Source organism: Haliotis asinina, chromosome 12 (assembly GCF_037392515.1).
Source record: "Haliotis asinina isolate JCU_RB_2024 chromosome 12, JCU_Hal_asi_v2, whole genome shotgun sequence".
In the NCBI taxonomy this organism is placed as follows: Eukaryota; Metazoa; Mollusca; class Gastropoda; order Lepetellida; family Haliotidae; genus Haliotis; species Haliotis asinina.
This window is the reverse complement of record NC_090291.1, coordinates 5,581,043-5,653,131: the sequence shown is the minus strand read 5'-3', so window position 1 is coordinate 5,653,131 and position 72,089 is coordinate 5,581,043. Positions and strand designations below refer to the sequence as shown.

General features: G+C 41.1%; 1 protein-coding gene across 1 annotated transcript; it reads right to left on the bottom strand.

Annotated features, from left to right (window-relative positions):
• Positions 1 to 23,944: 23,944 nt before the first annotated feature.
• LOC137258691 (mucin-22-like) lies at positions 23,945 to 44,117 on the bottom strand. The gene is made up of 5 exons (XM_067796383.1): positions 43,974 to 44,117; positions 32,917 to 33,024; positions 31,085 to 31,549; positions 24,679 to 24,804; positions 23,945 to 24,306 (listed from the first exon to the last, which is right to left on the bottom strand). Exons 1-5 carry the CDS (start codon positions 44,071 to 44,073, stop codon positions 23,945 to 23,947), a joined length of 1,161 nt encoding a protein of 386 aa, XP_067652484.1. The 5' UTR covers positions 44,074 to 44,117.
• Positions 44,118 to 72,089: the final 27,972 nt, after the last annotated feature.

Below are 72,089 nucleotides of genomic sequence, written 5' to 3'. Positions count from 1 at the left end.
GTCTATCCTGATGTTGATTACGATGAAGATACTTCGTTTACTAGTTCATCATTGAGCAACCAGCCTTTGAAAACAACAATAGACGATTATTACGATGGATTAAAAAGCGATAGAAACTACGTGGAGCCTCAGGGTCGAGACTATTCAAAGTTTACCATAGATGATAAGGGCATTCTACATCTTAACGATAATACGGAGGTTGACCCCATTCACAGATGCACTAGAAAACCACTTGCCTTGTCAATTCTTGCCAGTTGCCACGGTACCGAATTTATCTACGATAAACCAAAAATGTAGGGTTACGGTGGTGCAAAACCTAAGATTCCTTAGAAGGTTGTTCAAGATCTGAAGGTACCAGATCCAAACTAAGTAGTAGTGCTGACACAGCATACTACAGAAGCGTCGAACAACATCGGAAAACTGTTGGGCATGTGCTGGGATAGACCATTGCCCGGGTTTAAACTTCCAATGGGGAAATTGTACGGCTAAGATGAAGCTTTGAAACACATATGCAGAGAACTCGTGAACAACATGGGGAAACTTAACGAACTCAACCAGGACATCGCTAGTGAAAAAAAGCAAACTCAACGAAATGGAAGACGATGGTATTAAGCTTCTTATCACTGAACGACAATGCAATTTGGAAGACGAGAGACGTACATGATTGGAATCTACTTCCTTGAATTGTGAACAGCTTCGATGCCATATCAGCCGTATTCAGGAAACTATCGATAGAATACTGAATGAGGAAACCACGCTGGCCGACATTATCCAAATATTGTTCCGAGAGCAAGTCATCACCATTACAAGCGTTCTGACAGCATTGGGCTTCATCATATCAACTACTGTAGTATCTGTTACTGTATGTGCCGTGGGGAGTTCCCCCCACCCCCAAGTGGTGGTGATGTCAGAGACTGGATCGCTCGCAGAGGCCATGGCTAAACTCACTGGTAAGGAGCCATTCCTGGTATACTAGGAAGTATTTTATCATGGCTGCTCAGCACACTAGGTAAAACTGTCATGTGGCTTGGTCAAAACCTGTGGGTAATCATCGTCGCCGTGGCTGGGCTGGGCTAAGGAATTTTTAACCAAATAAGGCACAAGCTGACCACGACCCCTCCGACCACCAGCACTGTTTTATGGTCGATGTCCTGCTGAATGGATGCCTGCACGGTGGGGGTTACCCCCATATGGTGGTTTAACCCTTGGCTGTGATGGCCCCAGCAAACGCCAGTCCGTCTTCGGATTAACACCGAATTCGTTACAAACTCGTTCGTATGCCTGTCTATCGTACAGACTGTTTATTGCATTCCACGCTTTATCCTGAGGTATTGGTGCGCTTATTTCTTTGAGAATACGTGTGATGTGGTGGTACTTGTGACATGTAAACACAGATTTACTGAGTTCATCGCGTCTAGCGTCTATCAACTTCAAGCCACATCCAGTCGTTGCACACCACACATCAAAATTGAATTGCATCGGATTGTTAAACCATGCATGTACGGTTTTCACGTTCGTGACAGAAAATCCATAATGTTCAACCACATCCATGAATCGGGCTCTGAAATACGAACCGTATGTATCAACCAAGGTTTTCATGTGTGAAGTCGGAGGCATTTATGTTGTCGGTTTTGTGGGGGGTAATGTATACACACTTTTAATGATGTGTCTCGAAAATAACGATTCGATTTAGAACTATCCGAGATCACATACTACCCGCAATGGACAAACATAAAATAATAATAATAATAATAATAATAATAATATTTTTGCAGCAATGTGATTGGCAAGATTCAGGAAAAACATGATAAATATGCAGACCTCGCCTTTGAAATGTCTCGCTTGCATCCCAAGTACACTGTCGTCAGGCTCCCCATTGTTCTCGGTGCCCTTGGTTTGGTACCTCCTGATCTCTTGGCGCAGATGAGGAGAGTGCCCGGGTTCTCCACCGGGAGCACAGCCCTTCTGACAATCTGGGTAATGCAGAAGGCTGCAGTGTTGGGGAGCCTTCATATTCTCCGGAAAGTTCTTGGTGGGTTCGACTAGGCAGTGTTTCCTGGGAGAAGTCCCATTCGCTGTCTGGGCTTCGTGTAGAGGGGGCGAGGGCCCTGAGCTGATGATGAGCTTGACCAGCCTGACTGTGCCAGGATTAACCCTCTCTGCTGCATTTCAATTTTTAATCTGTAAAACATAGTAATATTAAAAGTGTCATTAAAAAGTCCAAATCTAATACAGCTCCAGTGCCTGATGGCATTCGAAACCGGTACTGGAAACTGTTTCCCTGTGTCCAAGCACCACTCCTTCACTGTTTCAATTCTCTTGTGGACACAGGTGATGTTCCTCCATGGTTCTGCAAAGGTCGCACAATACTCCTTCCCAAAAAAGGAGACTTGACTGATCCCAAAAACGTCCGCCCTATCACATGTCTAAATACTCAATATAAATTATTCACAGGGTGTTTGACAAACCTCGTGTCATGTTACTGCTCTTCCAATGAGATAATTTACAGGGAGCAGAAGGGGGCGAGAAAGGGATGTTGGGGGTGCAAGGATCAACTTCTTGTACAGAAAATGATTTTGGAAGAGGCTAAAACCTATCACCGCAACCTCTCCATGTGCTGGATAGACTACAAAAAGGCATATGACTCTGCCCCTCACGAATGGATTCTGAAGTCTCTTCAGTGTATTGACCTCCCTGAGCGATTACTTGATTTACTCAAGTCTTTAATGAGTTGCTGGTCGACTCAACTTGAGATGTACTCACAAGGGCAGGTGCAGACTTCGGAATCTATTCCAATTAGAAGGAGAATTTTCCAGGGGGACTCCTTTAGTCCTTTGCTTTTTTGTCTGTCTCTAAATCCTTTGAGTTTTCTGCTCAATAGGGAGGAGGACTATCATCCCAGACCTCCTCAGCACAGATCCCCAACACCTCTTACTCATCTCCTCTACATGGATGACATCGAGCTCCTTGCCAAGGGAGAGACCAATTTGAAAGAACAGGTTCTCCTTGTCGAGTCCGTCTCTAATGATATAGGCATGACATTTTGACTCGACAAATGTAATACTCTTCATTTGAAACGTGGCAAGGTAACTAATGATGGATCGGTCAAGTTACAAGGGGGAGGAGTTATTGAGCATCTTGTGGAAGATCAGGCCTACACCTATCTTGGAATGCAAGTTCGAGACAAGCTCCAGAATGCCCTGATTCAAGATAAACTTCGGGCCGAGTATAAATCTCGTTTAAAGAAAATCTGGAGTTCAGAGCTAAATGCTCGAAACAAAGTCAAAGCCACCAATACTTTTGCTGTGCCAGTCCTCTCCTATTCCTTTGGAGTAGTTGATTGGACAAAACAAGACATCCAGAGTCTTGACCGCCTGACCAGAAGGATCATGTCTGATAACAGAGCACACCACCCTCGTTCCTCTCTTAAACGTTTACATATGCCAATCAATTCAGGAGGACGGGGTTTGATTAATGTGGAAGGTCTTCATGACAGAATTTTATTGTGTACTTTCGCACATATATATTTGTCAGATGATCCTCTGGTGATGCACGTCAAGATTCATGATGAAAGCAAGGAATTCCACAGCTACTTTAAGCGTGCCAAGGTTGTTGGACACAATTTGAAATTTGAAGTTGATTTTGTTGATGGCGATGTACTGCTGGACGGTACAGTGATGGGTGTAAACCAGGTGAAGTCTTTCACCAAGTCTGCCCAGAGTCGGTCCTTTGTGGAGAAGCTGTCTGAGAAGCCATTGCATCGTGTTTACATGCAGTGTGTGGAACAGAACAGCAATCCAACCGACTCCTTTGCCTGGATGAAGTCGGCTGGTCTCAAATGTGAAACTGAGGGCTTCCTTTTTGCTGCTCAGGACCAGTCACTTCCCACTCGCAATCGCCAGAATGTTATTCTTAAAGAAAATATCAATATGAAATGTCGTCTTTGCAATGAATTTACAGAGACTGTCCAACACCTTGTCAGTGGATGCCCTTCCTTGGCACAAACTGCATATCTCAAAAGACATGATGGCATGGCTCGCTGCTTTTATTATCGTCTCCACCATGCCTGTGGCTTTGACTCCGAGGTCCATCCATGGTATGACCCTAAACATGTCCAGGGCGTCCTGGAAAATGATGCTTTTAAACTTCTCTGGAATAGGCCAATATACAGCCTAAGACTAATTCCAGCCAACAAACCTGATCTTGTCCTTTCTGATAAAGCCAATGAAATTATTCATATAATTGAATTTTCTGTCCCTTTTGACAGCAATGTGATTGGCAAGATTCAGGAAAAACATGATAAATATGCGGACCTCGCCTTTGAAATGTCTCGCTTGCATCCCAAGTACACTGTTGTCAGGCTCCCCATTGTTCTCGGTGCCCTTGGTTTGGTACCTCCTGATCTCTTGGCGCAGATGAGGAGAGTGGTCGGGTTCTCCACCGGGAGCACAGCCCTTCTGACAATCTGGGTAATGCAGAAGGCTGCAGTGTTGGGGAGCCTCCATATTCTCCGGAAAATTCTTGGTGGGTTCGGCTAGGCAGTGTTTCCTGGGAGAAGTCCCATTCGCTGTCTGGGCTGCGTGTAGAGGGGGCGAGGGCCCTGAGCTGATGATGAGCTTGACCAGCCTGACTGTGCCAGGATCACCCGAACCCTCTCTGCTGCATTTTCATTCTAATCTGTAAAATAATAATAATAGTAAGGGCCTGATGATGTACGCCTCTTCGTGGTGGGCCTAGATAGGGGAATTTTATTCCCTGAACTGAACGTACATCCCCCAGTTAGGCCTGACCCCCCGAAGCTGGTATTTTACTGGGTTACAGACAAACAAGGAAAACTCCATCTTTCATTTCCGCAGCCCAGTCAGCCTTCCTCTGGAGATGGGACTTGCCCCAGGGGAAGGCACAGAATCCGACCAAGAATATCTTGGTCAAACCATCTAAAGTCCACACTACTAGAGTGTGCGAAAGCGACAGGATGGCCTGATAATCCACGCATCAATGGCAAGTCGCTTAAGCTGCATTGGGACAATGCCATGCCCATGTATGCTTACCTGCCGGAGCAAAATCTCCGAGATCAACTCCGCCGGCTAAAACACCTCATGCCCCGTGAGCCAGTTCAGCCCACAACTGGTGCGCGTCAGGAACCTTTGCAAGAGCAAAATGCTCAAGTGGCAGCTGACCCCCAAACTTCTTATGGACGTCCGTGTCAACCTCTTTCCTCTTCCTGGTGGAAACTCTTCCGAGAAAGAGCCAATTGGCCCCGAAATTTTGGACCCTCACTCTTCCTCTTCTTCAGTTGCAGACCTTAACGAAAATCCTGTGTACATTTTGTTTACTTCTGTTTATGAGGAAATTTGTGATTTACCTTTAGAGAAACGGAGGCCAATTAAACAACTAAACGTGTTTTTTCACAAAAATGAAATTGATTTACTAAATGAAATTATCTCTCTAAAACTTTCTGCGGACTGTTCATTACATGAAATAAATTCCTGCGTCTATGCTGCCGCGCGAACTTTGGAGGAACTTCACACAGTTTCCAAAGAAAAATCTTCTACTACTAAGAACAACAAACCAAGGAAAAACCGGTTTCAAGTGAAATTAACAGAAACTAGAAAATATATTTCCTGGCTAGAGCTGTGCCTGAAATTACGATCATCAGGGAATCCCATGTCTAAATGAAAAAAGGCAATTTGGAGAAAATTAAAAATTACAATACAAGACAACAAAAGAAAAGGTACTTCTCCAAATTGTCGATTCCCTTAAGGCAAAAATAAAAGTTTGGACAGAAAGAAAGAGAAAATGGAAAAGAGAAACAAATTTATCAAGCAAAATAAAATGTTTAAGAATAATGAAAAACAATTCTATAGGCAACTTAAAACAAGTGGTGATGGTGGGCATGATAAACGGCCTCCCATGGATGCCAATGAAAGGTTCTGGAAACAGTTGTGGTCTGTACCCGGCAACTGTAACCTGGAGGCACCATGGGTAAGTGATTATGACCATGCAATGCATGAGAAAGTAACTAGGTCGTTTTTCTGTTACATCTCACCAGATTGCCTGAAAAGTGTCATTAAAAAGTCCAAATCTAATACAGCTCCAGGGCCTGATGGCATTCGAAACCGGTACTGGAAACTGTTCCCTTGTGTCCAAACACCATTACTTCACTGTTTTAACTCTCTTCTTGACACAGGTGATGTTCCTCCATGGTTCTGCAAAGGTCGCACAATACTCCTTCCCAAAAAAGGAGACTCGACTGATCCCAAAAACGTCCGCCCTATCACATGTCTAAATACTCAATGCAAACTATTCACAGGGTGTTTAACAAACCTCGTGTCATCTTACTGCTCGTCCAATGAGATAATTTACAGAGAGCAGAAGGGGGCGAGAAAGGGATGTTGGGGGTGCAAGGATCAACTTCTTGTACAGAAAATGATTTTGGAAGAGGCTAAGACATACCACCGTAACCTCTCCATGTGCTGGATAGACTACAAAAAGGCATACGACTCTGTCCCTCACGAATGGATTCTGACGTCTCTTCAGTGTATTGACCTCCCTGAGCGACTACTTCATTTACTCAAGTCTTTAATGAGTTGCTGGTCGACTCAACTTGAGATGTACTCACAAGGGCAGGTGCAGACTTCGGAATCTATTCCAATCAGAAGGGGAATATTTCAGGGGGACTCCTTCAGTCCATTGCTTTTTTGTCTGTCTCTAAATCCTTTGAGTTTCCTGCTCAACGAGGAGGAAGGGTACCATCCCGGACCTCCTCAGCACAGATCCCCAACACCTCTTACTCATCTCCTCTATATGGATGACATCGAGCTCCTTGCCAAAGGAGAGACCAATTTGAAAGAACAGGTTCTCCTTGTCGAGTCCTTCTCTAATGATATAGGCATGACATTTGGATGCGACAAATGTAATACTCTTCATCTGAAACGTGGCAAGGTAACTAATGATGGATCGGTCAAGTTACAAGGGGGAGGAGTTATTGAGCATCTTGTGGAAGATCAGGCCTACACCTATCTTGGAATGCAAGTTCGAGACAAGCTCCAGAATGCCCAGATTCAAGATAACCTTCGGGCCGAGTATAAATCTCGTTTAAAGAAAATCTGGAGTTCAGAGCTAAATGCTCGAAACAAAGTCAAAGCCACCAATACCTTTGCTGTGCCAGTCCTCTCCTATTCCTTTGGAGTAGTTGATTGGACAAAACAAGACATCCAGAATCATGACCGCCTGACCAGAAGGATCATGTCTGATAACAGAGCACACCACCCTCGTTCCTCTCTTAATCGTTTGTATATGCCAATCAATTCTGGAGGTGGGGGTTTGATTAATGTGGAAGGTCTTCATGACAGAATCTTATTGTGTACTTTTGCACATATTTATTTGTCAGATGATCCTCTGGTGATGCACGTCAAGATTCATGATGAAAGCAAGAAATTCCACAGCTACTTTAAGCGTGCCAAGGTTGTTGGACACAATTTGAAATTTGAAGTTGATTTTGTTGATGGCGATGTACTGCTGGACGGTACAGTGATGGGTGTAAACCAGATGAAGTCTTTCACCAAGTCTGCCCAGAGTCGGTCCTTTGTGGAGAAGCTGTCTGAGAAGCCACTGCATCGTGTGTACATGCAGTGTGTGGAACAGAACAGCAATCCAACCGACTCCTTCGCCTGGATGAAGTCGGCTGGTCTCAAATGTGAAACTGAGGGCTTCCTTTTTGCTGCTCAGGACCAGTCACTTCCCACTCGCAATCGCCAGAATGTTATTCTTAAAGAAAATATCAATATGAAATGTCGTCTTTGCAATGAATTCACAGATACTGTCCAACACCTTGTCAGTGCATGCCCTTCTTTGGCACAAACAGCATATCTTAAAAGACATGATGGCATGGCTCGCTGCTTTTATTATCGTCTCCGCCATGCCTGTGGCTTTGACTTTAAGGTCCATCCATGGCACGACCCTGAACATGTCCAGGGCGTCCTGGAAAATGATGCTTTTAAGCTTCTCTGGAATAGGCCAATATACAGCCTGAGACTAATTCCAGCCAACAAACCTGATCTTGTCCTTTTTGATAAAGCCAATGAAATTATTTATATAATTGAATTTTCTGTCCCTTTTGACAGCAATGTGATTGGCAAGATTCAGGGAAGCATAATAAATATGCGGACCTCGCCTTTGAAATGTCTCGCTTGCATCCCAAGTACACTGTTGTCAGGCTCCCCATTGTTCTCGGTGCCCTTGGTTTGGTACCTCCTGATCTTTTGGCACAGATGAAGATGAGCACAGCCCTTCTGACAATCTGGGTAATGCAGAAGGCTGCAATGTTGGGGAGCCTCCATATTCTCCGGAAAGTTCTTGGTGGGTTCGACTAGGCAGTGTTTCCTGGGAGAAGTCCCATTCGCTGTCTGGGCTTCGTGTAGAGGGGGCGAGGGCCCTGAGCTGATGATGAGCTTGACCAGCCTGACTGTGCCAGGATCACCCAAACCATCTCTGCTGCATTTCATTTCTAATTTGTAAACACAATAATAATAAGTTCCTCATCAACAAGTTCCATTCAAAATAAGCGAGGGTTACTACAATGTGTGTTCTCTCAACAACGAAATTTTTAAGGACGTAGGAGCTGATTTGGAGTGAGTGAGTGAGTGAGTTAATATTTAACGTCACATCGGCAATATCTCAGCCATATCGTGACGAGAACATTTAATACTAAAATGAAATATATGTCTATTATAAAACCTGTCAGCGAAGGACAGTAGTGGGTGAGTGGGTGAGTGAGTTTAGTTTTACGTCGCACTTAGCAATACTCCAGCTATATGGCGACGGTCTGTAAATAATCGAGTCTGGACCAGACAATCCAGTGATCAACAACATGAGCATCGATCTGCGGAATGGGGAACCGATGACATGTGTCAACCAAGTCATAGTCTGACCACCCGATCCCGTTAGTCGCCTCTTACGACAAGCATAGTCACCTTTTATGGCAAGCATGGGTTGCTGAAGGCCTATTCTACCCCGGGACCTTCACGGGTCGAAGGACAGTAAAACAACTAGGATATCACAGAGTAGAATATAAAACTAGTAACTATACCTAAAACAATTTATCTATACAGGACAATACAATGTAAAAATGGGCTATAGATTGCTAACAACTGAAAGTAGATCACCATACTAGGGACCATGGGGACTTACAGTACTTTTGCTACCTGCATGGACCCTAGCTGGATTTACATCATTCCCTCAGCCGTCAGCAATTTGTGAAATCTAGCCATACAATAAAAAGACGCATATTCTACGATTAAAAACCTGGAAATTTAGAATTGACTTTGAATGTTTGAGGACTTACGTACCCTCTCAGGAGGACAATAATTTTACAATACTTCAACCCCCTTTGAGGGTACAGCCACTAACAATTCTAGTTACAAATCTAAACAACCAATAATTAAGATACATCTATTTACAGAACACGTTATTGAAAATTCTACCAAAAAATCAATTTCTTTTAAAAAACCAACGATTAAATGAGAATTAATGTTAGTAAAAAGATCCTTTACAATTTTGACATTAAAATATTTATCCCTTGTGATGGAGAATTCGACACAGTCAATCAGAATATGCTTGACCGTGACTCTCTCATGACAAGGGATACAAAACGGAGGATCCTCACCTTTCAATAGGTATGCATGAGTATATCGTGTGTACCCAACACGACATCGTCTTAAAATAACCTCATCAAATCTGGACTGACAACCCAAGTAGGTGTAACCAATATACGGTTTTATTTCATGTAATTTATTTATACCTACTTGGGTGTCCCACTTCTTCTGCATCAGATCACGGATGTAAGTTCTAATGCTAGCCTTGTAATCAGTGTAAGGAATAAAAAGTGGTGTCATAGATTTGTTGAGTGCTGCCTTAGCAGCAAGATCAGCCATTGCGTTACCGGAAATACCTACGTGGCTGGGTAACCAACAGAATACGATGTCGTATTGGCCAGTAGCAAGATTATTATACAATTCAATAATTTCTATTAAAAGTGGATGTTTACAAGAAATATTTTTAATAGCCTGAAGGCAAGAAAGAGAGTCTGAATAGATTATATATTGTTTATGTTTAGGGTGTCTCTGAATATACCTAAGAGCTGTCAATATGGCGTTTGCTTCTTCAGTAAAAATAGAACTGTTATCTGGTAATCTAGAAGATATTGTTCTGGATCCAATGACAGTGGCACAAGCCACTGCGCCACCGTCCTTCGATCCATCAGTAAATAAGGGTTTGTAATTGCTATATTTATGTTTTAATTGATGATATTCTTGTTTATATTGTAAGTCATTTGTTTCTGATTTTTTAAATGATGTTAATGTTAGGTCAACTTGTGGCCTAACCAATTGCCAAGGAGGAGAAGAAAGAAGACGGGAAGCTTGACCAGCCTGACTGTGCCAGGATCACCCAAACCATCTCTGCTGCATTTCATTTCTAATTTGTAAACACAATAATAATAAGTTCCTCATCAACAAGTTCCATTCAAAATAAGCGAGGGTTACTACAATGTGTGTTCTCTCAACAACGAAATTTTTAAGGACGTAGGAGCTGATTTGGAGTGAGTGAGTGAGTGAGTTAATATTTAACGTCACATCGGCAATATCTCAGCCATATCGTGACGAGAACATTTAATACTAAAATGAAATATATGTCTATTATAAAACCTGTCAGCGAAGGACAGTAGTGGGTGAGTGGGTGAGTGAGTTTAGTTTTACGTCGCACTTAGCAATACTCCAGCTATATGGCGACGGTCTGTAAATAATCGAGTCTGGACCAGACAATCCAGTGATCAACAACATGAGCATCGATCTGCGGAATGGGGAACCGATGACATGTGTCAACCAAGTCATAGTCTGACCACCCGATCCCGTTAGTCGCCTCTTACGACAAGCATAGTCACCTTTTATGGCAAGCATGGGTTGCTGAAGGCCTATTCTACCCCGGGACCTTCACGGGTCGAAGGACAGTAAAACAACTAGGATATCACAGAGTAGAATATAAAACTAGTAACTATACCTAAAACAATTTATCTATACAGGACAATACAATGTAAAAATGGGCTATAGATTGCTAACAACTGAAAGTAGATCACCATACTAGGGACCATGGGGACTTACAGTACTTTTGCTACCTGCATGGACCCTAGCTGGATTTACATCATTCCCTCAGCCGTCAGCAATTTGTGAAATCTAGCCATACAATAAAAAGACGCATATTCTACGATTAAAAACCTGGAAATTTAGAATTGACTTTGAATGTTTGAGGACTTACGTACCCTCTCAGGAGGACAATAATTTTACAATACTTCAACCCCCTTTGAGGGTACAGCCACTAACAATTCTAGTTACAAATCTAAACAACCAATAATTAAGATACATCTATTTACAGAACACGTTATTGAAAATTCTACCAAAAAATCAATTTCTTTTAAAAAACCAACGATTAAATGAGAATTAATGTTAGTAAAAAGATCCTTTACAATTTTGACATTAAAATATTTATCCCTTGTGATGGAGAATTCGACACAGTCAATCAGAATATGCTTGACCGTGACTCTCTCATGACAAGGGATACAAAACGGAGGATCCTCACCTTTCAATAGGTATGCATGAGTATATCGTGTGTACCCAACACGACATCGTCTTAAAATAACCTCATCAAATCTGGACTGACAACCCAAGTAGGTGTAACCAATATACGGTTTTATTTCATGTAATTTATTTATACCTACTTGGGTGTCCCACTTCTTCTGCATCAGATCACGGATGTAAGTTCTAATGCTAGCCTTGTAATCAGTGTAAGGAATAAAAAGTGGTGTCATAGATTTGTTGAGTGCTGCCTTAGCAGCAAGATCAGCCATTGCGTTACCGGAAATACCTACGTGGCTGGGTAACCAACAGAATACGATGTCGTATTGGCCAGTAGCAAGATTATTATACAATTCAATAATTTCTATTAAAAGTGGATGTTTACAAGAAATATTTTTAATAGCCTGAAGGCAAGAAAGAGAGTCTGAATAGATTATATATTGTTTATGTTTAGGGTGTCTCTGAATATACCTAAGAGCTGTCAATATGGCGTTTGCTTCTTCAGTAAAAATAGAACTGTTATCTGGTAATCTAGAAGATATTGTTCTGGATCCAATGACAGTGGCACAAGCCACTGCGCCACCGTCCTTCGATCCATCAGTAAATAAGGGTTTGTAATTGCTATATTTATGTTTTAATTGATGATATTCTTGTTTATATTGTAAGTCATTTGTTTCTGATTTTTTAAATGATGTTAATGTTAGGTCAACTTGTGGCCTAACCAATTGCCAAGGAGGAGAAGAAAGAAGACGGGAAGGAGCTATGGTTTCCAGCGCAATGCCGCCCGAAGAAAGAAAGGGTTTAATTCTGTGTCCGAGAGGTGGAACAAGAGAACACTTTTTGTTGTATAAATCCTCGTAGAGAGGATTGAAAACACAGTTATATGCCGGGTTAGATTTGTTAGAGTATAGTTTTGTAGCATATTGTAAAGATAATTTTATACGTCGCTGAGTGAGAGATGGCTCATCTGCCTCTGTCAACGGGAGAAGTTCGAAAAGATCCAAGACATAATCTTAGACCTTGATGATGGATAGAATCTAACATTCTGAGGCTGCTTTTACAGGCTCCACCATATACAATGGAACCATAGTCAAGTTTGGAGCGAATGAGTGATCTGTATAAGTGAAGTAGGGTGGTTTGATCGCCTCCCCATTTTGAATTGGAAACAACTTTTAACAAGTCGAGTGCCTTCAAACATTTAACTTTAAGGGATTTAATATGTGGCAAGAACGTCAAGTGGGAGTCAAATATAAGACCCAGAAACTTGGCCTCTTTAACAACTTTAATAGGTGTGCCGTTTAGATACAGTTCAGGGTCCTTATGTGGTTTGTATTTACGGCAGAAATGTATACAGTTAGTTTTTGACTTAGAAAATTTAAAGCCGTTTTCCAAACACCATTTATTTATCTTGTTCAGACACAACTGCATTTGCCGTTGAATAGTATGCATGTTTTTACCTCGACATGAAATGTTAAAATCATCCACAAAAAGTGATCCATCAATTGAATCGTTTAAAATCTTTGATAAACTGTTTATCTTGATGCTAAAACGTGTAACAGACAAAATACTGCCTTGTGGTACACCCTGATCCTGACTGTACGGACTTGAACCCACACGGACTTGAAATTGTCTATCATTTAAAAAGTTGGCTATAAATTGAGGCAATCGGCCTCGCAATCCGAAGTCATGTAAATCTTTTAAAATCCTATGTTTCCAAGTGGTGTCATATGCTTTTTCTAGAACAAAAAAGATGGACACTGCATGCTGTTTATTAATTATGGCATTCTTAACAAAAGATTCTAAACGCACTAAGTGATCGACTGTACTTCTGTTTTTGCGGAAACCACACTGAATATCTGTTATTAGGTTATTTGTTTCCAAGTACCAGACAAGTCGATTATTTATCATGCGTTCCATGGTCTTGCAAACACAGCTAGTAAGTGAAATAGGCCTATAATTGGAAGGATCCGTATGATCACATCCAGGTTTAGGGAGGGGAACAACGATAGCATCACGCCACGACGAAGGAAATTGTCCAGATGTCCAAATATTATCAAAAATATGTAACAGCGTCTCTAAGCATGTATCTGGCAAGTGCTTCAGGAGTTGATAATGTATGTTATCAGCTCCTGAAGCAGTATCATGAGCCTGATCAAGAGCAGTATGAAGCTCATGTAACGAAAAGGTTTCATTATAGTCTTCCCCATTATCTGAATTAAAGTTAATAGTTTTCTTTTCTTGCTGTTTTTGATATGTTTGGAACTTAGGTTCATAATTTGACGAGGAAGAATGTTTTGCCAAAGTTTCACCAAGTTTATTAGCAATATCGGTTTCATTAGTTAATAACTGGTTTCCATCTTTAAGGTGGTGAATACTAGATTTGGAGCCCTTACCTTTGATTTTTTAGATCATATTCCAGACTTTAGATATTGGTGTACGTGAATTAATGTTTGATACATATCGTTGCCAAGATTGGCGTTTGCTTTGTTTAAAAGTACGCCGTGCTTTAGCATTTACAATCTTAAATTTATTCAAATTATGCACCATGGGGTGTTGACGGAGATAGTGTTCTGCCTTTTTCCGTTCCTTTCTAGCTTGTTTACATTGATCATTGAACCATGGGTTGCGAATATGTGGAACTGCAGAGGACTTTTGTATACACTCATGAGCAATAACATTCATTTCATCACAAAAACGTTGAATAGCATCAGGAACATTATCAAAAGTTCAGGTTTAAGCCTGTCAACACACAGAGTTTCATATAAACGCCAGTTAGCCTTTTTGAAGTTCCATCTTGATGATGGAGGAACATCAGATGGATTCACAGGTTTTAGTAATGTTGGGAAATGGTCACTCCCACAGAGGTCATCATGGACTGACCATTCAAATTCATTTAGAAGGCTTGAATCACAAACTGATAAATCAAGGGCTGAATATGTTCCTGTGCCAGGATGTAGATATGTGTTCGACCCATCATTGAAAATACATAAATCATTTTCGGAACAGAACTCCTCTAGTATTTTACCTTTAGCATTTGTAGTTGTACCACCCCAGAGTGGGTTGTGGCCATTTATGTCTCCCATAATAACACAGGGTTTCGGGAGTTGGTTATACAAATTTTGAAGTTCGGTCTTCTGAAGTGTTGAAGACGGTGAGATATATAAAGAGCACAGTGTGAGTGCAACGTGTAAAGTAAGTCTCACTGCAACAGCCTGGAGACCAGTATTAAGAATAATAGGGCTCTGAATAATATTCTGGTTTATAAGGATAGAAGCTCCTCCAGTGGCCCTCTCGCCCGGGGGTGAAAAAGAATGGTAAGCATTGAAATGGCGTAGGTCAAAAGTATCCGTCTGCTTTAAATATGTCTCCTGCAGACAGAGGACTGCTGATGGAATAAAGTCCTGGATCAATAGCTGTAAATCATTGAAATTCATTTTTAGCCCTCTGCAGTTCCACTGTATGATATTATAAGAAGAAACTATCTTTTGGGGGGATTTATTGGGGATCTACCCCGCACCTTTTTGGAGGGCGACAGGCTATGTGCCCTGGGATGGAAGTTTTCTGACACTTCCATGGCCTCAAGCGATCCGTATCTATTAAATAATTTTACAGGATTTTCTGAACCCTTCTGGGGTCTGCCACTCTTTTTTGAAGATTCTGTTCTTGAGTCAGTTTTACTTTGAACAATATTCTTCGAGCTTGTTTTTGATCGTGATTTGTGAGTTGGCTGAGACAAAGATTGTTCTCCAGATATAGATGAAGTCTGACTACAGGACTGTGACCCGGCTTTAGATACCACCTGAGTGTTGACAGAAGATGTCAAGGTTTGAGTAGACTGTTCGGGTGCAACGAACTGAGCATTATTTGTTTTAACCCACGTCAAATCTGTCTGGCAATGTATCAACGAGGTAGTTACTTTTGAGGTATATTCAGGAGTTCTTACAACTGATGCAAATGATTCAGTATGTGCTGCAGATTCGACAAGTTTCTTTGCGTCAGAAAAGCTGACGTTCTGGGTGAATTTTATTTTATTAATTTCCATTTGTTTTTTCCAGACTGGACACTCTTTGGTGAAAGACGAATGATTTCCCGAACAATTTGTACACTTTTTATGGTCACTGTTACAGTCTTCTGTGACATGAGTATTCTCACTACAGTGGGCGCATGTAATGGGCTTGGTACAAGTGTTAACACCGTGCCCATACCTTTGACATCTAAAACATCTCAAAGGATTTGGGATGTACACGTCAACTGAAAGACTACAATAACCTGCTTTAACAGACTTCGGAGGATTTGGCGATGAGAAGGAGAACAGATAAGTATTTGTTTGGACCGTTTCATTGTTTCTGCGGATCGTGAATCGTTTAACATAAATCACTCCCTGATCTTTCATCTCAGAAGCAATATCTAACTCTGACATATCAGCAAACAATCCATCTCTGTCTCTGATTATGCCTTTACTGGTATTCAGAGTCCTGTGGGCAGTGATAGAGACGGGAATTCCAACAAATACTTCTGTTGACATCAGGTTCTTTGCTTGCTGTTTTCTGTTGCATTCAACCAGCAGAGAGCCTGAACGCAAGCGTCTAACGTTTTTAACCTCACCTGCAATGCCATGTATACCCTTGGAAATGGCGAAAGGGTTAAGTTTCATTGGCGTCTTGTCTACAGTTTCTAGAACTAAAAATCGTGGCCAATAGTCGATTGAGTTGGAAGGTCGTTGGTCGTCATCATCGTTGTCAAGTTGACGTTTATTGCGTTTTTGGGGGGTTTGGTATTCCATAGGTAGTATATATGTTTCATCATCCGAGCTCCCCCCCACCACGGAGTATCACAAAGGACAATGCTAAACACAAGCGGGTCTCCAACTTGCAGCACCAAGGATACTCAGATGATATACTCCAGCAGAAAAACCAAAAGATTAATTCTTCCACCAGATTGGCCCATGAGCCACCGCCTTCTGGGCATGAGACTCTAGGCAGAATTCATGTAAACAAAATTCAAGTCAAATACTATTCTGAACAAAGGGTGCCAAGACTAAAGTTTAAACAATTCCAAATCAAATTTTGTGCAATTACATATTATCTATGCACAGGGCTTGGCATGACCAGCCGATTGGTTGAACCGGGCCCATTCTACCACCCGTCTAGGTGAAGTCAGGGCCAAAGTGGTGTATTGGGCATTAGGAACACTGGTCCTGCTCCCATGCCCTCAACCACCAGGATCCCCTCCTCCACCGACACAGGGCCGCAACCCACGGCAAACGGGTTGGTGGACCAAATATCCCCCCGGGTCCACAACGGGGGTGTTGGTTGGCGAGCTCTTGGCGTTACCCAGCACCCACCACGAGGAGGTGGCTCGCCACGGGTGCCAGCTGATTTGGAAAGAGCAAATGGAGATAAACAGAATAAAATTTACTCAAAGTATCTCCTTTTCTGAGGCAAAAAAATGGTAAAGAAAAAAAATGGTAAAGAGGTTTGATCTTCCAGAAAGTTATGCTACAGTAGCAAAAACATCATCAGAGTCTACCTCTAAAATAACAAAATCATCCACAGGCTGCCAGACTCAAAGTCTCAATCGACATCTGATAGTCAACAGACTGTGAAAAGTAAACCTGAGCTTAAGCCTGATGCTCAAAACAACAAAGTGGCAGAGCTCCTAAAGGGTCACAAAATAGAATTCAATTGTTCAATAAATATGGGTCTCTTGAAGACATGGACGTTTCTGAAAACGTCCATTCTAGGGCACATAGCTTGTCGCCCTTCGAAAGAGTGCGGGGTAGATCCCCAATAAATCCCCCAAAAGATAGTTTATTCCAATAATATTGTACAGTGGAACTGCAGAGGATCGAGGACTAATTTACATGAATTACAGCTATTAGTCCAAGATTTTACACCTTCAGCGTTTTGTCTTCAAGGGACATATTTATAACAAACAGATACATTTGACCTTCGTCATTTTAATGCATATCATTGTTTTTCACCTCCGGGTGGTAGGGCCACTGGCGGATCAAACATTCTAGTCAGACAAAACGTTATTCAAAGCCCTGTTTCACTTATTTCTAATATGCAGGCTGTTGCAGTGAGAATTACTTTACATGTATCGTTTACACTATGCTCTCTCTATATTTCGCCGTCTTCGACGTTTGCCAAAATTGATCTTCAAGCTCTATATGACCAACTTCCGAAGCCCTGTATTATAATGGGAGATTTAAATGGGCACAACCCACTCTGGGGTACTCTAACTACAAACACTAAAGGTAAATTGTTGGATTTATATATTTATAATGATGGTTCCAACACATATTTACACCCTGGTACAGGGACCTATTCTGCTCTCAACATGTCACTCACAAATTCAGAACTACTAAATGAATTTGAATGGTCAGTCCACGATGACCATTTTCCTACTAGTACTGTACTAAAATCTGCGACTCCATCTGATGTTCCTCGTTCATATGCTATAGTAGTACCAATACCTAAACCTGGACGTGATCATACGGATCCATCCAATTATCGACCTATTTCACTAACTAGCTGTGTTTGCAATACCATGGAACGCATGATAAATAATCGCCTTGTCTCGTGCGACTGCAATCATTTGTTAAAAACGCATTAATTGACAAACAACACTGTGTCTATCTTTTTTTATCTCGAAAAAGCATATGACACAACCTGGAAATATGGTATTTTAAGGGACTTACATGACTTCGGCTTGCGAGGTCGTTTGCCTCAATTTATAGTCAACTTTTTAAATAACAGACAATTGCAAGCCCGAGTGGGTTCAACCCTGTCTGATCATTACAATCAGGATCAGGGTGTTCCACAAGGCAGTATTTTGTCTGTCACACTTTTTAGTATAAAGATAAACAGTTTATCAACAGTTTTAAACGATTCAATTGATGGATCGTTATTTGTGGATGATTTTAATATTTCTTGTCGTGGTAAAAATATGCAAACCATTGAACGGCAACTGCAGTTGTGTTTACACAAAATTAATAAATGGTGTCTTGAAAACGGCTTTAAATTCTCTAAATCAAAAACTAATTGCACATATTTTTGTCGTAAATACACACCACATAATGACCCTGAACTGTCTCTAGATGGCACGCCATTTAAAGTTGTGAAGGAAGCCAAGTTCTTGGGTCTAATCTTTGATTCATACTTAACGTTTTTACCGCATACTAAATCTCTTAAAACTAAATGCCTGAAAGCACTTGACTTGCTGAAAGTGGTTTCAAATTCTAAATGGGGAGGGGATCAAGCTACCCTTCTATATAGATCACTTGTGCGTTCTCGTCTATCGTGGAACCTGCAAAAGCAACCTTAAACTTCTTGATTCTGTCCATCATCAAGATCTAAGACTTTGTCTTGGGTCTTTTAGAACTTCACCTATTGACAGTCTCTATGTTGAGGCTGATGAACCATCTCTTGAGCAGCTCTGTATTAAGTTAGCTTTACAGTACATTGCTAAATTATACTCTAATGAATCTAACCCTACCTATAACTGTGTTTTCAATCCCCTTTATGAGGATTTATACAATCTTCTCTTGTCCCGCCTCTAGGACATAGAATTAAACCATTTCTTTCTTCGACCAGCATTAAGCTGGAAACCATAGCTCCCTCCCGTCTTCTTTCTTCTCCTTGGTAGTAGGTCAGGCCCCAAGTGGACATACCATTGACCACATTCAATAAATCAGAAACTAATGAATCACAATATAAAGAAGAATATAATCAATTAACACATAAATATAGCAATTATAAAAACTTGTTTACAGACGGGTCCAAGGACGGTGGCGCAGTGGCCTGTGCCACTGTCTTTGGATCCAGAATAATATCTTCTTGATTACCTGACAACTGTTCTAATTTTACAGCTGAAGCTAACGCCATACTAACGGCTCTTAAATATATTCAAAGACACCCTAAACATAAACATGTCTTTAGTCTATTCCGACTCTCTTTCTTGCCTTAAGGCTATTAAAAATATTTCTTGTAAACATCCACTTTTAATTGAAATTATTGAATTGTGTAATAATCTTGCTACTGGCCAATACGACATCGTCTTCTGTTGGTTACCAAGCCACGTAGCTAAAGCAGCACTCAATAAATCTGTGACACCACTTCTTCTTCCATACATTGATTATAAAGCTAACATTAGTTCTCATATCCGTGATCTGATGCAGAAGAAGTGGGACACCCAGATAGGCATCAATAAATTACATGAAATAAAACCCTATATTGGTTATTACTACTTGGGTTGTAGAGGTCATTATGAGACGATGCCGTATTGGTCACACCAGATAAACGCATAAATACCTTTTGAAAGGTAAGGATCCTATATTGTGTATCCCTTGTGATGTAAGAATCACGGTCAAGCATGTCTTGCTTGATTGCGTTGAATATTCCATCACAAGGGATACCTATTTTAAATCACGTAGTATGACGGACCTTTTTACTAATATCAGTTCTCATTTAATCATTGCATTTTAAAAAGCATTAGATTTATCAAATGAATTGTAAACAGATAAATATTTTATTATTGGAAGTTAAATTCGTAACTGTGTAACTTGTTAGTGGCTGTATCTTCAAAGGGGGTTGAAGTATTGTAAAACTTTTGTCCTCCTAAGAGGGTACATAACTCCACAAACATTCAAAGTAAATTCAAACCTTCCATGTTTTTAAACGTAGAATAAGTGTCCTTTTACTGAATGGCTAGATTTTCCGAATTGCTGACGGCTGAGGGGATGATGTAAATCCAGCTAGGGTCCATGCAGGTAGCAAAGGTACTGTAAGTCCCCATGGTCTCTAGTATGGTGATCTACCTTCAGTTGTTAGCAATCTATAGCCCATTTTTATATTGTATTGTCCTCTGTAGAGAAATTGTTTTAGGTATAGTTACTAGTTTTATATTCTACTCTGTGATATTCTAGTTGTTTTACTGTCCTTCGTTGACGAGTTTTATAATAGACATATGTTTCATTTCAGTATTAAATGTTCCCGTCACGATATGGCTGAGATATTGCCGATGTGACCTTAAATATTAACTCACTCACTCATTATTCCAGGGAAGTTCAAAACCATCATTTTCCAGGACGCCCAGTACATGTTCAGGGTCATACCATGGATGGACCTTGGAGTCAAAGCCTCGGGCATATCCGAAACTGTAGTAAAAGCAACTAGCTATGTCATCATGTCTTTTAAGAGATGCTGTTTCTGCCAAGGAAGGGCATCACTGACAAGGTGTTGGACAGTCTCTGTATATTTACTGCACATTCGACATTTCATGTTAATATTTTTTAGGATCACATTTAAGCGACTGCGAGTGGGAAGTGACTGGTCCTGAGTAGCAAAACGGAAGCCCCCACTTTCACAGTTAAGACCATCCGACTTCATGCGGGTGAAGGAGTCGGTTGGATTTCACTGCTATTCAGTGTCAGTTAAGAAAACACTGAACAGATAAATATATCCAGTTATGAAATTGTCGACTGCGATGTATATTGTTTCTCCCCCTTCATATACTAGTGATGTTAATACCGCTCACTTTTGTAGATTTATTAAATCATTCACAGACATCACAAAACGCGTGCGAACGTCCTTCTCATATTGAAATATTGTCTTCACATTTGTGGACTCCTCCCTCCATACTATGCCGTGATATCATCAATTCTTTCACCGTATTTCAGGCAAGCATGAGTGTTCTTTTCATGCAGGAAAACAGCCTGATCATGTATTAAGAAATAAAAAATAAATCCCCGTAACTTTCACATGTGGTGTGCTTTGGTAACTTTGTTCAATACTGAATGAAAGGTTACCCCTGTGACCGCTCCTGAATGAAACGAATAGCACATGTTAGTACATACTTTTGTTGGCAAATGTAAAAAGTCGTCAACTTACCGCCTGATGTGAGACGTGTGTATACGACCGGGACATACAAACACAGCAGAACCTGCATCGTTGGTGACATCTCGAAACTGGGATAGTCTCCACAGCAGTCAAGTCAAGCCATCCTTGTTGTCATAACAGATCGTTGTGAGCGCCCTCTGACAGCAATCTCATCACCAAAGTCCCCCCCCCCCCCCACTCGTTAGAAATATCATCTCATACGAGTTCTTTCTTGTGCTGTGCACACATCAGGATAGGAGTTGATGAGTCAATAGTTAATTAAGCCCTTGCTAGACCCATCGGTACTTAGAATGATTAGAAAGTTGTCACGCTCGCTATCTAATCCTTGTGGGGTAAAATAAACTTGTCCATGTCGGACCTTGCGAGACGTGTTAATAAGTACTGTACATATATGGTATTCTCATAATGCACCATGCATAACAGCGCCACCTTTCAGAAAGTCATTCCCACAATACCATTCCCACAAGTGTTGTAAGAAGCGTGTCGACGTACTGTTTACCTCATAACAAAGTTATCTGTCTCGGTCTCAGATGATGTAGTGTCGTGTGAAGCATGGTCGTATAAAACAGTTGGTCTTGAGGGGCAAGTAACTAGTTTTGTTTCATATTCAACGTCTGTGTGAAAGTGGTGCGTGTATTTGCTCGCACTGAACTACATCGAGGAGTCTTTTGTCACATCGACATTCTATACCACATCAGACAACTCATATCTCACACCCTTGATGTATCGTGCGGGTAGATAAGGTCCGCATGCTGATTGAGTGTCTGCTGATTAACTGATTAGTCTTTTCAAGATTTACTGATAGCGACCATTCTGAACAATATCTTTCTAGCAGTGTTTAGTTGGGGTTGTAATACAACAATCGAGGTATGTACTAGAATTACATCGTTTGCAAAAAGTAACATAAATATTTCGATAGTGTCAGGAAATGACTGGACACCAAATAACTGGACATTCAAATATCAGAAAGCTGTTGGGTATTAGTAAATGATAAGCATGTGTAGTATTTATATTTATGTGGCAATTTTGTACAATGACAAAATTTGCAATTCGTCGGTCGGTGCCTGATGCAAACGTACAGTAGTATTTGGATTCTTTCATCCAAGAGCACTTTGATCTCAAGGCAGATTCGAAGAAACTTCAGGTCGGATTGACCTTGAAATATTAGAGCTGTACCTGCAATCAGGTGTCTAGAACATCACGGTTGAAAAAGAAAAACAGAAATTATTCAGGTAGCAGTTTTGTTTCGTTCACAATTTATTGTGATGCTTTTGTAACAAACACACGATGGCAGTGTCAAGGATCCAACGCTCCTGGGCCCTTTGTTTCTAAACGTTCGTAGCCCTAAGAATTCTGATCGTAGCCGGTGTGTTAAGAATGGGTTGAAGAAGTTCGCAGGGCTACGAACGTTTCGAGAATAACAAGCCTGGAGCACAGCAACAGTATAAAGTGGACACTCTGTAGTCTTACTAACCTCAATTTATTACATGAAGAAACGGTGAAATGGAATCGATCACCAGGTGTAAAATTGTAAAATTATCACATACACAGGCTTAAAGCTAGTCTATGACTTATGTTTGTATACTCACCGAATTTAGAAACTTGGCATCAGCATTACTGATGATAATTATGACAGGTTAGAAATAGGCGTAATACTTTTAAGTTTCCTGTGCCATCAAATACGTAGAATGTGTGAAATGAATTAAGTGTAAGATTTGGACAAGAAGAGTGTAAAGTCTAACAAAAATCTGAGTCAGTGAGGCTTGAGAAGTATCTTAGTATCTTCCATACATGAAACTACAAATGGTTTGGTGCGTAGTGTTAACAATACGGGCATTTGACAGTTCGTCATTTTATGTATGAATTTTAGGTAAGCAAACATCTACACACACACGCGCGCGCGCGCGCGTGTGTGTGTGTGTGTGTGTATGAAAAGTTGATAGCTTGCACCCAAACATTTACTTATTTACTTGAGAATAAATATTTTGAAGCCGAATAAAACATTTTGAAACCGATTCAGTACATACTGTTAGGGTCAACAGTGAGTTCATCATGTTTCAATATGTTTATAACAAAATTAGAATGAAGGAAATGAAATCAATACAACTGTTCTTTGTATTTTCTGAATAGAATGTACATATCTGAAGTCATACATTTCGAACAATATAGCAGCCATCATTATTACACAACACTGTTTGAACGGTTCACGCGTGCAGCCTGTGCCTATGCAATACAGGTGTTTTACAGTGTGTCAATTTAATGTAGGGTGAGTATCAAAGTGAAATGTATCTAACACGTTCACTGCCTACTAGCACGATGACGATGCTAATAGACGAACGATCTTCCCAAAAATAAAAGTAAGTAAATGACTTGTGATGAATAGTGTTCCGTCTATATCATGGCGACCAAAGATCATCCCCAATACTTGAGGAACAGAACTGCCGAGCCAGCCTCTCTCTCCACTTGAGGACGACATTCGGAGGTGATCCTGCAGGTGCCCGTGATGTTGATGCTGTACAGCACGCAGGTTTGACGTGATGCGCACAGCTCGGCGCAGCTGCCGGAAGTTGCCGAACTGAGCTCGTCGACGTCGGGGTTACTCGGGGATATTGTTGTGTCGTTGGCTGCTCTTTCGAAAACCATCCCTAGATTTTCTGACTCAGGTCGTCGTGCATTGTTGCAGTTGTCAGTGGTCATCGTGTCAACGGGTTGTCTTGTTATGGTAGCTGTTCCTGGATCACCTGCCTTTGTTGTTGTGGTTGTCGTTGTAGCTGCTGAGGTAAATATAAATATATATTATTAATGAGCACCTTGTGTAATGGAATTCCAGGACTGGAATTTTATTGAATATCGGGAACCAACGGACAAATGTTACTGTCTCATACTTGATTAGATGGTTAGTTATTAAAACATATTGTGTTTTCTGGTCTGGTTTGTCTGATTTTATCATCACATTTAGACGTACCAAAAGGTGTGGTCTCAGTGAGAAAAAGAATGTACATCGTAGGCGTTTACCCGTTTAACACTGGGTCATTTTCTCACCTCTGAACAAGGAACAATATTCCACATGCTGGACTTAGACCCGAATCCGGAGCTGAAGTTACTATGTGTGTTGCTCAGCAATGAGTCTTAGTTAGTTATAATACCTGGTGTTATGGCTTCCACGGGACCATCTGTCCGAGCTGTAGGAATGACTGCTCCATGTTTTACGAGACGATCTGTCTGAGTTGTAGCGGCTGCAGGAACGGCTGCCACAGCTTCATCTGATGTCGCTAATGTATAACATAACCATAGTTAATTGATAACTAGTACAGTAGTGTAGTTGTTATTGTTGTTGAATAGTTGTAGTTGCTGTTGCAGTCTGGCACAGCGCCTGTTGCTTTATGGGATTTTCACACATGACTGGCTCATTAACTCCATACGGTTGGGCTTAGTGGATGGGTAGAACTCTTAATACTCCGGACATTTTCTCAACACTGACTAAAGAACATGAATCTACAAGCTAGACGTAGACCCTTGTCCGGAATTTCAGTTACTACATGTGCTGCTCGACAATGTGTCTTAGCTACAATACTTGGCTTTTCAGCGTCTATTAGGAGACCACCTAGCTGAGGTGTACACTATCCACTTTTGCAAATTGTTCAATGTTACACACATGATAGTTGGGATTACACTTTCGCAGTAAAGCTCAGATTCTCGGAGTAAGTGCCCTCTACTCTAAATGTGCAGTTTCGAAACTCGGATGGGACTCGAACCAAAAGGTACTAATTTCTAAGGGATGCCATTCATAAAACCGAATTGAAGTGGCTTCTTCCACTGTTAGATCCAGGAGGCTTTTGTTTCAAACAGGCAGTGGAATGTTTTCTTGACATGCTGATTGAACATACTTCTACACTACAATGTCCCTTCCCTGAACAGGTTCGGACAGTCCAACAACAAAGCTTTATGAGTGAGAGAGACATCAGAAGACAGTATATGACAGGCTAACCAGAAGCCAGTGGTTTCGCGATAGGTACATTCTTCTTGACGGGATCCTGGTTACAGTGTCAATGTCCAGATTTGTAGGGGAAGGGCGGGTTAGTTTAGCCGCTGGGTTAGGCACCCCCTCTTTTGACTTCATGAAATGGGTCATGTGACCTTTGATGTCACATGTAGTAGGCCTACATCTTCTGCAGTGGCCATGAACCACGTGGAGATAGTTTTCTCTCCACAGTCGTAAATTCAAATTTTACAGAGCAAAATGGATTTCCATTCATCAGGTATACTTCTTCTCTGAAGTTGTAGTATACAGATTGTTAAGACCCCCTCAGTAGTTATGTAAAGTACATTTATCTAGGTATATTCATGAAAGGTTTGAAACATCTAAACACAAGCATTCTTAAAGTGTGATAAAAATATCAATATGACTAAATGTGGGGTACTTTGAGCCAGACGAAGTGGGGCAAGTTGACCCATCTCCTGGTGGCTCAACTTACCCCACTGCAGACTTGAATGCTTAGTGATTCCCTGGCGATAAAGACTATCCATAAATGCTCAACTGACAGTAATGTTTTGTTCAGGATTATACTTTTGTTGATGTTAAAATATGGCGTTAGTTTTATTTTAGCTCTTAAGTAAAATATTCGGAAAGATCACTGTCCTACAAGAGATTCAGATTATCTCCCCTGGTAATAGACACACAGTTCACTGCAGAGCAAATAATTTCTTGAAATTGCAAAATCAAGAAACGTCTGGACGGCTCGAAGCGTATGCACCTCTACGCAGGTACCTGGTAAGTGTTCTGAGAGAAGTTATGATCGATCTACAGACCTGCGGAGCTAGGATCGGACTCTTCGTCCACCCACCTGGGACGAAGCAGGTGGGACATGTCGCCATTGACTTGGAATATACACCGTTTACACCTGCGTCCGATATGCCGCTCCGGATATCTGTGTACATCATATTGTTAACTGTACACTTAATGCTATCCACCATGACACTCAGATGCATAGATCATCATGTTAGCAATGGATTTAAGCTCATTGAGTCACATTCATTTGAACACAACTGTGTTTCCACCCGTGACGTCACAGACCTCTTTACCATGAGCAGTGGAGCGTATAATGTTTGTAGTGAACTGTTGTCTCGCAGTTCTATCACAGCAGCAAGTATGGTTAGACTCCAAATACTTCTATCTAACGACGTGGAAACCACTCCAGGCCCGACAGTTACCATGAGAGATATAACTTTAATGAAAAACGACCTTGCAGCCGAAATAAAAAAAATCAGACAATACATGAAAACAGAGCTGACGATCATTAAGAGTACACTAAGCAATCTCTCAGACAAATGTTCAACGCTAGAAAAGGCTATGTCGGATCTACGTAAGGGTATAGATAACGTCTCGTGTGAGCAAAGCGTGATATATAGTGATGTAAATGCGCTACATAGCAGCCTTCAGGACGTAGAGGAGAGATTACTAGTATATTCTCAAGGCACTGAGCTTGATAGGCTAGAAGCATATAGTCACAGGAACAATGTCGTGTTCTGTGGTTGTCATGAACGTGAAAACGAATCTTTTGAGGCTTGCAAGCAATATATTGCGGAACTATTAAACACGCATGTCAACACTAAGGGTTGGCAAGACAGTGATATTATACGTGCGCATCGTATTGGTAAGAACAACAAGAACCAAACAAGGCCACGCCCCCTCATCGCGAAATTTGCGTTATCTGACGACAAATCGAAACTTTAAGATACCGAGAACAGTTCAAATGTCTAACATTGGTGTTGCTAATGACTTAACGAAAAACAACGAGAGACACTGGCTGATCTAAAACGTAAAGGTTTGTATGGTTACTGTAAGAACGGCCACCTATTCACTAAGCCATCCCGCCCTGACAGGCGATCCTCACGCCCATCGAGGACACCCAGGGACACCCCCCCGTATTCCAGTCACATCCAAGGACACCGTCGGTGCACTTACGCCAACCTCTGGACAGACGTCGAGGTCACTTGAGGCCCCTACCGCCGATCTCTCCATTATAGTTCTATCTTTCGGAGAGAATTAAGATGCATGAACCACGCTCGTAACGCATGTTGTACTGTGGATAAAACTGTACGACCATTTTAAAGATTTGTTTAGCATATTCAAACATGTTGATGACACAACAGAGAAAGATTATAACTTTGATGACCATAAGCCTTTAAATGAGATTGATAATTGCATTCCTGAATCACTAATAACTGAAGATGAAATAAGTTCTTGTCTTAGCCATTTGAAAAATGGGAAGTCAGCCGGAATTGATGGAATTATTGTGGATTTTTTAAGTCGTCTGAACATATTATCATGCCATTTTTGAAAAAAAAAATTTTTTAGCCATATATTTGACATGGGCACCTTTCCCGTTACTTGGACAAAGGCAATAATCACCCCCCTACATAAAAAGTGTCATCGGACAAATCCAGATAATTACAGAGGAATCTCTTTAATGTGCATTTTAAGCAAGCTATATACTTCCATTTTAAATGTTCGTATCACGAAATGGGGAAATATATGGAATAAAATACCTGAGACACAGGCTGGTTTTAGACAAGGATATTCCACAACAGATCATATTTTTACTTTACATGGTATCATTGAAAAATGTCTCCTGAAGAAACGAAAAAAGTTACATGTTGCTTTCATTGATGTCAGAAAAGCCTTTGATTCGGTTGACCGATCCAAGCTATGACATTGTTTATTTACATCGGGATTATACGGGAAAATGTTTACTGCTGTTATGAGTATTTATAGCTCTGTAAAAGCTTGCGTTAGAAATGATAATGGATTTACTGACTTCTTTGACTCTCCGGTCAGTTTAAAGCAAAGGTGTGCCCTCAGCCCGCTATTGTTCTCTTTATTCATTAATGATTTATCAGATGAATTATCAAATTATGGTAAATATGGTATACAGTTATTCCCCGACCTATTAGAAATTATCTTACTTATGTCTGCAGATGACGTTGTTCTTGTGTCTGATACAATTCCTGGTTTACAAAACCAACTTAATATTTTGCATAATTTCTCTGAACACGCGGGCTTAAAAAAATAATTTAGGTAAGACTAATATTGTTGTTTTCAGGAGGGGAGGTCGCCAGGCGAGAAACGAAAAGTATTTTTTGAATGATGAGCCAATAACAACAGTTAATACTTATAAATATTTGGGTGTAATATTTTCTTCAACGTTTGAAATGGGAAATTGTGTTAATGATCTAGCTCTAAGAGGTACACGGGCTCTAATGGACGTATTTACTAACCTCAGTAAAACTGGAATTCTGGATCCGAGTGTGTTTTTAAAAATATTTGATACGACGATTCAACCAATAGTACTGTATGGGCCTGAAGTATGGGGGATGCTTAAATTTGATCAATTAGAAAAGGTCCACTTGATAGCCTGTAAAAGATTTTTAAATGTCACGCCACAAACCCCTACCGCTATTGTCTACGGTGAGTTTGGAAGGTGCCCTCTTGTCATTAATGCCTTCTGTACAACCTTGAAATATTAGTTAGAAATCACACGTATGAATGAGGATAGAATTAATTTCAAAAGTCTACAAAATACAAATGTCCGTTGAACACTGGGGATATAATATATATGCTTCATATGTAAGAAATATTCTTTTTTCACATGGGTTTGGTTATGTCTGGATTTGCCAGACGATCGGTGATAAAGTTTCTCTTATAAATTAATTCAAATCAGTGGCAACCAATATGTTTTTCCAGTCATGGACGTGTATATTAGATAACAGCTCACGATATTGTCTTTATAAAGAATTTAAAAGTCTTTAAGCCCCCGAGAAATATTTATCATGTATTGTCGACAGAAAACTTCGTAAAATAATAATTAGATTTAGATGTGGATTGCTAAGATTAAAGTACGATGAAGGTAGATGGCAAAATATATCTGTAACGGAACGCAACTGGTCATTTTGCAATCTAGGAGTGGACTTTTTACTTGTTTGTAATGTTTATGATGCTATTAGAGCAAGACATCTACCGTCTGTACATTGTCAAAAAACTGATCATCATAAATTAAAATCTCTATTAAATATTAATAATGAAACACTTCTAAGAAAAGAACGTACATATTTATACCAGGCATATCAACTGAGAAAATTAAAATTACCTGCCAATTCAACAAGATAAAAAAACGGCTCAACTAACCCGCCCTTCCACTAGTAGTCAGTGTTCCTAACATACTCACCCGTCTCTCGGCAGGTCATATCTGGTTTGTCAGGTCTGCCAGTGCGACGTTCTTAAATATAGAAAACTGTCGCTGCATTTATACTGTATACACTAATACTTGTTAATGGGTCGGAGAGTCCGACAAGAAAGTATTGAGAATGCTAACCACAGTAGAACAACATTTGTCAACCTCACCGGCTACCCCAAACACCTAGTAGAAAGCACTATAGCCTCAACTTTCCAGAAGCATGATGAACGCCTTCTTAAAACTGACTTTTCTCTTATCAGAATAAACATACCCTACCATGGCCAGATCAGTCACCACATTATTCGGCTCATAAAGAAAACAACCAGCATTACACTCTGATAAAACCCTGAAAACCACCCAGAGAGGAAATGGACAAATTTCCTCTACTAGCACTCCAGGTAGATCCAGGGAATGCATCTACAAACTTCAACGTGATTGTGGTTCCACACACATAGATGAAACATCCCGCCCTTTGGACACATGACTGAAGGAGTACAAAACATCAGTACAAAAATTGACCAAAAATCCGCTGTCTCAGGGCACATGATCAAAACCCCTTCTCACTCCATTGCCTGGCAAGAGTCAACCATAATGACCACTAATGTCCATAACGGGCGCAAGCACAAATTATTAAGTTCTTTCACAATAAGACTATTACATCCGCAGCTAAACAGGAACCAATCAGTGTACGTCCCCAGTTCCTGAGAAATCAGTTGGATCATTACTGGCTTCTACTCGCATCTGCTAACCAAAATTGTATAAACTGTTCCCTTGTGTAAATAATGTATCCATTGTCCCTACATCTCGCCCTGTCACCACATGCTTCTTATTCATTTACTATGTATACATGCAATACTGGTTCTTGTACAAATTAGTATATATACTCACTGATGTATCTTGTTTTGTATCAATTCACCCGACGAAGGGGCGAGAATAGCCCCGAAACGTTGTGACACACAATTAACATGAAGTTGTCATCTATACTATTTGCCTTTCAACTAAATACCAACTTCTATATGCCTCTCAAAAAACAAACAAACAAACAAACTTCCATTTTTTGGCAATTAATGCGTCCTGAGTAATCACCCGTGGTTATGGTCCTCATAGTCTAACAATTGGGAACTGGAACCAAACACCACAGCAACATGACACGGAATGTAACAAGATACTCATTCTAGTAATTGTTGAATTTAATTTCTTCGCCTCTATTCGTTCATTTGATTATTATCTCTGGTTCAACCCTTTCCAGTCTTTTGATGATTTCAGTTTTAGATGTTACCAGAGACGATATAAGTATATGGTCTCTGATATTACTTACCAAATCTGTAATTCGCACTTGTGTTCGTATCGTCAGCTCCCATCTTCACATAGTCGATATGCTTGAATTCGGGGTCACTGACCTGTTTCAACATGAAGGTTCCGACTGTGTCGCCCTTGCCCAATCTCACCGTTGCCTCATCCCAGGATATCCAAAACGGTGTCCACGTGGAATCATTGCAGGTGACAAGTGGTGTGTTCTCGAGACCACTGGTGCCCGTACCGTTATTGGTGCACAGACGACGCTCGGGATCACAATATTTCTTAATTCCAACTTCATACTTTTGCAAGCTGTCACGATCGATGAAGATCTCGTATTTGGGTAGGCTGAAGTTTTTGTCAGGGTACAGCTCCAGTCTGAAAGCTCCACAAAAGCCCACAGAGAATGTGAATGAACAGTGTCCCTTCATGTCTAGTCCATGTTCATCGGACCACACCAAATCTGTTCCAACGTCCGTGATGGTCACTGCAACAAGAATAATCTGAATTGTTATATGAAAGTGAAATATGTAGGTAAGCAATATTGTACCTGTGTGAAGGAGGGTGGCGTGGGAAGGACATGCCGGAGGGGGACGGGGCGTGGGAGGGGAAAGGGCAGGGACGACAGTCGGCAAGGGCTAAGAAACCGAGTGCATTGACCCGACTTGAGAAGAGGTGGTGTAGATGAGGTATAAAGCAAGTCTGTATTCTTTGTTATGTTGTCTTGCACTGAAAATTCTTGATCAGCAATGGCGGTTTGCTTATGCTGTATTCCATTTTGGATATTTATTATAGGACATTTTAAATGTTGAGGGTATAACGTTATGCATTAGCGCATAAATCCATTTCATATATACTTATGGCGTTCAGACAACATGCTGTATTTTCTTCGCTCACGCGTTTCGTAAATAAGACAAATTAAATGAAAGATCGTAGCAAAGTGTTTTTATTGGTGCACAATAAAAACGGAGACATTCCCTGGTTTGTAACGCATACAAAGGTTTTGGACACGATTTAGCAGTGTCTGTGTCCCAAACCCCTGAGGTGGTCGCAGTTATTGTTGAGAAGAGGTGGTGTAGATGAGGTATAAAGCAAGTCTGTATTCTTTGTTATGTTGTCTTGCACTGAAAATTCTTGATCAGCAATGGCGGTTTGCTTATGCTTTATGACTATCGCCTAAAAAGAAGATACAGTGAGGACCTAACTCACTCAACCCCCGCAGTTGCCACAACAATGGGAGTCTTAAGAACTGCCCGTCTAACTCACAGGTTTTCGCAACTTTGTGGGGAGGTTATTAGCGTTAAACAGAACGTTAAGAAGGTTAATACAAGTAAAATACGCTAGCATCAAATACCTTTAACATTGGAACGGCGTGAAAATGACGTCTCACAGCCCCACGTCACAACCGTGTGACAACGTACATGAGAGTCCATAGAATAACGTTGTAACAACGAAAGCATACCTTAGTGGCAACGCTGTGACAACGTGAAATTGTCAGATCGGTGGCAACCAAGAGTGACGTTCTTTATACTTATCTGTTATGTGTAAATTGTCACGACCCATATAGCGTGAGGCTGAGACTACCCAATTCCAAATGCGTAAGTCATGTTTTTATCTCGAACGAGAGATGGTAACGTACAACAATGTGCCATCATTCTATACTTTCTTGAGACTTTTTATGGACGTGTCCTGTTGCGTTTCACAAAGCTAACATTCGTATACTTTACAGACGAGTAGTACCTTGGACAATGCATAAGTTACATGGACCTTAACTAGATTTCACCAGACCTGGATGGCAATTTTAACAATAATTTTATTATAGTTTCGTGTAAAGAGCATTCAAGTCCCACGCACCTTGTGTACCGGATGTTGCATTTGTAGTGGCATCACTTCCTGTGGTCCAGGTTGTAGTTGCAGTTTGATTTGTAGCAGCTGCAGCAGTGGTTGTTTCCGTTGTTGTTGCTAAAGTTAATGATGAATGGTTATTGTCACACTGGACATGACGTAATACTCGGGGTCTCTTGGAAACATTAAAAATGCACTTGGAGATGCAAGCTCTAGTGAGTGAGTTAATGGTCACATGAGTAACATTTCAGCTATAGTCATAAGTTAGCCCTACATTCATAATATATACACATGAACACATGACTATACACTGACACGCGCACGCACGCACGCACACATACACACACTGTGTAAATGGTCTTGACTTCTATGTCAGAATTCAACCCTCTTTACACAAAACATAAAATGTTGACCACTAAGTCGACGCATGACGTCACTCAAGAAATTCCATTTTGGATATTTATTATGGGACATTTTAAATGTTGAGGGTATAACGTTATGCATTAGCGCATAAATCCATTTCATATACACTTATGGCGTTCAGACAACATGCTGTATTTTCTTCGCTCACGCGTTTCGGAAATATGACAAATTAAATGAAAGATCGTAGCAAAGTGTTTTTATTGGTGCACAATAACAACGGAGACATTCCCTGGGTTGTAACACATACAAAAGTTTTGGACACGATTTAACAGTGTCTGTGTCCCAAACCCCTGAGGTGGTCGCAGCTACATTAATACCAACGGGCAGGAAATGAAATATTCCATATTTGTGTGATTTTATTTTTACGCAGATCCAGGACCACGCACATTCACTTTTCAAACCTTGTCAAAATGTGCGCCTGAAAAACATTCGGTGTTAAGACGAGATTCTGCAACGTCATGTCGTTCGCTTCTTCAACAGGAACTGTTGACCTTTCCTGCAAGACAATGCTCGACCTCACGTTACACGTGTTTTCCAGGACTTCCTTCAACAAAACAATGTTCAGGTGTTACCATGCCGTTCTCAGTCACCCGATTTTTCCCACTGAACATCGACATGCATAGAATACACCTGATCGATGCCTGCGCGTAGACAGCACAATAACTGCACACAGCACTTCAGCAATGTTATCATACATTCCTCAAGATAGCAATCCCATTTTCCTATGGTCCCCGCTGTTAAGCTCTTATCAAGGCTCATGGAGGTGGCAACTTTACATTTTAATGGTGGCATTTTATTCTGACCACATGACTTTCATAGTCCTCTGTGGTTTTACCAAACACCTCCTGTATAATGTTTTGAAAAATCGGTAAGTCATTATTAAACTGTAACTGTCCATTAGTGCCATATTTAAAACTGATATATGCACTCGGTAAATAAACTAAATTCAGCTTGATTGTGTAGAAGAGACTGCTCTGGAGAGGTAGTGTTAGTTAAAAATGGAACATATCATAGTTTGTGGAGTACTGGTTATAATAAAGAGAGGTAATGAGTTCCATAGAGTGGGAAAGTGACTATGAAAGATCTTTCATCTAATTTTATCTGAGTGTCTAGTAGAGATTAGTACCTTTGATCGGTAGAATGCAGGTTGTAACTTGGCTTGTGAAATGAAAGTAGAGATTGAAGATACTGTGGGTACTGAGGTTCGTGAATGGCGTTGAAAAAGATGTTGAACAGCTTGAACCTTATCCGCTGACTGACTGACGACAAATGGAGACTCTGTAATTAAAGGAACTTCAGCAAATTTGAAGGAATTCCATCTCAAATGTAAACAAACGCAGCCAATCACGCAACAATTGCAGCCATTTCGGTATTTTAGCGGTAATAACAGAAACACATCGTCCCTATCGGAAGCAATGTCGGTCATACTAGAAACACGCTCGGCCATCTTCGGAAATTGTTCGGCTCCGTTCCGTGATTTGTCGGTCGCGAGCGGAAACCCACGCAGCAAAACATGGCGTCGTTGAAAAAAGCAGCCGTCTCGGTGAGTTTTGATTTTAGTTCCTACTATTTCATGTTTATACATATCCATCTTTGATCACCCGTGTAGAATGCGTTTAGGACGCTCTCTCCCCCCGTAGGGCTCCACCTCCTGTATGCAACATCGAAGTGTACGTTCACCCCTCCTTCTGTACTCTCTTACTCTTCCATCGCCCCTTGACAAACAGAATCTGCTTTCGTCGGAAAACACTACCCTCCGCCAGTCACGTAACTGCCAGCGCCGAACTTGATTGGCCCAAAGTGGTCGCAACTGGCGATGTCTATCCGTCAGCACTGTTCCCGGTATGGTCGACAGGCTCTGATACCACAGGCACGTAGTCGTCGTGCAACTGTCCTTCGGCTCACGGGTTGACCTAATGCCATTGCCGCTGTTGACGTCACCGTCATGAAGCGATTTCGCAGGTGCAAGATTTTCAGTTGCCGGCCTTCCTGCGCTGTTGTTACCCGTGGTCTTCCTGATCGGGTTCTGACGTCTGACCAGTATGCTGATACCGCTGGCGAAGGTTCCTGGTTGTGGCTACAGAGCATTCAAACGTTCTTTACCTGGCCTGTTGTGGTTCGGATCTGCAGCATACCAATAACTCTATCGCGTTGTGCTGGTGATAACCGTGGCATGTCTTATGTGTTTTTTCTGTTGCATCGTATGTCCTTCTGTCGTGTGCCACCTTATTTATACCTAGTTTGTACATCAACTTTCATGAACCCGCAATGCACGTGATTTTCAAAATTTCTCACACAAACCTTAACCAGCGTGCGTTTGTGAGCAGTCGTCTGCCAAGAACACACTGCCTGGTGTGTCACCTTCATTTCGAGTATATACGTTTGAAAACGTCCTGAGATTATTTCAGAGTGCATTTTATAAGGGAAAGATTCTTTTGTCCGTCAGTATATATTTTTTGTCTAATTGTTTTGCGATTAACACGCGTGCGGTTGCGACTAGACCCAGCGTGACTAAAATCAGCTCCCGATTTTGCTGCCCGAGTAATAGTGAGAAAGCATGGGTTTGTTCCTGAGGGGTTCGAGTCTTTTCTGGTGAGCAGTTAGCACTCGGCGTGTCCTGGAAATTCTTGAAAGTTCTTGCACCGTAAAATTTTGCGTGAGTCGATCGTTGATGAAATATATTCTCTGTTTTTTGTGTACTCGGCTTGCAAAGCCTGCGGTTTTTCTATGGTCATATTTTGCCGCTTTTGGTCTGCGTTTACTTCGATCAGATTCATCGTTCATAATTTTGAGAAAACATATTTGCTGCTGGAAAAGGCAAGGGCGTTGACTAAAGTCAAGCCAACCATCATCACATTCGTAGCCGATATTCTATATGTGTTTATACCTTCTGGTATGATTGCTTGTCCTCAGTGGTCATCGTCATCCCTTAATTCCCGATGAGCATACCCATGTCCCGCATGTTGAAATCGAGTTTCATCGTTGGATGTTTGAGACCACTTTTGTTAAACAAGTGTAGCCTACGGCTAGACTTACCGACATGATATGCATCGTTTAACGAATGTTTTTCCTTCCGACAATGCGTGTATAAAATAATGTTTTTGTTTATTTATAGCATAATGTGTGGATTTACTTCTAATTGTGGTTGTGTCCGCATCTGGTTTTGGTTGTTGTTGTTTATTACGGGAAATCATCGCAGCGACACGTACTGTTGCCAGGGCGACGGCTGCAGCAATCCAGAAGATAATCGTAATGGGTAATAATATTTCTTTTTTGTGCTTACCTAAACCACTTGTTCTGCTATCGGCTATTTTTTTAGGATTTTTGGTGACTCGTCTCCTCCTGCTGCTGTGCTTTCGTCATCTTCCCTCGTCGTTGATGACATCTTGTAGATTATTAGTATTATTATTTTCTTCTTTAAATTGACAGTGATTTGCTGTGATGATCACCACAGGTACCTGGTGCCAAAAACATACCGTGTCTGTGGTACAACAAGCCAATGGCGGCGCTCAAAGTGTGTCTGGTGAACACAGCGGGAATTTTGTAAATTTTGAATAGTATGGCTACCAAGTATTGTTTTGCTTTGCCGCTGACTACGAGCACCACACGTCTCTCTCTCTCTCTCTCTCTCTCTCTCTCTCGTCTCGCTTATATTATTCAACATCATTTGTTCGAGCCATTCATTGCACTCCATCTTATAATGTAACAAAGGATTTTTAAGTCAAACAAAATAAAATGCACGTGAAACACAGTGGGATGAAAGGCAGGCTATATTTTGCCCCTTTTATTGGCACCTTTGCGAAAGTTTTCCAAATAATCTCAGAAGTAGTTTGATAGTTGAGCCAAGTCACGAGGAATTCAAACTCGCAGTTCAATGCAGTGAGGCGCTTTGTCTGCAAGACAAGCCTTTACCCTTCCAGCTACCTGCGAGGGGTGGGTGGGTGGGGAATGAGGGGTGTGGCAGGTAGAAAAGTTATCAGTTTCTCTAGTCAACCGTGACTTTGCATGATTAATTTCCGTAGGACTTCGACAGTCAGTCAGATGATACTGGTTTTGCATAATCGATATTTGTAGGAATGCGACAACCAATCGGGTGTAAGCTCTATGTTTGTTTTGTATAATTAATGTTTGTAGCTTTGTTCCCACGGGTCTGAAAATAACCTGGCTGAGAAGACCGCCACTGAATAAATGATACACACAAGTAATAACACACAGACAATACCTGTAGGTGTTCTCAACTATGGTAGTGGTAAAGTGACTGCTTGCTGTGTCTAGCATACACTTCAGAGGCTGTAGTAAACAACTTTAGAATCGAAGTGCCAGTTCTACTTATCTTCTATGTACTAGGGGGCGCGGAGGCGCCAGCCGCGTAATGCAACGAGCTTGGAGGTGCCGGGATCACGCCCACCTGTGACTGGGTGTAATTAAATTCAACAACAAATACTATAGGCTTTCAACAATATTTCTTTAAACATAATCAAAAGAAATAATCAAATTCATCGAAGCAGGTATCTTTGTTACCTCCGATTAACAATTTCGGTGTAAGAATTCGGTAATGGCGTGACATGACTCAGGTGACTCATTTACATAAAATGACACGCCTACCAAACCATTAGATAATCAGCATAGAGCACCCCCAAACAGCTGTCAATCAACCAAGCTAACATCGGGTGGCGAATCAGAACGGAACAACACAACGTGACGCGTTCCGGTAACAGCAAAGTTTCAAGTTCAAACATTTGAATTATTACCAGCGAACTGGTTTGAAAAGTGAGAATTGGAAATGAAGGCCGACGACATGAAGTTAGTGGAACTGAGATTGTTAGTGGCAGCAGTCTTTGCGCAAGTGGAAAGAGGCTGTGATGTGACTGGGATTGCGATGCCATGAACTGATGTTCCATCGTGCGCATGCTCTTGTCGAGGCGTTACAACGTTATTAACGTTCACGGATAATTTTGAGTTGTTTGTTTATGTTAACCACAATGTAACACTTCAATGTATATCCAAAGTTCATTAGGGTACCTGACTGCAAGTGAATTCCCTCGCCGTGTAAAGGTATTCCCCGATATTCCTCAGGTCCGAAAGTAGTAGGCTTCGGTGGGCGTGGCTTAGCTTTTAAGATTCATTGGGAAATGAAATCAAAAGAACTGTTCCCAGATAACCAATCAGATTGCCAGAATTTTAATGAGCACAATAAACATTTAGTTATCTTTGTGTTCAGACTCTTTCAGTGTTGCCACACCCCCTGGTATACAGTACACGACCCTGTGCACTTGAAAGAATCCACGAATCCGTTGGTATATGACCAGATGGTGACCACATGAATACATGCAAACACATACGTGTGGGTACAGCAACGTGCAGTACACCTTTGACGAAGTACTGCGACTATGTGTCCCAGTCCACCCAGCAGTAAGTAGGTACCTCATATGGATGGAAAAGTCACATAAACTCGATGCACCTAGTAGGCAGCAGGCGTTGTATGATCCCCAGGAAGTAGAGATTGAAAATACGACGTGCAATTGTGATGGACATCCAGTGATGAAGGCAAACCAAAGCGCCTTTAAGCAGTTGAAAGAGTAATAATAATTATGATAATTTATCGGATGATTCTCTGGTGATGCATGTCAAGACTCAAGATGAAAGCAAGTTTGAGCATGCCAAGATTGTTCGACACAATCTGAAATGTGCTTCGTTGCGGGGCAGGACCAAATTCCTCGAAACTCTCAGGAGTCAGATTGCCAAACACGGTCACCCATACAAGGACTGTCCGAGCTCAACTGATTTGTGACCTGAGCTCTACGCACTAGCTAAAACCCATCGTGTCTGTTCCCGTAAGTCTTTCAACACCGAGTTGAATTTCTGAGTAAGCACCCAAATGCAGTGTTTCGTCTGTCAACCCAAGAAGGCCAGGTACAACAGCATGGTTCTCCTTTGCAAGATTTCCTTGTTGGAACTGCAGTCGTCCAGATGAACCTTGCCATAAAATGCGACTCAGCTTGTCGTAAGAGGCGATTAACGGGATCGGGTGGTCAGGCTCGCTGACTTGGTTGACACATGTCATCGGTTCCCAATTGCGCAGATCGATGCTCATGTTGTTGATTACTGGATTGTCTGGTCCAGACTCGATTATTTACAGACCGCCGCCATATAGCTGGAATATTGCTGAGTGCGGCGTAAACTAAACTCACTCACTCACTCACCCCAGATGAACCTGTTGAGGTAAGCGTGAAACCAGTGCTGCAGACGAATTCCCGGATCGACTTCGTGCACGTCCGGGTCCGTCATCACCCACGCTCTCTTCGTCTCCCCGTGTAGGTTGTGTTGCCATGCAAAGCAGGACAAATAATAACACATCCCAATAGTATCCCTCCAGCATGTCCAGCGTAAAAGCGGTCTTCCTGATCATGGAGTGCGGGCCACAGGGTAAATCAATAGATGGCTTGCACGAATCTTCCATTGTCTATATTGAGTTGCTCGTCCTAATTCACATACAAATTTATTTAATTTGCCCTCGGATGGTGATTTCCTTACTGTCAATGTCAACGCGTCCACTATCATGCAACTGATCCTCGTTCGTGGATCACACATCCAGCCACAGTGCGCACTTGGTGATCAGGCAATCCCTGATTTGGACGGAGGATATATCCAGCTCTTTGACAACATCCAGCGAGATCCTGTCTATGGCGTAAGTGCCAGCATCGCGGTTTTGAGTGCACACGACATTGTTGTAGTCATAGAACTTGAGATTGTATTTCAGTCTGTCACCCAACACGGCCTGGTAAAACAGCGCGTGTCCCTCAAGCAACTTGAAGCGGCATGCAAAATCAGATCCCATACGCTTCTATGATGGCTTTTTCAGATGTCAGGATCTTGTCGAGCTGGTCATGCTGGTACCCCATGCACAACCGAGTCACTTTACAGTTCAGTGTACATATGTCTTGATACGTATCGTTATCGTCTTCAGCAAAGCTTCTCCTGACGTCCCTGTGAGTCGATGATCAGCTCATTGTTCCTGCTTATTTTGATTGTGGTTTTCTTGATGATTGCATGACCGAGGTTCCGTACGAGTATGTGTTTGTCGCTGTTGGGTGTCAAAGCGATGTTAAATGCCAGTCGGATTGTGCCGGGGATGAATTGTGCCGGCGCTACAGTTAACCATGTCAACCTCATGCGAGATGAATGAAATTTCAAAGATTACCAATAACCTGAGCAGCACCGTCTCATGGATGTTGAGCCTGCACCGAAAACAGTCATGTGGCGCAGTCAAAACCTTTGGGTTTTTATCGTGGCCACAGCTATACCGCTAAGGAAGTTTTGTAACCAAATGAAGTACAAGCCACCACAACCACTATTTTGCAGTCGATGTGCTCTTCATTGTTTGCATGCACGTGAGCGGATTAGGCTGCTGTCGTCGTGGGTTTGCTACTTCCGGTGTCAAGGGTGGTGCCAGGAGGCCCCTTATCTGCTGCTGCATGAGTCCAATCATGTTTCTGATGTCCAGGTTCACGCCCAACTTTTGATCACCGGTAGCGAAGTTGTTGCACTCCACCAGTCTGTTCATCCTCAGTTGCATGTCGCTCGGAGCCATGTACAGTCGCATGCCGAAGACATAGTCTAGCGTGTATTCCAGCGTGCCATGAAGGCGCTTTATAGCTCTTGGCCCAGCATGGCCCACACATACATTGAACTGAATTGTTCAAGCAAAAAACAATTTCAAATTGTCCAGCAATAAACATTTTCCCCTTGGAACCTCCAAGCACAGTAGTTCTTGTTGTCGAAAGCCATGTAATCATCGTTCCACTCTCTTGTCACGACATACCGATACAATAACCCCCTTCTTTCATCAGCTCCTTGTTGGCTTCCGTGAGAAGCATGTTGTGAATGGTGGGAATGGTCAACCTGTGCTTCTGACCCGGCAAACGCGAATAGACTGTCCTCGCATTTATTTTAAATTCCCCACAAATAAGCCAGCCAATGATATGGATTGTTTACTGCCATATCCTGCGGAATCGGTGCGCCAATCTCTTTCATGATGCGTCAGATCTTCTAGTACATGTGGCAAGAGAACCTGGACCGACTTATCACTCGACGCGTGTCTTTCAAAGTCACGCTCCATCCCGTAGTCTCACACAGTGAAATTGAATTGATTCTGCCAGAACTGCATTAGGTTGTTAAGCCAAGCGTAGACCGTTGCCACGTTTGTTATGGAAAACCAGTCAGTTCTACACACGTTGATAAACCATGCTCTGAAATGTAAACCATTTTATGCATCGATCATGATGCGTGAAATCTAAAGCAGTATCACCTTACTAATACAACACTCCTGGTTTGTACATATTGAATCATTATTGTGTATGTATATATACTTTCAATATGTACGGGACGTTTTCGAGAATAGCGAGTCCGTTTAACACGCTATACAGTTGAGAACATACAGTTGACAGCATGTCGGGTCAGCTCAAATTCGTTTTCTGTGATTTCACCAACAGCCTGTTATGGTCGAATATCACTCTATCTAAAAGTAACAGCAGGCTATTCATCGATGGAAATCGCCCATATTATTCCCAAGGTTATTTCAGCGTTTGTATACTGAATGACAGTCTTAAACATTAAATGCTGACAAGAAACCCACTAGACTCAGAAGAACCTAGGCAGGAACAATCGGGTGACCATAAAACGAAATACAACCCCGAGACAGCGTCACTGTCATGGGTTCAAGATTACCAAGCAGAATACCACAGAGTGCTAGAGGAGATTCAAACCTAGTCTCCTGAAAGCACCTTCATGAGCAAAGACGAGAAAAAAGGGTCAAAGAACAAGGGAAACTACAGACCCATCAAGCTTTCTTCATGAAACCAAACAAATTATCATAGAAGATTAACAATAAATTGTTTCACAGACATCAACCTAATGTAGTCAGGGAGCTGTACATGAATAGCCAGCCGAGAAAGACGTGCTGAAACGAAAGACCAGCACCCCAGAGTTGTGGAGGCTTTATTTACTAAACTGCTTTCATGCAGCATTACAGAGTTTGTATCCTGACCAGTCCTGAAATGCTAGAAAGGTTATCTGAGGCTTGCAGTTGGTTGGTATCCCACGAGGGAGTAAGCTTGCGCATCTATCTATGCATTTGTTTCTCCCTTGTCAGGGTTGCGACCCCGCAGCGAACATTTTGCCGATATTTGCCGAACGTGTAGCTATCTGTTTATTTCAAGACAGACCTCATCTCTCTACTGATAACAAGCAGGGCAATACGTTGGACAGTAAGTCTGTTCCCCTTTTGTGTATACTGCTTAAGTGAGGGAAGCCCGCACGTTCAACACCTCCACCAAAAGGTACTTGATCCAGGGTGATCCGTTTGATGCATATATGATCTCTTGATGTGTATGCAATGTTTCTGGTCGAGCTCGACCTTCATACAAAACCTACTTGCAGTCTTTTCTGTCACACATCACGTAACTGTGTGAATTCCTGAAGGACTTGGGTTAAATCCCATCATACTGTATTGCATTAAATCCCTTGATGACAGTCAATTCCGATCGACCACTAGCACAAAATGCACCGCAAACCATTACACTGTCCACATCATACAGGTTACAATCACGAACACAGCTGCGATCTTCCCCACTCCCACTGGGGCGCATGGGTGGTCTAATAGAGACGTCGTCTTCATGTAACGTCACATGTGGTGCCCCAGGCCTCGGGCGATCTGCAACGGTACCTGTGCTGAAACAAATGACCACCACCCCACACGGGCCTTGAAGCTGTGTGTTGCCAGACGACTACATCCCACCCTCGTGTAACTCCTGCAGCAGATAATCCAGCATTAACCCCTATGACCAGGTCATGTTGCTAATATGTGGGTCGTATTTTGCCTGCTTGATCATTAAACGCGCAACAGTGGTGGGTTTCCAGTATGGAAAATCCCTTGTGCTTGCATTCCAAAGCACGTGCGATCGCCCAGGTGACCAAATGACTTGATTCACACACCTGTTCTTGTTCAACTTTAAGCGTCTTGTGGCTCTATTTTATGTTATATAATCCATGCCGGCAAATAACGATATCATGATATCAATATAAACCTTACAACCACACCCTTAGGGTCGCATCTTAGAATCAGCATAGATTGTTCTGTTGTCAAGTTCCAACCTAATTTCGCCACCGTAGAATAATTATCGCGAATGCATGATTCATATACTCTTTTCTTTCGTTGCATAAACAGTTTTATTCCTACGTCACAGACGAGAAATAGGTAGACACCGATGACATATTTGTAAACTCTACATATATGTCAGCACAATCGCCAGTGGATAAGGAGATGCTCCCTGGTATAGTCATCTACCTTCAGTTCCAGGTGATACTTAACCAGTTTATATACCGGATTGCGTTAATTTGAAATCCTGCGTTAGAGACGTATGTCAATTCTAATTCTCATTACTGTTATATATTAATTGGTTTTACCCTCCTTCCTCGACAGGTATTCGACATTTGTGTATGTTCCATGAATTTATAACTATTTTCAGTCACAATATCTCTGCAATAGTGCTGCTGTGAAACTTTAGCCAGTCTCAAAATCCATGTCATCTATGTTTATCCAAAAAGTAAATTTCGTTGGTAAATGTAAAAAGTCTGCAACTTACCCCCCAATGTGAGACGTGTGTACACGACCAGGATATATAAGTAAAGCAGAACCTTCATCGTTGGGGACATCTCGAAAAGGGATATTCTGAAAACTAACATTACTCAACGCAAGTCATCTTAGTCCCAACAATCGTGTTGGAATCGCCCTCTGTCAGAAAAGTCCACATCTAAAGCTCCCCCAACCCTGTCTCCGCCTCTCCATCGGTATAGTCAAGACTCCCCCAGATGCAATCAATACCAGTGGACTGTGCTCTGTTTTAGATGTCTCTTGGGTTACAGCATTGTTCGTTTTCAGTTGCGCTCTATAAGTATTCAGTGGCCTGTTTATGCCCCAGAGTGTTGGTCGTTTTCATTACAGTCTGTGTCTAATCGAGCCTTTGCTGAAGGCATCAGTGGTTATCATTAGAAGAAAGAATTATCGCACGTGATTTAATCCTCGTGGTACATAAAGAAACTTGTCCCTATTGTGTCTTGTGAGACGTTTTCTTAATTGATGTACATATAGAGTGGTCTTGATAATGTTCAAAGGTTTTCATTACTAATCTCTGTCAGAAGAGTAATACTATGGTGTTGATACAAAAACAGTGCTACCTTACAGAAAGATATTCCCCTAAGAGCACGTGCCAAGACGGGTGACTATACATTGTCAGTTTCAGAAATCGTGATGTAAAACGCTCCAACAAGTGTTTTAAGAGTCATGTCGACGTACTGTTTACCTCAAAAACACCTTGTCTCCCGTGATGTCGAATTAAGTTTGCATAAGCATGGCCGTAATAAAACACTTGGTCTTGAGGGACACACGACTCGTCACACCACCTTGATTTTCCTAAAGGTGTTTTGTTTCCTGTGTGGGCTATGTGTGTAAGTGTTGTTCTCACTTGCTACATATTTAGATGAGGCTTGTGATGTGGCATTGGAATTCTTTCCTACACCTGACCGCTCATATCTCACACAACCTAGATGCGTATTGCTGGTAGATAGGGCCCGTTTGGATCCCAAAGACATACCTCTTGTAATCGTCATCGTGTCTGCTAAATTAATTTGACATTCCATAGGCTAAATCTTATGTTGTGGAGTAGATGTTAGCAATATTGGATTTCAGGCGAAAGTTTGTTAGGCATAAATATAGCAAATAAATGTTTTGTTTTATGTTTTGTTTAGAATTGATAACATGCAAGCCATTGGTAATGATTAAATGAATATTTATGAAGACAAAAGTACGACAGACGTTAGTAAGTATATGTTTCTCATACCTGGATATCGTAAGAGGCGACTAGCGGTTCCCAATTGCGCAGATCGATGCTCATGTTATTGATCACTGGATTGTCTGGTCCAGACTCGCTTATTTACAGACCACCGCTATATAACGTTAAACTCACTCACTCGTACCTGGATAAATACAGAATACACAGTCATTCACGTGATTTCCATCAGGGAAACACCATCACATTCAGAGCAAGACGACACTCTTCAACTTTATTCACTGTTACACTGAATGCCCAGGTATATGATAATTGCTTGATCTACCTTCAGTTGTTGGCGAACTGTAGTCCATTTTTATACTGTATTGTCGAAGGCTGAAATAGTGTTTCATGGTTGACGTGTACATACGACAGACTGGATATTTCACAGTCATTTGTAGACAGGTAAATATTCTAATTCAGTTATGTTTTTTTCATTCACTCATAGTGTTCCATCAGTAGGGAAGACATTAAATGTCATCCCGGTGCCAATGCAAACTTCCTTACAGAAATTACCTCAAGGACTTTGTAAACTGGTGCGAAAGTAACTATTTTCACTTGAATGTTAATAAGACAAAGAACGTATTATAGATTTTAGAACCAAAAACAGTATGCCATCACCTCTGGAGATTACAAATAAACCAGTGGAAAACGTAACTGAATGCAAATATCTTGGAGCAATCATTGATGGCAAACTACAATAGACTGCTATGACTCATTTCATATTTACGAAAAGAAAGGAAAAAAGAGACACCTGACATAAGGGGGAAAAAGTTCAGGACAATATAATACACAAACCAATCCATTACTCCATCCCAACATGTGGGAGAATGGATGCCGACGACAATGCGTTTGAAAAAAGATAATTTAACAAAATCGTAACGTTACATTCAGATTGTAGTGAATCGCTAAGTCACACCCTTTATGAAACGTACGTGCATAGTGAAATTGTGTATCTCCCTGAGTTGAAGCCTATGACTCGGTTTTTAGAAGCCGTACATCAGTGATACTCCTCATGCATTGCTTTAAGTGAAGTAGAAGACAAGTGAATGAAAAGACGCACATACGGCCATCGGCCGTTTACATAGGATTGGCATCTCGGCGTGAGGTGGCAAGGCACTTCAGCATGTCCACATGGACCCAACACAACAATACTGGGAGTGTTATTGATAGACTCAGATCAGGTCGGCCTTGAGTTGCCATCTCCGCCCCGGATCGTAACATCCGGTTGAGACATTTTCAGTCAAATACCACGGGCTCATCATCCACAGCAATCCAAATCCCACGACTGCACCAAATCTCTGACCAGACAGTGCGCAATCTGGACGTTGAAAGCCACGCTCCTTGCCAGAAGACCAGTTCAATGTCGCATAGTTCCCTTAACATCAACGATTAATCCACCTCACGTTGCACATGCGTGACAAGACTTCCACCAGAAGAACAACGTTAAGGTATTATCTTGGTCTTCACCACCCGATTTGTGCCCCATTAAACATGCATGGAATACTCGTGATCGCCGCTTGCGCTTGCGTAATCCACCACTTCAAACATTACAATAACTGCATGTATCACGTCAACAAGAGTATCAAAACATGCGTCAAAAAACTTCTTCTATGGGCCACCGCTGCTGAGCTGTTATCGATGTTTATGATGGTCAGACCAGATACTGACATTTTACTCTGACCAACTGGCTTTGGTAACCCTGTGTAGTTTTGCCAAACACTTTCTGGTTAATCATGTTTCTGATTACTGTAATTGAGTACAGATCACCCCAAATATATAAGTAGGTCAATGACGTGTGACGAATAGTGTGTGGTTGGCGCAGGCACGCGACCTTGGAACGTTTCAATATTGGTGGATGTTGCAGTAACAAATCGATTGTAACGTAACACAATAAAGCGGTCTTCCGCTTGTGACGTTACACTTGCTCTTGCAGGACGGGGACGATCAGCTGTGGAGCCCGTTAATTGCAGCCGTGTCCATAGAGTATGGATTGCCCCGGAACTGGATCCCATCACACTCAGCTACAGACATACACGTTTGTAGCATAGCAACGGCACGTTCACGCTGAACATTTGACATTGAACTTCACAGTATCAATTCTTGTTTGCACTCGTTTTCCCAGTTTGTCACTCTACCACGCGTAAAATACACGTGTCTTATGTAGTCACATGACAAGTGGCACGTGAAAACACATTCTGGTCCAAAACTCATTTGCATGTACAACAGATTGGTGCACGTGGGCACTGATGTGTGGCATGTCGTTTTTGACAATGTCTTATCATCGAAATTCATGCCTACTGTCAATTAACAAATTTCAATTCATTCTTTACACATTTCTGTGTGTGAAACTTTTGATATGACTGCGTTAATATCTGTAGGTCAATTACTTGTGATGTCATGATCACCCTAAACATATAAGTAGGTCAATGGCTTGTGATGAATAGTGTTCCAGTTATATCATAGCGATCCAGTGATCACCCTAAACATATAAGTAGGTCCATGGTTTGCGGTGAATAGTGTTCCAGCTGCAGTCCGTTTGGTTCAAAAGCGGACCAATAAAATGCAGTGTAACTCGAAAACTATTAATCATAACATGCTCAACGAAACGCTGATAAAAATATTGACGCATTAAAATATTGACACAGTTCACTATTTGTTGCGAGTGAGGAATGCAGAGATCGCTAAGGGACAGCCAGGTGTTTGAGAAACAGGTGCATAAGTGCCGACAAAGTTATTGATTCGTGAACCTGTGCTGTCCCGTCTCCGTGCTTGCTAATACACCTGGCTGTCCCTTTCGTTGCACTCCTCCCTGCTAACAAGCGATACTGAGTTGGTCTGATGATTTGACTATGATCAACGTTTCATTGAGCATGTTATGTTTACTGGTTTTCGAGTTAGACCAAGGATTATCCCCAATACTTGAGGAACAGAACTACTGAGCCAGTCTCGCTCACCACTTCAGGCCGACATTCGGAGGTGATCCTGCAGGTGCCCGTGATGCTGATGCTGTACAGCACGCAAGTCTGACGTGATGCGCACAGCTCGGCACAGCTGCCGGATGTTGTCGAATCCACGTCCTCAACATCGGGGTTACTCGGGGAAAGTGTTGTGTTGTTGGCTACTTTTTCGTAAACCATTCTTCGATTTTCTGACTCAGGTCGTCCTTTACTGTCACAGTTGTCACCGGTCATCCTGACGTCTGTTTCACTTGCTTGTGCATGGCTATCAAGATCACCTCCCTCTGTCGTTGTAGTTGTGGGTACTGATGTAAATAAGATTTACACTGTTAATAAACACCTAGTGAAATGAAATGTGCACAATCTGGACGTGGAAAGCCAATCTTTCTGGCTAATCATGTTTTTGATTACTGTAATTGAGCATTTTACCATGGATCTAGTAAATACCAGGTTCTTATTTGTTTATCAGTCGGCATCAATTCTGGGTTGACGTTGATCTGATTTCAAGGCCGCTTCACCGAGCATTAACAAATCTTATTGTGAGAACTTCTTCCGTTTGACCACCATGATGGCGGATCATGTTAACAACCGTGGCATTTCACGAGCACTTCGGAAGTTTTCAATGCGTCCGATTTCACGGTGCTTCACAGCCCACGTACACACAACACTGCCGCACTACTTCAGCTTGATCACTAACATGACTAATATCAACACAACAGACGTGATCGAAAACATTTATTAAAACTCGAAAAATACAATTATATGATTTTTCCTGCAAAATTATCAGGTATCTTCACTATCATAGTACCGTCTATTACAAAATATTTAAACTCGTTTACAATACACGGCCCCAAACATAAAGAATATCTAACATATAAATCAGAAAGTGTTGTAAAAATACACTCCATACTAGTTAATAGGATATAAATATTTCCGTTTAGAACCGGATATGTGCAAGATAGCTTCTTTGCTAAACACCAAATTTATGCCACTCATACTCTGCATGTGACGCTGCATCCTTCCCAAAATACATGTCAAAAATAGAACCACCACAGAGTTCTGCTATCTGCCATCTTCCTCACAAGACTGTCACTGTTATGTTCGCCCACTTTGAAAAACAGCTTGGCCACAATCCAGTCGAGGAATCACAAATTAGTCGCATGTACACAAACTTTACCAAAGCAGCACTGCCACTCTTTCGTCGCATGTGAGGGAGTGGGGGGATGGGTGAGTGAGTGAGCGAGTTAATTCTTAACGTCACATCGGCAATATTTCAGCCACATCTAGACGAAAACATTTAACACTGAAGTGGACTATAATTATCTGTATTATAAAAACCTGTCGACAAAGGCCTGTAAAACAACTAGATCATCACAATTAGCGTTAAAGCCAATGGAATGTTAAAACTAATGTCATTATATGGATATTACAATATAAAAACAGGCAATAGATTACCATACTAGGGACCATGGGGACTTACAGTACATTTGTTACCTGCATGAACCGTAGTTGTATTTGCAAGGAATGTTAGCCAAAATTAATATAACAAAAATACTACGATTAAAAGATCGGCAGATTGAAATTTACATCGAATGTTTTGGGACTTACGTACCCCAGTCTTGGTGAGTTATAGGTGGAAGGTCGATCAGATAAAGATCTATTCTTCGATTCTGCAGGGTTCAGATTCGACAGTCGTTCACGTATTTTCCACTGTCACTTCAAACTTCAAACTCTTGCAACATTTAAACACTTGCTCGCTGTGCATAAGATAAGTTGTTTGTTTTCTTTGGACATAATGTGTTGTTTTTTTCTCAAGTGGAAATGTTAAGAAATACAAACGGCACCAACCACTCCCTTCACGGACGAGATCATTTCACATCTCGCGCCATGTCTGATGAGCAGCGTCTTCCGAGGAAGGAAAGGGTTCGATTTCGGTTATGGTTGAATAGAGATGAACATATTGTGTTGAGAAATTAGATGAATGTTAGGCAGAGTTGATAGTCTCTAAATTATTCATTTTAAGTCGGTTATTGATTATCAATTCTGCCTGACATCCATCTAATTTCCCAACACAGTATGTTTATCTTGAATCTATCATATGAACCTAAAGTGTACTTCTCATTATACATTAGGTCATCTCTTGTTTTCCCAGAATAATCGCATTTGAGGTTTTGTTTTAGAGGCACAGGTTTTACTTTTCGCTAGAAAAACCTCTTCCCAGGTTTTACTTTTCCTAACTTTATATGAACATCAAGATTCAAATGATACATGAGTGTTTGAATTCAGTTGAAAAATATCGTTCAAGATTAAGCTCACTATACAAATGTTTTCAGAAGAGGGATTGGAAACACGCATCTCACATCCGTAGGCAGATGCTCTACTTATAGTTACTGTCTTTAAATTGATTTTACACACGCTTCTGTTACTGTTACATAGCTTCATTATATGATCATCTACCTTCTAATTACTCATCATTGACAGAAATAAATGTTAGAGAAAGCCCTGATTATTTTACATTGTCTACCAAAACCTCGGAGGTGTATTTTCTCCTGTACATATGCGCTCAGTAAGTAAACTCCAAAAGATTATGTCAGGTTTCTTTTTCTGAAAGGTATGATATGGGAAAGTTAAGCTCTATTGATGTTACCAAAGATGTTATGATATTATTTACCGTTGTTTTCTTAAAAGTGCTCTACCTTTTTGTATACAATGTTTGTCGGGAACTCTTGATGTAAATCCTACATTCATAGAATCGTTTCATTGGCCAGGAAAATGTCAGGTGTTACAATTGATAATTTACCTTCCCTTTCTACAAGCCGTGCAATAAGCCTTTCAAGACGGGTTTTCACCGAGGATTCCCACGTTTTATTCCCTGAATATGCCCTTTTAGCATCCACTCAATTCGACGTTTTAATATTAACAGATTTAAAAACTCCTTTGTACCATTTAGTATTAGGCTCCTAAATGATTATTAGATTTTGTTTTACATCTGCGAACTCTATGTTCTATGTGCATGTATGTGCCATGTCTTTTGCTGCTAAATGTGTCATGTATCTCATATATAATCAATGGTGCACTCTCAGATGTATGACAAATTCCCTCCGGTTGGTAATAGAAGATTCTCATTGTCATTGCAGCGCATCTGGTACACAGCAAAAGTATGAAGTTGACCTGCTTTATTCATTACTAAACTTCATGAACGTTTTACAAGAAGCGCTAAAATGGAAACGATGTTCAGATCAAAATCTATCATAACACAGAGTAAGTTTCGCAAAGTCAAGTTGAAATGTGGCGTATATACGCATACTGTGTACGTGTACGTGTACGTGTACGTGTACGTGTACGTGTAAACAATTTTATCATGGTTTCAACGAACTACACTAAGACATGGGCACAAAGCATGTAAAGGTGTGAAATAAATGTTCATACTTGTCCTTAATCTTTTCTTTCATCTTATGTATAAATTTCAGAAAAGCAAACATCTAAATATATAGACGTGTGATAATGTGTACCAAAACCGTTACTTCGAAATATTCGAAGCATGCTGTTGCGGGCAGTGGGCAGTGGGCAGTGGGCAGTACTTTGCTTTATACCAAAAATTCTAGATCCATTTCAAGATTGGTGGCATTGATGTTAAGAATTACATCTTAACTGTACCATGGTTTGTCTGAAAATGTTTTACCTTATGAGAAATGATACAGATCGAACAATATTGAAGTCATTACACACAAATTGATCGTTTCACCAGAGGAGTTTGTGCATGTGTATTACAGGTGTTTCACAGTTTGTGAGTTTGACGTAGGGTGCGTATCAAGTGGTAAGTATCTTACACATTTACTACCTACTACCACGACGGTGATGCAAACGGACAAACCATTATAAAAAATATATAAATAGGTCACTGACTTGTGACAAATAGTGTTCCAGCTATACCATGGCGACCACAGATCACCCCAAATACATGTATATAAGTAGGTCAATGACTTGTGACGAATAGTGTATGGTTGGCGCAGACATGCGACCTTGGAACGTTTGAATACTAGTGGACGTTGCAGTGACAAACCGATTCCAAAGGTGGCGTAACACAATAAAGAGGTCTTCCGCTTGTGACGTTACACTTGCTCTTGCAGGACGGGGACGATCAGCTGTGGAGCCCGTTAATTGCAACCGTGTCCGTAGAGTATGGATCGCCCGCGTCTGCATCCCATCACACTCAGCTACAGACATACACATTTGTAGCATAGCAACGGCACGTTCACGCTGAACATTTGACATTGAACTTCACAGTATCAATTCTTGTTTGCACTCGTTTTCCCAGTTTGTCACTCTACCACGCGCAAAATACACGTGTCTCATGTAGTCACATGACAAATGGCACGTGAAAACACATTCTGGTCCAAAACTCATTTGCATGTACAACAGATCGGTGCACGTGGGCATTGATGTGCGGCATTTCGTCTTTGACAATATCTTTACCATCGAAATTCATGACTACTGTCAATTACCAAATTTCAATCCATTCTTTACAAATTTCTGTGTGCGAAGTTATTGATATGATTGCGTTAATATATGTAGGTCAATTACTTGTGATGAATGGTGTTCCAGTTATATCATGGTGACCCAATGATCACCCTAAATATATAAGTAGGTCAATGGCTTGTGATGAATAGTGTTCCAGTTATATCATAGCGACCCAATGATCATCCTAAACATATAAGTAGGTCAATGGCTTGTGATGAATAGTGTTCCAGTTATATCATGGCGACCCAATGATCACCCTAAATATATAAGTAAGTCCATGGCTTGCGATGAATAGTGTTCCAGTTATATCATGGCGACCCAATGATCACCCTAAACATCTAAGTAGGTCAACGGCTTGTGATGAATAGTGAGTAAGTTAATATTTAACGTCACATCGGCAATATCTCAGCCATATCGTGACGAGAACGTTAAATACTGAAATGAAATATATGGATACTATAAAAACCTGTCAAGGAAGGACAGTAAAACAACTAGAATATCACAATTGGGATTAAAACTAGTGTGGAAAGTTAAAACTAATATCACTGTTCGGACAATACAACATGAAATCAGGCTATAGATTGCCAACAACTGAAGGTAGATCACCATACTATCTGTGATGAATAGTGTTCCAGTTATATCATGGAGACCCAATGATCACCCTAAATATATAAGTAGGTCAATGGCTTGCAATAAATAGTGTTCCGGTTATATCATGGCGAACTAATGATCACCCTAAATATATAAGTAGGTCAACGGCTTGTGATGAATAGTGTTCCAGTTATATCATGGAGACCCAATGATCACCCTAAACATATAAGTAGGTCCTTGGCTTGCGATGAATAGTGTTCCAGTTATATCATGGCGACCCAATGATCACCCTAAATATATAAGTAGGTCCATGGCTTGTGATGAATAGTGTTCCAGTTATATCATGGCGACCCAATGATCACCCTAAAAATCAAAATGTTAAATAGCATTAATATTTGACACAGTTCACTATTTGTTGCGAGTGAGGAATGCACAGATCGCTAAGGGACAGCCGTAGTGTTTGAGAAACAGGTGCACATGTGCCGACAAAGTTATTGGTTCAAGAACCTGTACTGTCCCGTCTCCATCCTTTCTAATACACCTGGCTGTCCCCTTCGTTGCACTCCTTCCTGCTAGCAAAAGACACTGAGCTGGTCTGACTGTGATCAACGTTTCATTGAGCATGTTAGGTTTACTGGTTTTCGAGTTAGACCAAGGATTATCCCCAATACTTGAGGAACAGAACTACTGAGCCAGTCTCGCTCACCACTTCAGGCCGACATGTGGAGGTGATCCTGCAGGTGCCCGTGATGCTGATGCTGTACAGCACGCAAGTCTGACGTGATGTGCACAGCTCGGCGCAGCTGCCGGATGTTGTCGAATCCAGGTCCTCAACATCGGGGTTACTCGGGGAAAGTGTTGTGTTGTTGGCTACTTTTTTGAAAACCATTCTTCGATTTTCTGACTCAGGTCGTCCTTTACTGTCACAGTTGTCACCGGTCATCCTGACTTCTGTTTCACTTGCTTGTGCATGGCTATCAAGATCACCTCCCTCTGTCGTTGTAGTTGTGGGTACTGATGTAAATAAAATTTACACTGTTAATAAACACCTAGTGAAATGAAATTCCAGCACTGGAGACATTACTGAACCTCAGGAAATAGAGGATACACGTCATTGGTTAGAGTGGTACTTTAGTCGTACAGAAAGGGGGTGTAGATTAAAGGAAAGAAGGTAAGTAAAAACGAAGCTTTCACTTGATCCCAACTGCTTTAAAGCTACAGTCAAATTTCTAACGGTTCATTCCTAACAGGAATTCTCTGGAGAAGAGGATGGAGCGTCAGATTGAGACGTATCTAACTGAACATGAACTGACGGACCAGTACCAGTCTACCAACAAATCATCCCATAGCACAGAGACAGCAATCAACTGATTTGTGGATAACCTGAAGTGGCATGTAGATCACTCAACCTCTCACAGATTGGAAATAGATTACCCAGGTAGGTATCCACGGTAATGCCCTCAGGTGGTGTGTTTTCTATCAACAGGACAGAACCTAGTCTGGATGTGTACAGAACACCATGGCACCTGAAAATAATTAATAATAATTAATTTATAAAGCGCCTAGTTTCCAGGCATAGCCTGCTCAACGGCGCTGAGAAATAACTGCATCATAAAGTTGTTGGAGGAAGATATAAGAGTTAGTAACTGAAAAGGTAGGTCTTGAGGAGTCGTTTGAATGATGATATGGAGTCAACAGACTTTATGTTGGTTGGCAGGATATTCCATAGTTTCGGAGCGAACACAGAGAACGCATTTTCGGCAAGCCTAGTTCTTGTGGATGGCACGTGAAGCAGACACTGGTTGAATGAACGAAGAGTTCGTTGAGGCTGGTATGTGGTGAGGAGATCCTTCAGATAGCGGGGAGAGGTCTGGACAAAGACTGCAGAGTACGTGAGGAGGAGCTGCTTGAAGATAATCCTTTGCTGAACCGGAAGCCAGTGGAGCTGTTTGATAACTGGAGTGATATGATCAGTTGGTTTGGTGAGGGAGATAACTCTGGCGGCCTTGTTCTGAATGCGCTGGAGATTGGAGATAGTAGTACCGGATAACAGGGCATTGCAATAGTCCAATCGAGAAGTAACAAAGGAGTTGATGAGAGTTTTTGTTGTATCAGAGTCAATGTATTTACGGATTCTTCCTATGCTGGCGAGGTGATAGTTCGCTGAGCGGGCGATGTTGAGAAATTGCTTCTTGCTGGACATAAGATGGTCGAAGATAACACCAAGGTTCTTGACTTGGGCAGACGGTTCTATCGTGACTTTGTCGACCTCTAAGTTGATGGATGGTAGTTTGGACAGCTGCTGTTTAGTCCCAATCACAATGAAATCTGTCTTGTCACCATTCAGCTTGAGTGAGTTACACAGCACCCATTCCTGTATCTCTGTGATACAACGTTCCAGTCTGGATACACCGATGGAGAGGCTAGCTGGTTTTATGGAGAGGTAGAGCTGTTGATCATCAGCGTATCCATGGAACAATAGCAGGTGCTTTCTTACAATGGATCCCAGAGGTTGAATGTACATTGAAAATAGAGCCGGTCCAAGCACGGATCCCTGAGGTACACCATGTATGATAGGTTTAAACGACGAGGATGATCCATCAACATTTACACACATTGACCTGCCTGCAAGGTAACTCCTCAGCCACGAGAGGGCAAGCTCGTCGACCCCGAACGTGTATTGTAACCTAGAAAGAAGAATGCTGTGGTTTATAGAGTCAAATGCTGCCGACAGATCAAGCAGTACAAGTAGAACAACTTCCTGTCTGTCTAGCGATCGGAGAATATCATTTTGTACACATATTAGCGCTGTTTCTGTGGAATGGCTCTTCTTGTACGCCGATTGGTAGACCTCAGACAAGTCATGTTCGATGATGTGTTTAGAGAGTTGAGATAGGATAACCTTCTCTAGGATTTTTGAAACGAAGGATAGGTTTGACACAAGGCGGAAGTTTTTAAAATCATAAGGGTCAAGTGATGCCTTCTTAAGGACTGGTGTGACAATGGCCTTTTTGAAATCATCGGGAACTGAGCCAGACTTTAAAGACAAATTAACTAGAATACAAGTTGCAGAAATGACTGATTGCAGGCAGTCTTTGAAGAGCCAAGTTGGAACGGGATCGAGTGAACAGGATTTGGGTGCGGCTGCCTGGGTAACTCTACTAAGCTCGTCTTCAGTCACAGAATTGAAGTTGACCAGACTTTGTCCCATGAAACCTGTGTCGTGTTCCAGAGGATTTTTGTCTGGGCATCGTGATTCGATGTCCAGAACTATATTATTCACTTTCTCAATGAAGAAATCACAGAGTGCTTCAGCACGTTCAAAGGTCTCTTGTTCTGATCTGCTGGTTGTCAAGTTACCTTTGGTGTCAGTAAGACTGTTTACAATGGAAAACAGTTGTTTGGAATCACCCTTGCTCTCTGTAACCTTTGTTTCAACAATGACGTCACCCTGTTACGACACATCTTGAATATCTGTCTGTGTATTCCGAGTCCGCTTTTCCGCCATGCCCTCTCAGCACGACGGCGTTCATGTTTAGCATGAGTGATATCATCAGTCATCCATGGTGACTCGGACCTAATCACAACTTTGATACTGTATTGAAGTGTGGAAGACTCCAAGGCTCTGTCCTTGGGCCACTCATGTTCACCATTTATACCAAGCAACTCGACTCTCTCACCAATGACCAGAATTTTGCCCATCAGTTTTATGCTGCCCACTCTCATTTCATAAATAACTTCACCAGTGAAGCCCAGAGTCAGACTGAGGTCTCTGCCAGGGTGGAGACGTATGTGAAAGATATTAAACGCTGGATGTCTAAGAACATGCTACAGCTAAATGGTGCAAAAATTGAACGCATGTTTATTGCTCCAGAAATTCGCATGTTTCGCATAGTGTTAGACATTTAGTCATGTTTGTAGACGAGAATCTATCCATGGAACAGCATATCAACCACCTATCGAAGGTCTGCCACCAGCACCTGAGGAACATCGGTTCTATCCATTACCTCCTCACCGGAAACACCACAGCTAAAACAATTCTCAGACTGAAGGAGCTGCAGAACACCGCTGCCAGGATTTTCACACACATAAAACTATCAAGCCGCATCCAGTATGCATAGTAGTCTCTCTACTGATTGTGAGTCAGAGAATTATTCGAGTTTACCATTTTAACTGTAACCTACAAAGCGAGACTTGGAACTGCTCCACTCTATCTCTAAGCCCTTGTCTCACACTGAGTCCCACACAGGAACCTCAGATCTGCCGATCAATCACTTCTTGTTGTACCTCCATATCTACTAAAAACTTCCGGACATAGATCCATCAAACATTCAGCTGATTTCAAGTATCTTCTCATTATAGACATTACATTTGCTTCAACTCTCTGAAGTTTTAAAGCTCGCCCAAAGACATTATTTTCTTTTCCTCGGTACCCATTTCCTTGCGTTTGCACTCAGAGCATGATCAAATCAAGCGCATTACAAATGACAGTTATTATCGTAAGTCCGTCGGAGGTCATTTAATACCACGGCCACTTCTATACACTTGATTACACAAAAAAGATTCCACTAGTTGGATTTGACCCGAATCCGTAGCTGCACTTTCTACACGTGTTGCCTGGCAATCTTTCTTAGTTATAATACCTGGAGTTATTGCTTCATTAGCTTTTACAGGACCATCTGTCGGAGGTTTTCCGGTTGCAGGAATGGCTGCTCCATGTTTTACGGGACCATCTGTCGAGGTAGGTACCACTGCAGTAGTTGTCGCTAAAGTATAGCATGAACATAGTCCAGTTCAATGTAATGGCATAGCTGACATTGGAGAGAAAACACTAAAATTATATATTGTTGTCATGATGTAGCATCTATTTGTGTTCTAGAAACAATGTAAATTTCACCGTAACGTGTAAGCACATCGCCAGTATACCTCAACTACTCAGCAATCGGAGCTGCCACAAAAACGGAAGTCTCAAAGCTGTCCATCTGACACACAACGTTTTCGCAACGTCGCGAAGTAGCTGCACGTGTAAAAAGAACGAAGCCGCACCAGCACCTCCCGCCAGTATTAAAGCCCCCCACATAAACGGAACAAAGTCCCATACCTATAGTCCTATAAAAGTCACCTGTTCCGCCCTAAACGATCCTCGATACCACAATGTCTCAAAGACCTCATACATCACTACCAACCAAACAGATATTCCATGTTGGTAACATACTCACCGTCCTCTCGGCAGGTCATGTCTGGGTTATCAGGTCTGCCAGTTCGAAGTTCTAAAGTGAAAAAAATGCCTCTGCATTTCCACTGCATACACTGATATTTGTTTCATGGTTCGGAAGGCCTGACACGCTCCTAAGTCCCCTTAACTGTTGACATATTACTCGACGTCTCCTAAACCCATTAAAACAATGAAAAATAAACGTAATCGGAATATCTCGATAACGGCCCGTGTTTTCTTGGGGTCCATGACACTGTTATCCAGAGTTCTTCTATTAACTGATTAATCATTGCAAACATCTGTTTTCTAGTCCAACATTGTGTCACGTATAAGGGTCACTACCATCCACAAAGACAGGATTCCATTCTGTCAGTATCTGAACAAAAGAACTTCTTTCACTTATCGCTAAACATATCGTCGCGTCTGCACTCCTTATTAGTCAACCCCCTCTCCCTTGTTAAGTGATTTCAGTTTTACTTACCAAATCTGAAATTCGCATTTGTGTTCATATCGTCAGCTCCCATCTTCACATAGTCGATATGCTTGAACTCGGGATCATTGACCTCTTTCAATACGAAGGTTCCCACTGTCTCACCCTTGCCCAGCCTCACCGTTGCCTCATTCCAAGATATCCAGAATGGTGTCCACGTGGAACCAGCACAGGTGACAAGTGGTGTGCTCTCGTGACCACTGGTGCCCATGCCATTATTGGTGCACAAAAGACGCTCGGGATCACAATATTTCTTAATTCCAACTTTATACCTTTGAAAGCTGTCACGATCGATGAAGATCTCGTATTTGGGTAGACTGAGACTTTTGTCAGGGTACAGCTCCAGTCTGAAAGCTCCGCAAAAACCCACAGAGAATGTGAATGAACAGTGTCCCCTCATGTCTAGCCCATGGTCATCGGACCACACCAAATCTGTTCCAACGTTCGAGATGGTCACTGCAACGACAAAAAGTGTACATCATGATATGAAAGTGAAATCTGGTCCGACATTCCAGATTTTCACTGCAGCAACAAATATTTTGCACTGTCATGTGAAAGTGACATATTTTGGTGAACAATGTTGTGTTGAACAATGCTAAACAATTGTGATAACATTGTGGTTTGTCAATGATTACTTGTCAGGAATGTATTACCATCCTATTTTACAAGCTGAGTTGCAGTAACAGCATAGAATTATCCGGAAGTTATTTAGACTGAACACGTATAACATAACATTTAATCAAAACCAACTGTTTTATGATGGTCATACATTCAGGATGTCCAGCTGAAGTGATCACTGGCAAACAACTAGGGACGATATTGCTATTATCATATTAATCATACTGCCATTTTACCTGATGTTGATTCCCATGTTGAAACTACACAGTTACCCAGGAATCTATGAGTGTGAAACCAATAAATAACAAAACATATGCCGTAATTACCAATTTCCTTTTACACCAGTCAATAGAAACCATCTCAAAATTGTACATCTTTGACAGTATCACGAAGCAATTATTTTTTATCATTATAGGATATTTATATAGCGTACCTAACCATACAACTAGTCCTTGTTCAAGGTGCTGGTATCAATGACACTGATCCAGCTTGCATTTACGATGAGGCAGGGAATGGTACCACATACATTGCTAGCAGTACAATTTCAGAACTATTATAATATGAAAGTAGTCATTTCAACAGTAGACACAATGAGGTATACTGTGAGACGAGAGACAATAGCATGTTCCAGTCATACAAACATAGATTTCCAGACATAGGCATAGGGTTCTTTATATTCCAGCACAAAGCCGTCTTGCTCTAGACAATCACCGTTTTTTGTATTTGTTTTCGACGTTCCCTTTGATGAGCGAAATTTCAGAAGTCAGACATTAAACTAATTATTCCGATTACATCCCACCCAAAGACCCTGTTAAACAGCCGATAGTTTGGAAGAGACTGGCAAGTAGAGACGACGATTCTATAGTTGGAACAGACCTTTCCTTTGTGACCAAAATGGAAGGTTTGACTGAAGGTCTGCGAGCCAAGATCTAACCTCATGGCTCAAGTGACAAACAGAAATATGACTACGAATCGCCCTGAAATATCCCTTTTTCTGATAGATGGGTTTTGAAGGCAGCACATGCCCGTGGGAATACAAGTTGAGTTGATCTGCACTTCTGAACTGACTGAAGCAAGTAACAGATGGTCAGTGTATTTAAGTGACTTCGAATCCGTTTGAGAGGTGCAGAATACAATGCTTGTGGACACTTTGCATGGTTAAAATCCATTTCTATCGAGCACCACCAACCAATAAATACTTGAGCAAATTAACTTTAGACTGGCCAATACAATGAAGAGAACTCATTGAAGAGAATCCACAGATAAAGGGCAAAGTCGTATACCTTGTAGTTAGTCCAGCATATTTTCTGCTCGTACTGGTTCGAGTATGGAAGAGACCAGAACAGTCACTAAACCGAATGAATAGAATGTAACTTAACATGTGGTAAAATGAATCACACAATGGGAGTGAGTAGTGTGTGCATTGATATACATGTACATATATACTTGGAAAGAGTTGCATCAACCCATATTTGTCAGAGTATCAGTATGTTGAAATTTACACTGACTTTATCTTAGATGGTTCATAGAATTTGACAAAAACGCACAAATTTCAGAACTGAAGATTAATTATTATGACAAATGAGCAGTCAGTTGGATAGAAAGCCCGATAACAATGGGTAACAAGATATACAGGTTTGTATTGATTGATGTACAGGCTTCAACTTATGTACAGGCTTCAGCTGATTGGTGTGCAGGCTTGTGTTGATTAGGTTAACGGTTAGGTTGAGGGCTTGTTCCGCTTGATTGCAATGGCTTCTAGGAGCTTCCGTTTTTTTAAGTCACTGGCGTTCCAACTAATGTCCTGGTGTAAAAAAAAACGGAAGCTCCTAGAAGCCATTGCAATCAAGCGGAACAAGCCCTCAATCAACAGAGACGAAGGTGTTTACTTACCCAATGCATGGAACCACCTTATCCTCAGTGACTAATCTTTATCCAAACATCTTTACCTGTACTCGTTAACCTAATCAACACAAGCCTGCACACCAATCAGCTGAAGCCTGTACATAAGTTGAAGCCTGTACATCAATCAATCGAAGCCTGTACATCAATCAATACAAACCTGTATATCTTGTTACCCATTGTTATCGGTTTACTGTTATGTGTATATATACTACAACCCTTTAGTTTTGTCCTCACCTCACCTGAAGAAGAGACTAGTATCTGTCTCAAAACGTTGTGACCTTGTATAATAAAGAAGTTGAACCATAAAGCACTTTTAGTTTCACAGAATTCTACCTGTAAACACTCATTTGATCAAGATACACATTGTTAGAAGTAACGTATGCACTTTCTGTGGGTCAGAACCTGAACCAATAGTCCACACATGTAAGCTGTGAAGGATATTTTTTGTGTGTTCATACTTCAGTTGGGATTAAAGTATACTTATCTTGTAGAAAAAAATGGAATAAATCAATTTTTAATGAATGCGAAAGCAGATGGGAAAGGTATGTAGAACTTGGATGAGAAAGGTTCAGTGTTACCTTAGATAATGCATCGGGATGAATGAGAGAGCGTTGACTAAGCATTAATTGTTTTGTTTGTTTGTTTGTCTTTTTTAAGGATTAAATATAGTATGCAGCAGTGAGGGTTCGGGTGATCCTGGCACAGACAGGCTGGTAAAGTCCATCATCAGCTCAGAGCGTTTGCCCCTTTCCAGAAAACGCTATATATAGACTCCCCAACACTGCAGCCTTCTGCATTACCCAGGATATCTGGAGGTTTGTGCTCCAGGTGGAGAACACGGGCACGCTCCTGATGTGCGTCAAGAGATAAGGAGGTACCAAACCAAGGGCACCGAGAACAATTGGGAGTCTTGACGAAACTGTACTTGGGATGCAAGCGAGACATTTCAAACGGGAGGTCCGGATAGTTGCAAAATAAGTCAGACATGATCTTTCTGGTCCGGCGGCCAAGACTCCTGATATGTTGTTTTGTCGAATCAACTACTCCAAACGAATAGGAAAGAACGGCACAGCAAAAGTATTGGTGGCTTTGACCTTGTTTCGAGCATTTACCTCTGATCTCTAGACTTTCTTTAAACGAGATTTGTACTCGGCCCAAAGTTTGTTTTGAATCTGGGTATTCTGGAGCTTGGATTGAACTTGCCGTCCGAGATAGGTATAGACCTGATCTTCAAAACGATGCTCAATAACTCCTCCCCCTTGTAACTTGACCGATCCATCATTAGTTACCTTGCCACGTTTCAGATGAAGAGTATTACATTTGTCGAGTCCAAATGTCATGCCAATATCCTTAGAGAAGGACTCAAAAAGCAAAGGACTAAAGGAGCCCCCCTGGAAAATTCCCCTTTTGACTGGAATAGATTCCGAAGTCTGCACCTCTCCTTGCGAGTACATCTGAAGTTGAGTCGACCAGCAACTCATTAAAGACTTGAGTAAATTCCCCTTGTAAATTAACCTTGCCACGTTTCAAATGAAGAGAATTACATTTGTCGAGTTCAAATGGCGTGCCAATATCATTAGAAGAGGAGGACATTCTCCTATTATCATTTATTATTATCAAATACATGTATGCTTTTATGTTGCCAGATAAGCAGTCCGACGCGCAGACACTGTCTGTCAATATCAGTTACATAAACAACAAACAGATCAATACTTCTGATACAAGTACAACTTACATTTGTGTATATATTAAAGCACTGGCAGTAATCACATGACATATCGTACGAATGCCCTTCTCATACTGCAACAGTTTTACTGACATGTGTTGGCTGCTCTCTCGATACTGTGATGTGATATCATCAAATCTTTCATCATATTTCGTAAAGCATTAATATTCTTTTTATGCAATTATACAAATTTTAATTGGAATTATCACCGGCTATGATATATAACTGCAATGTCTCTTTAGACAAGTGATACATGAAGAAATCCAAAATTCGTACTTTCACATTTGGTGTAATTTGGTAATAACTATGCTTTGTTGAAATTTGGATAAATGTTCACAGCTGTGACCTCTCCAGAATGAAACGAATACGTAATCTTATATAAAGCTTTTGCCGGTAAATGTACAAAGTCGTCAACTTACCGCCTGTGGTGACACATGTGTATACGACCAGGACATACAAGCACAGCAGAGCCTGCATCGTTGGTGACATCTCGAAAATGGGATAGCCGCAACACTAACAGTAGTCAAGTCAAGCCATCCCTGTTGTCATAACAGATCGTCGTGAACGGCCTCTGGCAGCAGTCTCATCACCAAAGTTCCCCCACTTTGTCCACAAACTGTTGCTCGATATCGTTAGCAATATAACTTCATGCGTGTTTGTTTCTTTTGCTGTGCACCCAGGAACATTACGGTTGCAGAGTCAATAGTTAATTACAGCTTTACTGGACGCATCAGCGGTTAGAATGAGTAGATAATAGTCTACTGCGTGATTTAATCATGAAACAGGACATAAAGAAACGTCTTAATACTGTGTCTTGTGTGACGTCTTCTTATGTGATGTACATATAGAGTGGTCTTCATAATGTCCAATGCTTTCCATTACTAATCTTTGTCAGAAGAGTATGGTATTGATATTTAAACAGAACCGTTCTACCTTTCAGAAAGTTATTCCCACACTACTATAAGCTCGCATGCCATGACGGGTGTCCATATATTATTTAACTCTGAAATATACTGCTCTCACATGATGTAAGAAGCCCAAACAAAATTTCCAAGAAGAGTGTCGATTTATTGTTTACCTTATAAAATGTTGTCAGTGTTGTCACATGATGTCGAACTAAGGTCGTGTCAGGCATGGCCTTGTGAAACAGTAGTGAGTGAGTGAGTGAGTTTAGTTTTACGTCGCACTTAGCAATATTCCAGCTATATGGCGACGGTCTGTAAATAATCGAGTCTGGACCAGACAATCCAGTGATCAACAACATGAGCATCGATCTGCGCAATGGGGAACCGATGACATGTGTCAACCAAGTCAGCTAGTCTGACCACCCGATCCCTTTAGTCGCCTCTTACGACAAGCATAGTCACCTTTTATGGCAAGCTTGGGTTGCTGAAGGCCTATTCTACCCCGGGACCTTCACGGGTCGTGAAACAGTAGGTCTTGAGGGGCGAACAAGTAGTTTTGTTTCATATTTAACTTCTGTGTGAAAGTGTGATGTGTAGTTGTTCTCCGTTAACTACATCGAGGATTCTTGTTATGTCAAATCGACATCAGACAGCACATCTCACAAAACCCAGATGCGTCCAACTTGTGGATAAGGCCCGCATACATCCAAAAGACATACTTCTTTGTAATCTTCATCCTGTCTGCTAAATTAATTTGACATGCCACCGAGTAAATCGTGAGTCGTGACGTTCATGGCAGTGATTCACTGCACTCCTGGGCTGCAATGACCACACTTGGGTAACAATGATCTTACGAGGGTGTTTCTTTCTAATTTGTATAATCATTGACTAGGTGATAGTTATGATTGGCTCACAATGTTTAGAGTTTTGGGTTTGAATTGTGAGTTACATTGCGTATAATATATATTTAATAGCAATAATAGTTTTATTGGCAGGCCTTTTTATACCGCTCCAGTTATCTGCCCTTTGGCAGCCTGTTGTTTACTTCCTGTTCTCGAATGCTCTGAGTAAACAGCCGGGAACTACAGGAGTCTGGAGCTGAACGTCGAACTGTACATCAGCTTTCTGGACCTGAGTAAAGCATTTGCCGTGGAAGATAATGGTCAAGGTCCTTGCCATGGTCTAGCAGTTCCATGACGATATAAATGTAAGCGCGAAGAATTATGGCGGATGTTCAGCATGATGTTCTCCATATGCAGACAGACGCCTTCCGAGACGGAGACATTCGTGTTAACTGTCGTTACCATAAACTCTTCAACAGTCGGACACTGCAGGCTGCAGAGAAAAGTTCATGAAGACAGCCCATGACTTCCTGTTCATAGATGATGCCAAGGCAGCATGGACCTCTTTTCCAAAGCCTGCAATAACTTCGGCCTCACAGTTTCTACAAAGAACACCGAAGCCGGCACCAACCTCCACCTGCAGTGCCCCACATTGAACCTCACATTATTGTCAACGGCCAGAGACTAGCAGTTGGAGAGTCTACCTTTTGTAATATACACAGAATACATTCACATCAATATACTTTCACAAACTCCCATCATACAATTAATAAATACTGAACATGTTTGCACACCTTATTTCTGGGTATCCACTGTCTTAAAGTCCCATCCCATCATAAGGGATAAATATTTCAATATCAGAGGGTACTCTTAATCATATTAATGATCATTATTAATCATTGATTTTTGAAAGAGACAGATTTGTTAAATGAATTTTGATACATGTTTTTAAACTGAAAACAATATAATAATTGGTAGTTCAGATTATCGTCTTAGATTCTTAGTGGCTGAATATCCAAAGGTGGTTAAAGAACAATAAAACGATTATCCCCCTGAGAGGGTACATAAGTCCCAAAACATTCATGGTCAATTTCCCTCTACGGAACTTTAAATCGTAGCATATTCGTTGTTTAAAATAATGGCCAAACCTTATCACAGTCACCTGTTCCTAGAGGGATGGTGTAAATCCAACTGGGGTCCATGCAGGTACCAAACTCCCCGTGGTAATCCACCTTCAGTTGTTGGCGATCTATAACACATTTTTGCACTGCATTGTCTTAACTTGAAATCCTATTTTAGAGAAAGACGCTTGCTTTATTTTTTGATAATGTAATATTTGTTTTACCGTTCTTCGTTGACAGGTGTTTATAATTTCCTTTTAATTATTTTATATCTATATGTAACTTAATTTAGTCACATTATGGCTGAAATATTCCTGATGTGACTTTAAATCTTCACTCACTCACTCACTCACTCGATGTATCCAATTGTGGTAATAGTAGGTAAATACACTTTGCAATATGTCAGTAAATACATTGTGGAAGGATGATCATAAGGTAGAGAACTCGCTGTCACTCAATATTTAGTAAACAATATATTATTTTTTAAATTCTTAGTATGACTACATGCTCTTTTGTGTATATATCAACTGTTTCACATAAAGACATATTTCATTTAAGGAATTATTATTTTTCCCATTAAATCCAAGTAAAATGTTTTGGTGTAAAATCCATATTGCCTTCAGCTGCAGTCATCAAGCGTCTGGTCGAACTTTCCCAAATATTATTGACATGACACCAATTACAGAACAGACAACTATTTTTTATTCTTTTGAACAGAATGTACAGATAGGACAAAGACACGTTATATTTAGGTAAATGTTTGTAGGTATATTATCGTATGATATCTCTGTACCCATTTCAAATTACTACATTTTGTACATCGATTTGTCATCATATATAAGTTTCTTAATATTGTGTTATCATGCTGTGTTTCAAAGTCTCTTTCCCATCTTTTGTCGGCATATGATTTATTGTAATCGTGATCATGTAAAGAACGGCAAAAGATTTGGAGCCTTTTAACACTGTGGCTAAGTTTGGATATACTGAATTGTAAGATTGGAGAAAGTGGTATTGTATTGGGATAAATGAATTGTCGTCTCTTTAAGCAGGCAAGTATAGAAGATTTCATACCATGATATCAAGGATATTTGTTTTGACGTGATATGTTTCTCGGAGTTCTTCATAAGTAAAACTGTCCTCTGTGGTAGGATTTATTAAATCATGAATAAATTGTATACCTGCATTGTGAAAAAAAATGTCTCCTATGTTAAAGATATGGTTGAACCAATACGTTGGTTTCACATGTCATTTATCTTGCATTGCTTTTGTAAATATGATCTCTGTGCAGAGATTACATCTCCCCCAAAAGGATTTCTCAAGTACGACTGTCTGTGTTTTTGCGTATGTTCAGGATCTGCTAACCAAAGTCTTCTGTTGTTAGGCATACAATTTCAAACTAATGCTTTCCATATGCAGCCACTGGAATGTAATCTCTTTATGACATTTTAAGTTCATAAATGATATTCTTAATTACATATTTCAATATTTTTAAATCATCCATAGTCAGGTGACATAGCAAACACATATCTTTTCATTTTATCAGGTTTATCCTTACACAGGCATTTAACCGGATTCCTTGACAACGGTTCAAGAGTTTCTGTACCGAAACGTCGCACTATCGTAATAAAGAGGTTGTTATCAGGATTCCTTGACAACGGTGCAAGAGTTTCTGTACCGAAACGTTGCACTATCGTAATAAAGAAGTTGTTATCAGGATTCCTTGACAACGGTTCAAGAGTTTCTTTACCGAAACGTCGCACTATCGTAATAAAGATGTTGTTATCAGGATTCCTTGACAACGGTGCAAGAGTTTCTGTACCGAAACGTTGCACTATCGTAATAAAGAAGTTGTTATCAGGATTCCTTGACAACGGTGCAAGAGTTAAGTTGTTATCAGGATTCCTTGACAACGGTGCAAGAGTTTCTGTACCGAAACGTTGCACTATCGTAATAAAGAAGTTGTTATCAGGATTCCTTGACAACGGTGCAAGAGTTTCTTTACCGAAACGTTGCACTATCGTAATAAAGAAGTTGTTATCAGGATTCCTTGACAACGGTGCAAGAGTTTCTGTACCGAAACGTTGCACTATCGTAATAAAGAAGTTGTTATCCATAAAGTTTGTAAATCTTGTATTGCCTAAATCTTCTAAATCTTCTAAAATGCCACTCAAAGATGCTATGCTTGTTTCATAGGTATGTGAATGTGTATTTTTTAGTACGTCAGTATCTGTTACCTGTTCTACCTGCACGAGGTCCCCATCTTAAAAATGTAGTTGTAAGTGACAACAAAACAGTGATCTGTTTTTATTCGGGTGTCCAAGATTTTGAGACAAATCATCAGAGTTGTTCGGTCGATTTAGTGTGACTGTGCAAAATTTGGTTTAGTTGTACTCGTTAGACTTTGTGTTAGTGACCAATTAATTGGTCTCAAATGCCATCAAATGTACTATATGTGTTGTCAACGTGTCTCTAGTGTCTTATACATATGCCACATACGTATGTGACAAATGTACACAAACAACTTACCCGACAGTCATTTTGTGAAACAGCAGTTTTTTGCGTTTTTTTGTGATGAAGTAGACTGTTTGTAAATGTAAAATGTCTTTGTCTTTGTTTATCTGAAGGGAGAAGGCCAAAAGTGTTGGCATCAGGTTCACGGATCTTTATTTAGATATTTATAAAAATGACGTATATACTTATGTTTGCATACTGTAAGTATGTAGATTGTCGCAATATTATTTCTGTGTAGCAAAGCGTGTAAAAGTATGGAGTTAGGTCATCTTAGCGATAGCACATGCCTTTATATATAATCACGCAGGCATTGCTAAACAGTGGTATGCCGACTCTGAAATCGTTGACCTTTTGTCTTCAGAAGTGTCACATAATCAATAATTTCTTCTTGGGTTGAAGAACTTCAAGAAAAAGCTCGATAAATGTGCGACCATAAAAGCGCAGTGAGTTAAAATTTGAAGTCACACACAAAAATCACAAAATAATTTGGTACGCAATGTCCAAGGAAGTATATTTCACTTCCCCTTTGTTATTTCCGTCAATTTAAGGATAAGGGGTTTTTCGTTTCTGTTACCTTGAACACAAACTGTTGAATGAGAATAAAACGTTTCGAAACTAAAGTGACCATTCGAAGCATACTCGAGACAGAGTGTTTCATTACCTAATGACTCAGTGCAGATTAACTGTCCACTGTATTGTCTAGAATATACCTGTGAGAGAAATCATAAAGTTCAACACAATTTCCAGTCATCACATCCCAATATCATTGTTTCACCTGAGTAGCGTGTGCATATGTATTACAAGTGTTTCACAGTGAGTCAAATTGATATAGGATGAGTATCAAAGTAAAATGTATATCACACGTTTCCTAACCTATACGTTTACCTACTAGAAAGTTCATATTGCAGACAGAACAAAGACCTTAGTAAATGTATATTAGGTAGGTCAGTGACTTGTGGTGAATAGTGTTCCAGCTGGACCATGGCGACCAAGGATCATCCCCAAAACTTGAGGAAAAGAACTACTGAGCCAGTCTCGCTCACCACTTCAGGCCGACATGCGGAGTTGATCCTGCAAGTGCCCGTGATGCTGATGCTGTACAGCACGCAGGTTTGACGTGATGCGCACAGCTCGGCGCAGCTGCCGGAAGTTGCCGAACTGAGCTCCTCGACGTCGGGGTTACTCGGGGACATAGTTGTGTCGTTGGCTGCTTTTTCGAAAACCATCCCTAGATTTTCTGACTCAGGTCGTCGTGCATTGCCACAGTTGTCAATGGTCATCCTGACATCCGTTTCACTGAGTTGTGTTGTAGTAGTTGTAGTGGTTGTAATGGCTGCTGTAGCTTCTGCACCTTCTGTAGCTGTTTCAAGCTCAGGTCTTTCTGCAGTTGTGGTGGTGGTTGTCGTTGTTGTTGCTAGTGTAAATAGAGGTTTACATTGTTAATGAGTACCTAGTGTAATGGAATTCCAGGAACGCAGATGTCACTGGACATAAGGACCTAGAGGATACACGTTACTGTTTAATAGGACATGTTATAGTTTTAAGGGTACTTGGAAAGTCATTTAAAAATATTGTCATCATAACATGTAGCCGTACAAAAAGGTATGCAGCTTAAATGTCCGTCGTTGGCATGTGCCCGCTTAGTAGGGTTATTCTCGCTCACCCAGCCTATGTAAAATAATCTATACACATGAGCGTTAATTAAGGACCACCCATTTCCATGCTATAAGATTGTGTTTAACACAACACCCTGGTCGTTCATGAGATGGAAACCAAATGTTTCGTTAATTTCGTTAACTGAACCATCTACAGTGTCAATCAATCAACTACCAACACTGTTGCCACTTTCGGCTGTAATTTATCGAGGGTCGCATGGGGGCACTAAAAACGTTATCAATAATCATATCCAAAACTATGGTAACACAGACAATGCCTGTGGTCCAAAGTACACAAAGTTCTCAAAAAAAACGTTCACTGTTCAATCCTAAGCCAACAGTAATAGTGACATCGGTATTTGGTGTGTCCTCCCCTTGCACGGATAACTGCTGCAACCCTCCTCATGCTGGAAATCAAATGCCGAATGCGCATCATTGGAACCCTTTGCCATTCCTCTTGAAGAGCCTGTGCTAATTCCTGTAGGTTTTGAACAGGTGGATGCCTTGCTTGAACTTGACGCCCCAGATGGTCCTATAAATGCACATTTTTTAGATCACTGCTTCTCGTAGGCCAAGGTAATCTGCGTTGTTCGGCAATTATGCGATATCAGCTCTGGAACGATGGGACTAGCATTATCGTCCATAAATGCTGGACGAGTGGCGATGGGGTGGTTATCAGAATGAACAGGTGTTGTCAACAGCAGCTTCCAGTACTTCCTGTTGGTATCTCTGACCATTGAGTGACCCTTGAATGGTGATAGGATTCAGCTTACATTCATAGGAGATACACCCCCATACCATTACAGAGCCTCCGCCAAAGGGTTCAGCTGCATGGATCATCCGCTGTTTATAAGCCTCATTACTCCTTCTCCAAACTCGCCAACGGCCATCAGTAAAGCAAAGAAAACGGCTTTCATCGGAACAATGGATCCTGCGCCATGTGAGTAAGGGACGTCTGATTGGACGACGTGCACGGAGTCCAGCGGACCTGAGCCTCCTTCGGATGGTGCTGGTTGAGAAATGAACACCCATTATCCATTGTTCTCTGAGATCTTTGGCATTAGTGATGGACCTGCATCTCACTAGGCGAACTAGGGCACGGTCATCACGGGGAGTGGTCTTTCTCGGCCTTCCTGATCGTTGACGATCCTTGATGTAACCTTGCATGTTTCCTTACAAGGCGACTAGTGCCAGTGTGATTGATATTCAGTCTAGACCCAATGCTGCAACAGCACAAACCAGCTTCATGCATACCAATAATCTGGTATTTTCAGAAGGCCTACGCCTCGGCATGTCCAAAAAAGTTTCAATTTCAGCACTGTTCACTTATTGATGCGTCGATAAGAAAGCAATGAGAATGCTTTATTTCACCTTTTTATATCACTCAGTAGCGTGTCGCATGAAAAGCATGCTTTTGAATCAGCACGTGAAGTTCATGCTAACTGCATGTGTATTTAGTTATAACTGGTTGACTTCTCTGCTTTGATCCCTTTTTATTACAATCGACAATTATTTTTGGTGGTGCTTAATTAATGCTCATGTGTATATTAAGGATAAATATTAGCTTGGCAAGCCACGGTACAGGGGTAATAAGTCAAGTGTGAAATTATATCCATGAAATTTAACCCCTACTTTGAGGTGATATTAATATAATGTTTTTAAGAATTCATACTCCAGATTATATAGTCTGTAAAAATGTAGCAGGTGAAATCATTGATAGCAATTCAATTCATGAGCGTGGACTGTAATTACTTTTGATAGGTAAACACTTATTTAGTATTGTCAGTCTTTAGTATCAGTTCATATATGGACAG

Excerpts from the sequence above, each read along its gene's own strand:
- LOC137258691 (XM_067796383.1), bottom strand. The coding sequence starts at position 44,073 with ATGTTAGTTTTCAGAATATCCCTTTTCGAGATGTCCCCAACGATGAAG. Across the intron at positions 31,550-32,916 it reads TGCAACATCCGGTACACAAG|TGACCATCACGGACGTTGGA; the intron begins GTGCGTGGGACT and ends TTCTTGTTGCAG. Across the intron at positions 24,307-24,678 it reads CGTGGAAGCCATAACACCAG|CAGCTACAACGACAACCACA; the intron begins GTATTATAACTA and ends TATTTACCTCAG.